General features: G+C 46.9%; 3 protein-coding genes across 3 annotated transcripts; 2 read left to right on the top strand and 1 right to left on the bottom strand.

The window, feature by feature from the left end:
• The first annotated feature begins 6,017 nt into the window (after positions 1-6,017).
• IER3IP1 (immediate early response 3 interacting protein 1) lies at positions 6,018-11,196 on the top strand. Its single transcript, XM_075269233.1, has 3 exons — positions 6,018-6,143; positions 6,657-6,758; positions 10,344-11,196. The coding sequence occupies exons 1-3, from the start codon at positions 6,053-6,055 to the stop codon at positions 10,397-10,399; spliced, it is 249 nt and encodes an 82-aa protein (XP_075125334.1). The 5' UTR covers positions 6,018-6,052; the 3' UTR covers positions 10,400-11,196.
• A 4,058-nt stretch (positions 11,197-15,254) lies between these two features.
• Positions 15,255-30,038, top strand: HDHD2 (haloacid dehalogenase like hydrolase domain containing 2). Its single transcript, XM_075269137.1, has 7 exons — positions 15,255-15,670; positions 20,027-20,128; positions 20,479-20,687; positions 22,064-22,148; positions 27,031-27,247; positions 29,215-29,278; positions 29,707-30,038. Exons 2-7 carry the CDS (start codon positions 20,028-20,030, stop codon positions 29,808-29,810), a joined length of 780 nt encoding a protein of 259 aa, XP_075125238.1. The 5' UTR covers positions 15,255-15,670; position 20,027; the 3' UTR covers positions 29,811-30,038.
• Positions 30,039-31,219: 1,181 nt separating this feature from the next.
• On the bottom strand, positions 31,220-58,057 carry KATNAL2 (katanin catalytic subunit A1 like 2). Its single transcript, XM_075262382.1, has 16 exons — positions 57,979-58,057; positions 48,727-48,797; positions 47,870-48,036; positions 46,019-46,064; positions 44,857-44,980; positions 43,508-43,606; positions 42,740-42,838; positions 42,023-42,100; positions 40,324-40,422; positions 39,979-40,042; positions 37,057-37,175; positions 36,680-36,771; positions 35,767-35,877; positions 32,870-33,032; positions 32,627-32,729; positions 31,220-31,539 (listed from the first exon to the last, which is right to left on the bottom strand). The coding sequence occupies exons 1-16, from the start codon at positions 58,027-58,029 to the stop codon at positions 31,400-31,402; spliced, it is 1,626 nt and encodes a 541-aa protein (XP_075118483.1). The 5' UTR covers positions 58,030-58,057; the 3' UTR covers positions 31,220-31,399.
• Positions 58,058-71,917: the final 13,860 nt, after the last annotated feature.

The following is a 71,917-nucleotide window of genomic DNA, read 5'->3' as shown; positions in this document are numbered from 1 at the left end:
TATAACTCTCCTCGCCCAGTACGTTTTCTAAACCTACATGACATAAGATCCCAGTCATTAAAGGGGCTCTCCACTTTGGACCCAACACTGGGGTATCTGCTGCCGATACCCTCCCATCATTGTAAGAAGCCAGACTACTATGAGTATTATATGGCGCCCATTGCAGTCCGAGGGTAATAGAGGGGAGTCATCATTGAATGGGGAGGTTTGGAAACCTACTAGAAATCCATATAGGTTTCCATAACTCCAATTTAGGACACAGGAATTTAACAGCAACTATCAGGATACTCGTACAAGAGTTCGTCCCCAATAATCTAATAGGGCCAACAATCACCCAATGAACAAGACTTTCCTTGGGTAATGGGCTGATATCAGCAGGACAAATATGATTGTCAAGGGCTCTCCTGCCAAAGGACAATGAAAGTGTTAGTGATGGTTCCACCTGTATGAGCTTTGCATATCTTTAGGTAATGCCACCCAATGGTGTAACGAAAGTCTAGTGGGTTCTGGTACAAACTTTGTCTGGGGCCCCCTACCCCCTCTCTACAGCGTATTGTTGAAAGTGACCGATATGGGTACCATAGCAGTATCTCAGATACATGAAAGGGATATAACTATAGTACCCACAACTACAGTTATCAAGAATACGGTGAGTGAGCAGTATGTACACAATATTGGGAGCTGCATGTTGTGGGAAACAGTTGATCTGCGGGGCCCTAAGAGATCTAAGAGATCAGTGTGGGTCCAACACCCAGGGTCCATGCTTATTAACTGTTTAAAGATACTGTGGTGCTTTATGAGTGCTGTGGCCCCTTTGCCTTTTACATTGCACAGTGTCTGTTTTATAATGACCATGCAATGTAATTACAGCCTGTAATAATAGTGCACGGCTTCTATAAAACTGATGACGTGTGATGTAAATAGTGAAGCTGCCCCACACAGTATAATATGCCCCACAGTGGCCCCCACACAGTATGATATGCTCCACTGTGGCCCCCACAGAGTATAATATGCTCCACTGTGGTCCCCACACAGTATAATAGGCTCTACAGTGGCCCCCACACAGTATATTACGCCCCACTGTGGTCCCCACACAGTATAATAGGCTCTACAGTGCCCCCCCACACACAGTATATTATGCCCCACAGTGGCCCCCCACACAGTATGATATGCTCTGCAATGGCTTCACACAGTATAATATGCTCTATCGTGGCTCCACATAGTATAATATGCCCCACTGTGGCTCCCACAAAGTGTAATATGATCCACAGTGGCCCCCACACAGTATGATATGCTCTGCAATTGCCCCACACAGTATAATAGGCTCTACAGTGGCCCCCACACAGTATATTATGCCCCACAGTGGCCCCCACACAGTATGACATGCTCTGCAATGGCCTCACACAGTATAATATGCTCTACCCTGGCCCCACACAGTATAATATGCTCTACCGTGGCTCCACACAGTATAATATGCCCCACTGTGGCTCCCACAAAGTATAATATGATCCACAGTGGCCCTACACACTATAAAATTCTCTCAAGAGCTCTCCCTTGAGCCGCTTCAGGCAAAACCCACAAAATTCAACAAATATTCATGAGGTTTGGCCCTTCGGTTCGTTTTTGGCGCTATTATACGCTGGGGTATCCGTTCACCGCATAGGATAATAAGTAGAGGCCCAGGGTAGGGGATTAAAAATAACAAACATTTATGCTCACCTGGCCTCAACTCTCACACCAGCCAGCTCTCTCTAGCATCTTCTTCAGTCCTCTTCTGCTTGAGACTGAGCTGACCTCAGGTGCATGACCTCAGTCACAGGCCGGAAGAGTCCAGAAGATGATGGTGGGGTCAGAAACCCAGGAGAGGTGAGTATTTTTTTTTTTTTGTCCATTGATTAGCACTTAGGGGGCGCACTGTCGGCTTTCTAGCAGTGTATTACACCGCATGTACCCGAGGACATGAAAGGTCCTCTTTAAGGAGTTCCAGGCATCTGTTATTGATAACCTATACTTAGGATATGTCATCAGCATCAGAACGGTGGGGGTCTGACACCTGATATCGCTCACCAATCAGCGGATATGGGCCATTAGTGTTCGAACTATACAGTGGGCAGAGCCATAAACCAATAGTTCCATCCATTGCGTAGTGGAGGATGGCAGAGAGTAGTCAGGGTCACTGTGCCTTACAAGGTTTGGTTGCCTTGTATAAAGTTCATTCAGGACCGGTTCATTGTGTAATGTGCTCATATGATTGTGATTCATTGTAACACCTTCCACCTGTGTTATAATAGGGGATCATAATATTATGTGAGGTTGCGGCATCTCACTGTGTTACCATGTGGAAATCAGGAAGCTGAATATCTGCACAAGGATTTATTACAGGTGAAATCTTAGTAAAGTTATAAACTTTGATTTATTTCCCAATATACGCACATAAAAGAAGGCATTGTATTAAAACAGGCAGTGACACCCAGAAGGGCTGTCCCGATCCATTTATTGTACTGTACAAGCATCTCTGTGGCGGTTTCGCCGCGGAGAGCATAAAACGCTCACCGGTGCACACGGCCGGAGACTTTTCAAACCCATTCAAATGAAAGGGCTTGAAACATGCCGACAGGTTTCCGTCTCCTGCCCCTGTTTTGTGCAGGAAATGGAAACCTGCAAAAAAGGAGAACGGGCGCAGATGTGAACGAGCCCTTAGCCAAGGTGTAGAGGAGCTACAAAGAGTCTCCCTGGAGGACCTGCCCTGTCCTGCATTACACAGACATCCCATTAAATATAATGGGCACTGTGTAATTCCTTGTTTGTCCTGTAATAGCGCTGCAGAGAAATCAAACAGTTATTGTTTCCCCACAAATTACAAGTGATCGCTGGAGGTCCCAGAAGGGGACACTTTGTGATCAGCTTATTGTCATGGGACCCTTCTAACAAGTGGGAATAAGTAAAAGAAGGTCCTAGGACTGCAATATTAATGGTCTATCCTTATGTACTGTTCAGTTAAAGCAGCACTGGCTCCAGCTAACGTGTGGAACTGGAATCCAAATTGCCTATATTTTAGATGGCCTAGGGGTCAAAGCTAGGATGAGAACAAGGACCCTTCATCACCTTGAGGACCTAAGGAACTACCACTGACGCTAGGTTCACACTAACGGCCGGAGTTCGTTTTGAGCTTTCCCTCTTCTGCATGCAGAAGACGGAAAGCTGTCAGACCGGCCGTGTGCGTCGGTGAGTGTTTTATGCTCTCCGCCGCGAAACCGTTTTTTTTTTTAAACTGGACACAGAGTACTGCATGTACGGTGCATGTCCGATTTTAAAAAATCGGTTTCGCGGCAGAGAGCATAAAACGCTCACCACCGCTCACAGCCGGACATCTTTCAAACCTATTCAAATGAATGGGTATGAAAGAGTCCTGCAGGTTTCCGTCTCCTGCTCAGTTTTGTGTAAGAAACGGAAACCTGCAGAACGGACTCCTGGGCGCAGATGTGAACGAGCCCTAAGGGCCGTCGTATCCAGTCTACCCTGCTCAGCATTCAGTGCAAGGGACTATTCACATGCAAAGACACATCTCCTACATGTGGCTGCAAAAAGAAGGATTTATTGTACTCTGTAACCATGAAGACGCATCAGTCTGCACAGGTGCTGTAAACACAAAACAATAGGAGATACCATAAGGTATGAGCCCATCACCAGCCGGTATCTGTGAATATACAGAAGTGTGTTGCGTGCAGGGTAATTTCAAGATGGAGGGGTCAGGTTCTGAGGAAAGGATAGCTTAGGATAAGAAATGAAATGAAATGGGGTGAAGGATACTTTCTAGTACAGACTGAAATCACTTCATACAGTATATACATTGTAGGTGTAATATATGCAAGGCCTATCCCTGGGACCCTCAGGGGGTTACTATCCTCATGGCTTGATAGTCTTCAAATTTCCATAGACTTCGGTGCAGAGGACTAGTCACATGCACCGCCACTGGCTGTAATAACATGGGTTTGTTGTAGTCTTTAACCATGACAACACATCAGCCCGCACAGGTGCTGTAAACACAAAACAATAGGAGATTTTGAATAACGCCTCTTTATTTCAGATACGTTGGAGGCAAAAAAAAAAAGCCATTGCAAAATTCCCCATACCCTTTAGGAATAAATACCTGAAGAGTTCGGCGATGACCACAATTGGCGCTGACACGCGAGGTCTTCCCTGACTCCCTGCGGGCAATGAGACTTTTAAGAGACATTGTAACGAAATAAATGTAAAACCGCTCCGAATCAGGAAAACAATCTAAACTGGAAAATGTCATTGTGAGGAGAGGGACGGATTTCCCACGGGAAGGGCTGGGAGGTGAGATGGCGGTGTGCGGGAAATGCTGGGTAATTCATACCGTCCGGTCCGCTGCACACGTTCTACATATGACGGCGTCTCTTATATACAGTTTCCAGGCTTATTATTAGAAAATTGTAAGAAAAATGTGGAAAGATGTCACAAGGCAAAAAAACAGGATGTGATTGTGTCGTCTCCCTGTGGACACGAGGAAATAATGTGCGGCAGCCATTGTGGATGGAATGTAGGAGTCGTGTCTGCGGTATATCATGTTGTGTCTAATGGTGGTATCGTAAGGGGCGATACTTGTTTTATGTGAACGAGGTGAAAAATTTGAAATGTCGCGGATTTATAATATACCATGAGGCAGATTTGTGACTAAAAGGAACACAGCATTGCCCATAGCAGCCAATCACAACCCAGATTTTATATTTCATGTGCGCTCTACGGCTTGGTAGTGTTTGAGTCACAGTGCAAGACCTCGTCCCCCATTCTCATTAAAGGGGCTCTATCATCAAAATTATGCCGTGTGAGCCCCATACGTCATCTTCGGTCCCGCCTTCCTCCCTCCAGAGCGCTATTGTGCACGCTCCGGCGCCATTTTTGTCAATGGAAGTTCGCAACCGTACTGCGCAGTACGCTCACGTAGTTCTAAGGGGAACTGAGCATGCTGAGCATGCTCAGTATGATCAGTTCCCCTTAGAACTACGACAAAATGGCGCCGGAGCGTGCACAGTTGTGCCTTGGAGGGAGCGATATGGCGCACGTGCGTGATTTTGAAGAAACTAAGATGGAGGCGGGGAAGCAAGGCAAAGACACCAGAGGAAGACGGGACCGAAGATGACGTCCACCAGTGCACGGTAAGTATAATTTGCATATATGTTTTTACGGACTTATTTTAAAACGGGGGCTTGGCGCTTTTAAAATACCATTAGCAGTGCCTGAGTAGCCTTTTTAAAGGCTATTCAGGCATATGTGGGGCTCATACGGCATAATTTTGATTGATGATAGAGCCCCTTTAAAATAGGCATAGAGAAAAAAAATTATTTTTGGTAGAAACCCGGAGGATGCCATTATTGTATTCGCTTTTTAAGCGTATAGGGTTTCCGTTTTTTGGAAACGCTAGTGTGAACCTAGCATAAAACTAAAACACAGTGAACGCCATTACAATCCTGAATTCACACCTGCGCCCGGTTTCCATTTGGGGATTCCATCCCCCATTCCACTTGAAGAATGCAGAGGAAATTCCTACAAACAGCAGACCCCATTATACTCCAAGGGGTTTGCCGGTTTCTGAGGGCAACCGCTTTTTAAGCGGATTGGGTTTCCATTTTTCGGGCCCCAAGCGGATCTGAAGAACAGAAACCCGAGTGCCAGTGTGAACCTGCCGTAAGAAAGTCGCACAAATGCAATTTTTCTCCATTTTTTTTCCAGTTTCCCGTACATTGTGTAGAATATTAAACGCTACTATTACCAAGGACAATTTGTCCAGCTAAAATTAAGCCATAGCCCCGAAAAAGTGAAGGCGTTTGGAAGGCGGGGAGTTAAAAACTTAAATTTTTAGGGAATTGTGTTTAGTAGTAGTTAGTAGAAATGGACATTTCCAGACGCCATCTAGTGTTAGAGCGCCTTCGCGTTCTTATCCTGTTTGTCCCACTCTCCGATCCGTCCCAGCTGATGTCTGCGCCTGCCGCTAGTCGCCGCCACGTCACACGGGGAGTCCACCAACAAGATGGCGTTCACTTTGTACTCGCTGCTGCAGGCCGCGCTGCTGTGTGTGAACGCTGTGGCCGTTCTACATGAAGAGCGTTTCCTGAGCAAGAGTGAGAGCCCCGGGGACTGGGAAATGGCGGAGAACCGGCAGGGGGTGCACGGAGGGCGGTCATAGCCCCGGCCACACAGGCAGTGTATGCGGAGTCTCCAACCTGTGGCTACTAAGATGCTGGGGAACTACAACTCCCAGTATCCCCTAGCAGTGCAATGGGTTTACAGCAGTGCTATGAAGCCAGTGCATGCTGGGAGTTGTAGTTTCACTGCACCCTGGGCTGCTACAGGTTGCAAACCAGTGGTCTCCAACCCATGGCTATCCAACTATGGTGACATTACCAGCCTGGGAATGCCAGGGCATGCTGGGAGTTGTAGTTTCATTAAACCCATGGAGGTTCCAATCAGCTTGCAAACTCCAATCGTTCAGATTTTGCAATTGGAAAGTGACCCCTCCTTTATTGTACCTGACGTATAGGGCACCTGTCGTTGTAGTCAGGCCCCACCCACTTTTTTTGGCGTTGCGACTGTATAACGTGATCCTTTTACTGATTCTTGTTTCTGATCCGCAGTCGGCTGGGGGGCTGATCAGGGGATCGGAGGGTTTGGAGAAGAGCCAGGGATCAAGTCACAGATGATGAATCTTGTGCGCTCCGTACGCACAGTGATGAGAGGTAAGTGGCCGCCATCTTATGAAGAAATACCCACGCGGGTATTTTATAGGGCCATGTTCTAAATTGGGTGTCAGACTTGCCCACAAGCGTACCAGAGAGGATCCAGGCCAATAATGATCCAGCCCAAGGAACCTCAGTCTGACACTGTCTAGATCAGGGGTCTCAATCTCGGCAGGGCAAATGGGCCGAACGTAGAAAAAAAATTTGAAATTTAAAGGGGTAGTCCGGGTTTAATTTTTTTTATGGCCTATCCTCAGGATATAAGTATCTGATTGGTAGCCCCCAGACTGATCAGCTTTACAGAGACGCCTCCCGCGTCCGTCATGTATACAGAAGCTCTGGGCGCCTTCACCGCAGCTCAGCTCCTGTTAATTTCAATGTATGTACAACTGATTGGTCTGGGGTCCAGTTGTCGGCCACGTTCCGATCAGATATTTATGACCTATCATGAGAATAGACCATGAAAATTTAAGCCCTGACAACCCCTTTAAAGAAGACCTTTCATGTCCTCGGGCACGTGCGGTTTTATATACTGCTAGAAAGCCGACAGCGCGCTGAATTCCTGTTATGTGCCCCGTGGGAAGAGACATAAGTGCAGCTACCGATAGATCTTCACTGTCAGCAGGGCATTCCTGACTATACTGTGTGTAACGCTATACTGTCAGAGGGGCCGCTCCTTACTGCCCAGCCATAGCGCTAAGATGTAAGGAACGTCCTCCCCTCCTGAGCCGCTCAGCATCTTGGCTAGACTGTCAGGAACCCCCTTTTGAAGAGCGATCTGTAAGTGCACCGATATCTCTTCTCCCAGGGCACATAACGGGAAAGCACACATTCAGCACACTGTTAGCTTTCTAGCGGTATATAAAACCGCATGTGCCAGAGGATGTGACAGGTCTTCTTTAATGTCCAACCTCCCAACCCCAAGAGTAGCCCCACATATTTTAGTGGCCACAGTACCTCACTGCTCTCGGTTGCGAGGTTCTTTTTTCCCAAAAAAGGGGAGAAGGCCACAGACCACAGATTGCAGGCCTGTGTTGGAGACCTCTGGTCTACTGTGCACAGCTATTGGAGCCGCCATGGTGCGACTCCCTATGACCCAGTGGTCACATGACTGCTAGGGGGCCAGGAACTGTAAGGAGGAACTCTGCAGTTGATGTTGTCAGGCAGCACGTCTTCTGCTCTCCGCGGCAAATCCGTTTTTTATTTTTAACCGGACACAAAGTCCTGCATGTCTGACTTTGTGTCCAGTTAAAAAAAAACGGTTTTGCTGCAGAGACCAGAAGACGCTCATGGGCGGACACTTTGCAAACCCATGCAAATGAATGGAACTGACTGCCGGTTTCCGTCTCCTGTCCAGTTTCTCGGGCAGAAGACGGAAACCTGAAAGCGGAGACCGGGGCGCAGGTGGGACCCCGCCCTTACTCACATCTGTTGCTCTTGGAGCGTGCATAGTTCTTCACTGTCCAACTTTTCATTTTCTGGCAGTATTCTGTAATATACTTTAACAAACATTGGCTCCTTTCTGTGAAATCCTGCGTTTTTTTTTTCACTTTCCCTGGCTTCTATATTGAGAGCTGTTCCTACCTGTCACTAAATGTTACTGAGTATGGGTAGTGAAAATGAGGGGGGGGGGGGGGGTCACTTTAAACAGAGGTATCTCGGACATATGCATCCTTAGTGTCACATGACATTAGAGAATCTCCTCTTTCATATGACACAAAAAGCAAGTTTGTACATTTTATAATGTCTGAATTATAATTGTTTGTAGTGCCCCCCCCCCCCCCTCATCTCTACCTATTACACAGCCCCGTGCTCCATACGCAGTAACATTCAGTGAGAGGTGGGAACAGCTCAATACAGAAACAAGGGAAAGAATAAAAAGACAGGATTTCACAGTAAGGAGACAAAATGTGTTAAAGTATATTACAAAATGTATGAATGACTCAAATACTGCCGGACATCACAAGTTGTCACGAATTTTAGTTACGCTCAAACTGCGCATATCTTAATTAATTTTCTGTTAGCAGCAGATGTGCCACAAGACCAAGCATAAGAAAATTTCCAGTCTTAATAAGTTCCCCCGATTAGTTGGCAGGGGAGGAGGAGAGCTGTGACCATCACCTATTGTGCATAGTGGATCCTGCGTTATCTATATATAGGTGATACCGGTCCTTGTAGTCTTGTCTGTGATGAGAAGTGATCTCTACAGAACAGGAAGTGCCCACTCATTGTGAGGCTTAGTGGTCAGTATAAGAGCTGCAAGATTTCAGGACTACTGTTAATACAGTTAAAGGGATCCTATCATTGGATACCTTTTTTTTTTTTACTCCCTAACACGTAGGAATAGCTTTAAAGGGATTCTACCACTAAAACACATTTTTTTCTAGTTAACACGTCGGAATAGCCTTTAGAAAGGCTATTCGTCTCTTACCTTTAGAAGTGCTCTCCGCCGCGCCGTTCGTTCAAAATACCGGTTTGTACCGGTATGCTAATGAGTTCTCTCGCAGCGATGGGGGCGTCCCCATTGCAGCTCGAAAACCGACCACAGCGCCGCCTCTATGGTCTTGCGTATCCTCCCCTTGCTTCTTCAGCGTCCTGTCGCACGCCTGCGCAGTACGCTCTGTTCGGCGAAGATTGCCGAACGTACTGCGCACGCGCGAAATTGCAGTGCCCGCACTATGGCTGGGACCGCAATTTCGCGCATGCGCAGTACGTTCGGCAATCTTCGCCGAACAGAGCGTACTGAAGAAGCAAGGGGAGTATACGCAAGACCATAGAGGCGGCGCTGCGGTCGGTTTTCGAGCTGCAATGGGGACGCCCCCATCGCTGCGAGAGAACTCATTAGCATACCAGTACAAACCGGTATTTTGAACGAACGGCGCGGCGGAGAGCACTTCTAAAAGTAAGAGACGAATAGCCTTTCTAAAGGCTATTCCGACGTGTTAACTAGAAAAAAGTGTTTTAGTGGTAGAATCCCTTTAAGAAAGGCTATTCTTCTCCTACCTTTTAGATGTCTTTTCCACGCCGCCGTGGAACGCCCTCTTCACGCATCTTCTTCCATACTAAGTTTCAATCTTCTAGGCCTCGGGCAGAGCCGACTGCGCATGCCCAGGCCACAAGAAAATGGCCGCTTACAACAGCTTACTGTGGAAACGGCCACAAGAAAATGGCGTAGAAGTGCAAGCGGCAATTTTCTTGTGGCCCGGGCATGCGCAATTAGCTTTGCCCGAGGCCTAGAAGATTGAAACCCAGGAAGGAAGACGACACAGGGAGAGGGCGTTCCAGAAGAAGATGGAGGCGTCACTGGAGAGTTCTGTCGCAGCATTGAGGACGCCCCCAGTGCTGCGAGAGAACTCATTTGCATACCGACGAAAACTGGGATTTCTACCGAATGGCAGCATAGAGAAGACATCTAAAGGTAGGAGAAGAATCGCCTTTCTTAAAGCTACTTCTACATGTTAGGAAGAAAAAAGGGTATCCAATGATATGATCCCTTTAATGACATGGAAAATGAAAAAATACAAAAATTCTTAGAAACATTAAAAATGCTGTGATTTAACTTTTTTTTCTTTAATCTTTTTGCAGTTCCCCTGATAATCGTCAACTCGATAACAATTGTTCTACTTCTCTTATTTGGATAAAGACTCTTTTGTGACCTCTTGGGAAGACTAACTGGACTGCTGACTCCACCACCTCAGGCTGAATGCTCCCCCCTTCCTCAGCCCTCTGTGGGGAAAGATCCCGAAAACGGATGTGATGCATTTTTGTAAATTCTCTCATCAATATCCACCAATCCTGAAGCCCGAGCATTGCTGGGATCTCCGCGTGCTACTATGTCCGGTGCACTCACCTGCCACACACTGGCATAACCACACTCCTATATGTAGGCCCTGATTGGACTTGGGACTGGCGTCCAAACTCCTCCTAATAAATAATGTCTTCTGATGACCTTGTCCAAATCATCCACAAGTCTCTCCATAGCATTCATCATCTGTGGCCGTGGTATGCAACCTGTGGCTCTCCTACTGTGTTTGTAACTCTACCTCTGAGCATGCTGGGAGTAGTAGTTTTATACAGCTGAGGAGCCATAGGTCGCATACCACTAGTCAATGGTTTCTTCGAGTTTACTTGACACCATGGACACATGCAATTGGACTCAAGCCTTCAGATAGTTTGGAGACCCACCAAATGTCTTCTTAGGTTATGAGCGTGCCACTTTAAAGGGATTCTACCATTAAAAACTTTTTTTTTTGTGGATAAGACGTCGGAATAGCCTTTAGAAAGGCTATTCATCTCTTACCTTTAGACGTGGTCTCTGCTGCGCCGTTCCTTAGAAATACCGTTTTTTACCGGTATGCAAATGAGTTCTCTCACAGCAATGGGGGCGAGTTCAGTTAAACAGCGATGAGGGCATCCCCATGGCTGCCAGAGAAGTGTCTCCAAGCCCCGCCGCCTCCTTCGTCAGCAGCGTCATCTTCAATGTCTTCTTCCGGCACAGGCTCGTAACTTCTAGCAGGCGCACAGGCCACGGGAAAATGGCCGCTAACAATACTGTGCAAGCGGCCATTTTCCCGTGGCCTGTATGCCTGCGCAGTCTGCTCTGCTCAAGGCCTGACGCCTAGAAGTTACGAGCCTGTGCCGGATAAGACATTGAAGATGACACTGCGGATGAAGAAGGAGGCGGCGCTGGAGACAATTCTTGGGCAGCAGTGGGGACGCCCCCATCGCTTTTTGAGTGCTGGGGCCCGCCCCCATCGCTGCGAGAGAACTCATTTGCATACTGGTAAAAAACGGTATTTCTAAGGATCGGCGCGGTGGAGACCACGTCTAAAGGTAAGAGACGAATAGCCTTTCTAAAGGTTATTCCGACGTCTTATCCACAAAAAAAAAAAAATGGTTTTAATGGTAGAATCCCTTTAAGAAGGATGGGGTTGGCATTGTCACTGGTTGTTGCAAGTCACTAGCCATCATGTACCATGTGAATCTACCACCGTCATAACGAGGTGTGTGCATTATAAAAGCTAATTGGGCAGAGCTGATAGTTTACAGGATGGTTGCTGTCTTTTCCATATGTAGATAGGTTTGGTCTATTCAAATGAATAGTTGCCATAAAGCAATGTACATTCCAATCTATGGAGGAGAGTGAAAATACCTGAGACCTGAAGGACTTGTCGTCTTCATAACTTCTTCATCTGAACCTTCAGAGAGAACCGAGAGATACCGCTAATTGTAGGTAACTTTTGACATGTCTGTAGGACCCTCTAATCGGGGTCCTAAAAGCCAGAGGGGCCAGTGCCTGGTAAAGATCTTCAGATCTCAGACTGAAAAAGTGATTTTTCCAGGTGTTGCCTATTGATGATCTAACTTTGGAGTAGGTCATCAATATCTGATCAGTGGGGGTCCTATACCCAAGACCCTATAGATCAGCTGCTCCAAGAGCAACATTAACTTCAGGAGGCAGTGACGTAACATTTTGTTCTCACATGGCCTGTGTGCGGACAGTAGGGATGAGCTGCCCTATTAAGCTGCTATACTGTGTGCACGGCTGATCTGTGGGTGTCCTGGGCATCACACCCCAGCATTCAGATATTGATGACTTATTGTAAGGATATGTCATTATTAGCTGACTCTTGGAAATTCAATAAATACCGCCAATGTCCCTCCTTACTTTGGGCCATCTGTGTAACGTCCTTCCACGCAGTTACATGTGCGTTTGAACTCTTACAAAAATACCCCCGATCTAGTAAAAGGCAGACCCCACCTTCAGAGACCACAGTATGAGGCCATGGAATTGGATTTGATGGGTACAGCCCCCTCAGTACAAAGTGTTCCTCTCTCCAAACCGTCTTTTTGTATTTCGACCTGTTTTTATATGTAGACCTTGGGGGAAGATAAATAAAAATGTCTCACAAAAACCTGTCTATGGATTATTATTAAAAGAAATATAATAATAAGCAGCTGAATAATTCATGAACATTAAAGGGGTTTTCTGTGTTAAAAATATTGATTACCTATCCTGAGTCCCAGCACCCCTGCTGATCAGCTGTTCACAGCAGCCAACGGCTTCAGACGTAACACCGGGAACAGCCTGTACTAGAATGGTTAATTCAGTGTAGATTGTAGCTGAGATGCAGTGATGTGGCGATGGTGCGGCCAGTACAGAGAGAACAGAGAGTGCTTTGACTAGCTGATCAGGAAGGTGCTGGACTCCCACAATCTCATATTCATCAACTATCCTAAGGGTATGTCGTCAATATCTTTAACCCTGAAAACCCCTTTAAGACCGGGGCCCCACGGGCTGGAAATGCTGCAATTTGCCCGTTGTGGAAAAAATCGCTCCGTTTTAGGGCTAGTTCACACGGGACAAGAGGGGACGGATTTTGACGCCAAATCCGCCCCCTCACAATAGAGGTCTATGTAGCCCGCTAAAATTCTTTTTTTCTGGAAAAATGTAACAACAATGTAAACAATTCCAGGTTCTTATCAGTTCTCAGGGTCTCAGGTAAGTGATTTCTGTAAGATGACATAAAACCATGTGACAGATTTAGCCCCCTATCCAGTGTTTGAAGCAGGGTCATAAAGTTCTTTCTTTGATTTGAAATTCCCTCTTAAAACCTAAATTTTCATGTGATTGGTGATATTATGATCCTCATTGCAGAAATGTTTTGACACGGGAAGGTCCATTCTACGTTCTCTAATTGTATGGTGTGATGTGACTTCATACACATTCTAAGCTGCTGTCCGGTCTCTCCAACATACAGATTTTCAGTCGGACATTTGGTGCACATTATCAAATACAACATAAAAACCTGGAATGTTTACATTGTTCTTACATTGTTTCTACCAATTACTAACAACCCTCTACCCCCCTTCCTACTAGAATTCTATCCCTATGTGTCCTTTTGTACATAAATCTGCTCCTTCAGAAATGGTTTTAAATTTACTTGAGAAAGGAGCCGAGAGTTCCGAAACGTTGTAATCTGTCATCAGTATTAGTTCATACCTCCCAACCGTCCCGATTTCCGCGGGACATTCACGATTCCGGTGACGTCCCGCAGTCCCGGTTGGAGGGAGGTATGTCCCGATTTCAACTCAGATCTGCGTCTAGAGGACGAGGAGAAGGTAAGTGTAATGTGGAGGTGGAACGTGAAACTGGGGGCAGATGAAGGAGAGGACGGCATGACACTGGGAGCAGAGATGTGGGGACATGAATCTGGGGGCAGAGATGGAGGGACATGAATCTGGTGGCAGAGATGTGGAGACATGACTCTGGGGGCAGAGATGGAGGGGACATGAATCTGGGGGCAGAGATGGGGGACATGAATCTAGAGGCAGAAATGGAGGGATATGAATCGGGACAGAGATGGAGGGGACATGAATCTGGGGGCAGAGATGGAGGGGACATGAATCTGGGGGCAGAGATGGAGGGGACATGAATCTGGGGGCATAGATGGAGGGACATAAAACTGGGGGCAGAGATGGGGGGACATGAATCTGGAGGCAGAGATGGGGGGGACATGAATCTGGAGGCAGAGATGGAGAGGACATGAATCTGGGGGCAGAGATGGGGAGACATGAATCTGGGGGCAGAGATGGAGAGGACATGAATCTGGGGGCAGAGATGGGGGACATGAATCTGGGGGCAGAGATGGAGGGGACATGAATCTGGGGGCAGAGATGGGGGGGACATGAATCTGGGGGCAGAGATGGAGGGGACATGAATCTGGAGGCAGAGATGGAGAGGACATGAATCTGGGGGCAGAGATGGGGAGACATGAATCTGGGGGCAGAGATGGAGAGGATATGAATCTGGGGGCAGAGATGGGGGACATGAATCTGGGGGCAGAGATGGAGGGGACATGAATCTGGGGGCAGAGATGGAGGGGACATGAATCTGGGGGCAGAGATGGGGGACATGAATCTGGGGGCAGAGATGGAGGGGACATGAATCTGGGGGTAGAGATGGAGGGGACATGAATCTGGAGGCAGAGATGGAGGGGACATGAATCTGGAGGCAGAGATGGAAGGGGGACATGAATCTGGGGGCAGAGATGGAGGGGGGACATGAATCTGGGGGCAGAGATGGAGGGGACATGAATCTGGGGGCAGAGATGAAGGGTGTATATGAAACTGGAGGAGAGATAGAGGGGGGACATATAATTACGGGTGACTGTAGGAGGATTATCCTGTCTGCGGGCACATGAAAAATTAATGAGAATGGGCAGAGGCAAAACAAAAGTGGGCGGGGCTAAATTAGTGCGCCGCACATTTTGTCCCTCTTTCGGTTCTTCAAAAGTTGGGAGGTATGTTAATTAGCCATTAAAAAGGTATCAACTACTGAAGACTATCAAGTTTTTTGTTTTTTTATATTTCCTACCCACTGGCTAACACGGTACGAGAACAAACATTTTCCTTAGGACTGCTAAAGTAAGAAAGACGGATCTACCAGCAGACACGCCGCATGCGCTACATACAGCACAATATAGCTAAATAGTCATCATCACATCAGATTAGACCGCAGGGCATTAGGTTTTATTGATCTCCTTCATATAAGTAATATGTTACTATGTTGATGAAATGTCTGTCTTTCCAACACATGTGAAACTACAACACCCAGCATTCCTTGCAGGACATGCTGGTGATTACTATAGTACTACACGTGCAGGATGTCACTATAGGCTACAAGTCTATGCGTTCCACGCTTCACTTCCGCATTTATGAGGTCAGTTATTGCAGCAGCATTGAGGCGTGGAACGCACAAGTAAGTCAGGCCAAGGGCCCTCTTCTAACTTAGGCTGTCCGCAGTGTTGCCTGATTGTTTCAAATAGTGAACTACGGCTACAATAGGACAGGCGTCACTGGTGACACCTATGTACTGTACATGAGAGGACGGCAGTGCTGCAGATTAGGAGGTGAGGCGCTCGGGTTATAGTGTATTAGTCCGTGGATTACTGGTCTGCACTGCGGGTCTGCATTGTGCATTGGTTCTCTTTACATTCGTCCAGTGCATTGGTTGTTTGCATTGAATTAGGAGCCATAATAAGAAGTTCTGAGAAGAAACTGTAGGATGTAGTAATGCTATAATGTGCTGCCATAGCGAGTGTATGGCAGGGATTGTATGATGGAGTCCTGTAACCATCCTCTCTGGGAGCCATTGTGGACCTGACAAACGCCCCTTAACCTGGTCTAGCTCCAACCGCTGTCCAATGTCAGTTGGCTGATAAGAGGGAGCAATAGCCTGCGTGGGATTATTGTGCAGCCAATTTTTGAATGCGATGAGAACAAAACTCGCACAAAAATCATAGATGGAAATCAAGTTTATTAACCAATGGAAGCCTGGATTTGGAGTCACTCCTAAAATTAAAGTGGAAAACACACTACAGGCTGAGCCGACTGTGATGTAATGTCCTTAAAGGGGCTCTATCATTGGGAAAAGTCATTTTTAACTAATCACATCCTTGCATAGGCTTTACAAAGGCTATTCCACACCTACCTGTAGTATGTAAATTGCCTCAGTGGTTTTTGAATAAGTCAGTTTTTATTCATATGCTAATTAGGCTGGTGCACGATGCATCATGCACCTCTGCTATTGTTTCCTATGGGTGTGTACAGCACAGGCTACTGATGATGATGACTCAGCTTCCTGTTTGCACACACACATAGACGTAATAGAAGAGACGAGTGCTGCTGGGAACTTCCTGTGCTGGCTGGAAGCTAATTAGCATATGAATAAAAACAGACTTATTCAAAAGCCACTGAGGCAATTTACATACAAAAGGTAGGTGTGGAATAGCATTTCTAAAGCCTATGCAGGGATGTGATTAGTTAAAGGGATTCTACCATTAAAACCCTTTTTTTTTGTGGATAAGATGTCGGAATAGCCTTTAGAAAGGCTATTCGTCTCTTACCTTTAGATGTCTTCTCCGCTGCGCCGTTCCTTAGAAATACCGGGTTTTACCGGTATGCAAATTAGTTCTATCGCAGCGATGGGGGCGGGCCCCAGCGCTGGAAATGCGATGGGGACGTCCCCACTGCTGCTGGAGAACAGGCTCCAGCGACGCCTCTATCTTCGGCTGGATCCTCCGCTTCTTTCCTCATCTTTCTTTGGTGTCACCTCCGATGCCTGCGCAGTTGGCATTGCCAGTGAGAAACTAGTAGAGCCGACTACACATGCCCGCAGACATAGTTCCGACGCCGCAATTGCGCGCATGCGCAGTCAGCTCTGCTAGTGTCTCACTGGCAGAGCCAACTGCGCAGGCGTCGGAGGTGATGCTGAAGAAAGACAAAGAAGGGGAAGATCCAGCAGAAGATAGAGGCGTTGCTGGAGCCTGTTTTCGAGCAGCAGTGGGGACGCCCACATCGCATTTCCAGCACTGGGGCCCGCCCCCATTGCTGCAAGAGAACTAATTTGCATACCGGTAAAAACCGGTATTTCTAAGGAGATCACATCTAAAGGTAAGAGACGAATAGCCTTTCTAAAGGCTATTCCAACGTCTTATCTGCACAAAAAAAAGGGTTTTAATGGTAGAATCCCTTTAAAAATGACTTTTCCCAATGATAGAGCCCCTTTAAGCATGTTTATTAAATATTGTAATGCTGTATACAACCAGTATACCAGTCTCTATGTTTACAGACACACAAAGCCTATGTACTTTGCTAGTTTTTTTTAATTTTTTTTATTGGTATTTCATAAGCCTGCCATTCCCAAATGTTTTTGAAGTAAATTGCGCTAAATTTATGAAGATAGTCCTAATACATTTGGCGCACCTCTAGGTTGTCCTAAAGACACAAAAAAAGTTTCACCAGTTTCCAGATTAATTGTCAATTTTGGCCATTTTTCGATAAATTGCCCATCCCTATTCCTCTCATCCATAAGATGGACACCTCAGTAGGCTGCAGGTGCGGCGGGCTTATCATTGGCATCGAATGTTCTCAAGGTCAAGAACGCAGCCTTCACCTTGAAGATGTAGTTGATGTCTTAGCAATAAGGCCCAATATAATGTGCACGTCATGACGTCCAATGGCTTAACCCCGTGTGTTCCTAATGAGCCCTATAAACCAACGCCACCTCTCAAGGTCTTCCTGGAATGAAGTCAGATGACACAGACAGATAACGGCGGCTCCGTAATCAGCGGCGATAAGATAATCACAAGGATCTCGCACGGCAAATTACGGCTGAAACGTCTCCTATCTGGACTACAATGCAAGGGATATCATTTACAGCAATGGATAAGGAAACAATGAATATGGCCGCACACCTTAGATACAGTACGCTGGGCCGGGTGTGCGCTCACGCTAGCGTTCAGGCACTCACTCCATCGCAGTCCACGCCAGCGTTCAGACACTGACTCCATCGCAGTCCACGCCAGCGTTCAGGCACTCACTCCATCGCAGTCCACGCCAGCGTTCAGGCACTGACTCCATCGCAGTCCACGCCAGCGTTCAGGCACTCACTCCATCGCAGTCCATGCCAGCGTTCAGGCACTGACTCCATCGCAGTCCACGCCAGCGTTCAGGCACTCACTCCATCGCAGTCCACGCCAGCGTTCAGGCACTCACTCCATCGCAGTCCATGCCAGCGTTCAGACACTGACTCCATCGCAGTCCACGCCAGCGTTCAGGCACTCACTCCATCGCAGTCCACGCCAGCGTTCAGGCACTCACTCCATCGCAGTCCACTCCAGCGTTCAGGCACTGACTCCATCGCAGTCCACGCCAGCGTTCAGGCACTCACTCCATCGCAGTCCACGCCAGCGTTCAGGCACTCACTCCATCGCAGTCCACTCCAGCGTTCAGGCACTCACTCCATCGCAGCCCACGCCAGCGTTCAGGCACTCACTCCATCGCAGTCCACGCCAGCGTTCAGGCTCTCACTCCATCGCAGCCCATGCCAGCGTTCAGGCACTCACTCTATCGCAGCCCATGCCAGCGTTCAGACACTGACTCCATCGCAGTCCATGCCAGCGTTCAGGTACTCACTCCATCGCAGTCCACACCAGCGTTCAGGCACTCACTCCATCGCAGTCCATGCCAGCGTTCAGACACTGACTCCATCGCAGTCCACGCCAGCGTTCAGGCACTCACTCCATCGCAGTCCACTCCAGCGTTCAGGCACTCACTCCATCGCAGCCCACGCCAGCGTTCAGGCACTCACTCCATCGCAGTCCACTCCAGCGTTCAGGCACTCACTCCATCGTAGTCCACGCTAGTGTTCAGACACTCACTCCATCGCAGTCCACGCCAGCGTTCAGGCACTCACTCCATCGCAGTCCACGCCAGCGTTCAGGCACTCACTCTATCGCAGTCCACGCCAGCGTTCAGGCTCTCACTCCATCGCAGCCCACGCCAGCGTTCAGGCACTCACTCTATCGCAGCCCATGCCAGCGTTCAGACACTAACTCCATCGCAGTCCACGCCAGCGTTCAGGCACTCACTCCATCGCAGTCCACGCCAGCGTTCAGGCACTCACTCCATCGCAGCCCACGCCAGCGTTCAGGCTCTCACTCCATCGCAGCCCACGCCAGCGTTCAGGCACTCACTCTATCGCAGTCCATGCCTGCGTTCAGACACTGACTCCATCGCAGTCCACGCCACCGTTCAGGCACTCACTCCATCGCAGTCCACGCCACCGTTCAGGCACTCACTCCATCGCAGCCCACGCCACCGTTCAGGCACTCACTCCATCGCAGCCCACGCCAGCGTTCAGGCACTCACTCCATCGCAGTCCACGCCACCTTTCAGGCACTCACTCCATCGCAGTCCACGCCACCGTTCAGGGACTCACTCCATCGCAGTCCACGCCAGCGTTCAGGCACTCCATCGCAGTCCACGCCAGCGTTCAGGCACTCACTCCATCGCAGTCCACGCCAGCGTTCAGGCACTCCATCGCAGTCCACGCCAGCGTTCAGGCACTCACTCCATCGCAGTCCACGCCAGCGTTCAGGCACTCACTCCATCGCAGTACACGCCAGCGTTCAGGTACTCACTCCATTGCAGTCCACGCCAGCGTTCAGGCACTCAATCCATCGCAGCACACGCCAGCGTTCAGGCACTCACTCCATCGCAGTCCACACCAGCAGAATTTTTCTCTCCACCCATTGCAGTATCAACCTGACGGACCCCATTATAATCTGCGATGGTTATTGCTGTACAAATGCGAATATGCGGCGAATCCTGCGGTGGAGATGTTCTGTCGCATGGGCCCTATAGCAAGCACCAGTTATGATGTCTGTGGGTGATGCCATATACCTGCCCCTTATTCTTTGCAGAATGGCTGCCCGACGTGTCCTTAAGGCTGTGCTGGTGGATCTAAGTGGCACCCTCCATATTGAAGACACTGCTATACCAGGGGCGCAGGAGGCTCTGAAGAGGTAAGGGGGTCATTATACTGTGTAACACTACCTCAAATATTCAATCGCTGCCCTTCACATGATGTTTTCTACTCCAATCACATCTAAAGCAGCCTTCAGAATGGTGCCTGTTATTAGGGAGCAGTGCATTGTGGGAGCTCAGGCAAAGGTTGAATCTGTAGAATGGCGATGAACCGATGGCAGACAGCGGATATTTGAGAGAAACTTTGGATGTGAATGGAGAAGAAATGGCGCAATCGTAGTGAAACAAATTATTATCCTATATAGATTTACACTATGTGAAAGAGGAATCCTAAAAACCGTCTGGTGATCTGTAGATTGAGCCATCTGTCGGTCCCGTTTCTCCCCAGATTGCGCAGTGCTCCGGTTACCGTACGGTTTGTCACCAATACGACTAAAGAGTGTAAGAGGACGCTGCTGGAGAGACTGAGGAGGCTGCAGTTTGATATCAGCGAGGACGAGATCTTCACATCTCTGACGGCAGCAAGGAACCTGCTGGAACAGAAGAAAGTGCGCCCCCTGCTGCTGGTGGACGATAGCGCTCTGCCCGACTTTGAAGGTAATTGAATATTCAGCCAGTCCTATGTGTTTCTGGTACAGCTGGATCACAAAGATGGCTGCCATAATAGGCATCAATCTAGCTTCCTAGTGGAGTGCCTGGTTATGTAGGGATACAAGAGCGGACAAGAAGAACGAGAAGGACGAAACATTCAGGAATCAGGAGAGAGGACGAAAACCTCCGGGCACAGACTGGGCCAAATCTCTCAGCCTGGTGCTTGGCACTTGGTTTCTGGATCTGAATGCAAAATGAACTGACTATAGCATAATGGGTCTATCATCTATCTATCTATCTATCTATCTATCTATCTATCTATCAATCTATCTCCTATCTATCTATCTATCTTCTATCTATCTATCTATCTATCTATCTATCTATCTCCTATCTATCTATCTATCTATCTATCTATCTATCTATCTATCTATCTATCTATCAATCTATCTCCTATCTATCTATCTATCTATCTATCTATCTTCTATCTATCTATCTATCTATCTATCTATCTATCTATCTATCTATCTATCAATCTATCTATCTCCTATCTATCTATCTATCTATCTATCTATCTATCAATCTATCTATCTCCTATCTATCTATCTATCTTCTATCTATCTATCAATCTATCTATCTATCTATCTATCTATCTATCTATCTATCAATCTATCTATCTCCTATCTATCTATCTATCTTCTATCTATCTGTCTGTCTGTCTATCTATCTATCTCCTATCTATCTATTATCTATCTATCTATCTATCTATCTCCTATCTATCTATCTATCTATCTATCTATCTATCTATCTATCTATCTATCTATCTGTCTGTCTATCTCAGTCCTTGCTTTCCAGCCCTTCTCTTTCTCTTTGTCTGTTTATCTATTTCCAACTACCTTATGGAAATCGCTGTCACTATTGTTTGCCGTCTACTAATACAATCATGTTTTTGACCGCCATAGCTAACATCGCCCTTAATCCACGTTCAGACATTGCGTGATATTCACATATTTTCCAGAATACTGTATACTCTAGTTATTTGTTGCAGACATTTCTACAACTGGAAATTTCCTCCGTACATCTAAATGGGGTTGGACGTTGGAGATCCCCTTTAGAAATAAATATGGTGGGGGAATCAAATAGATCTGAGAACCGGAGAGGGAAGGGTTACAGAAAGTTTGCGTCCTGTAATGTGCCGGGCGCCATATAGATATAATGGAACAGGGGATAGGTATTTTAATACCGGAGCGAGAATGGAAGGTTTTGCATTGATGAGAATTTTCTCCTTGGGCTTTGTATTGAAGCATGACTAAATTATAGACGCCACGTACAATTCAATTATGGCGGAGTCTTCTGGCTGTGACCTCTCTCTTCTCCGCTCGCAGGAATCGCCAGTGACAGTCCCAACGCGGTGCTGATAGGATTAGCTCCAGAACACTTCAACTACCAAAGCATGAATCAGGCCTTCAGGTGAGTCCTGGCCTGATTGCGTTTTATGGCTCGTGTAATTGGCTGGTTACTTCTTAACAGACGGATTAATCCTCCCCGCTCCGGAGGGACTCGCTAACGTGCGCAAAGCGGCGCCATCCGCACCGCCACTTTAATAAGGAACACACATTAAGATGTGCACGGCCATGCCCCAATTATCTGTCAGCTCTGCAGACATTTTACTTCAGTTTTTTCGACTTAAAGGGGACAGATGTAGAGCCGGGGTTGCGCGTCCTGGAATAACCGGGCCGCTAAAGAGGAATCGTCGCCTTTCCTGACATGTCATGATATTTTTTGCGTCGTTCCTCTGTTATTCCTCCTGGAAATTTAAGGATAAATAGAGAACTGGGTAGAGGGGCGTCCCTACACTCTCTGACACTGTCCAATCGGGACTGAAGGTGCAAAACTCTTAACCCTATTGTCAATTTATTCATATGTTTTTAGGAGGAGTAACAGAGGGACGGCACAATGCAGAGGTATAAGGAAAGATGGTCCAGAGTTGTCATATTATAGAGAATAGACAAGTGCCCTTTAAGACTTTCACAATTGCAATACGTTGCCAGTTGTGCAGATGCCTTTGTGACGCCATGTAGTACCAGCCTGGAGAGAATGCCATATGGTTACCAGCAGCCCAGAGATAAGATAACATGGCATGTCGTGCGCTAAGGTCTTATACGTATATATATATATATATATATATATATATATATATATATATAGTAGGGTGCTCAGGAATATTGCTAGGCTTTCATTCCTCTTTGACGTGCGTGCAACCAATGTTTTTAGGGCGGAGAAATTAACTGAAATCGACCGTCAACCTGTTATTTTGGTTAGTGTTACTCACCTCTCCTGGGCTCCGCTGTGACTCCCTGTCCTCTTTTTCTACCTTAGTGACATCAGGGACCAGCGAGGCCTGTTACTGGGCCTCAGCGGTCATGTGGCATTGTGATGCCTAGACACAATCGGCCCAATCATAAGCCTTACTGGTTCATGACATCATCTAAGAGGCCTGGAGAGGAGAGAGAGTCATGTCGGAGCCCAGGAGAGGTGAGTAATGCTGTTTTTTAGGTTTGATCGCCTCCTCTGGGCCTCCGCTCATTACATTCTGGGATCTAAAGAGACTTCAGAGTAAAATAGCAGCAGTTCCATTTCGGACATGCTCGATCTGAACGAAACCGCTGGATGGTTGTCCCAATACATACTCACCTCCTGTAGTCTCCTGCACTTCACAACAATATCAGGGGGTTAAATGGGGGCAAATGGTCAGTTACTTGACTTTGGACCCCCGAGCTATAACCTATTTTGCCCTTATTATCATCTGCCCCTGGGGGCGTGGCATTTTAAAAAAACAAGGCGTGGCCTACATATTCATTCATTAATCGTAATCATGGTAAAATACCCAATTAATGGCAGTTTATAATTGGGTGATAATTGCCCCGCCCTCGTCTATACACACTGCGGCAGTGGTATACCACCAACAGGCGCCACTATATAACCATATACTGTGCGGTATAGTTTTATGCGGGAGGCTTCTGTATGGAATAGTGTCGCAGACTATACCGACCCGTGCAGCAGATAAGGAGGTATACCAACCCAGTGCATGCCAAGAGGACACTAGTTTGGCTACCTGTTTGCCAGATTGGGAGGAGCTTTTCCCGCCACATATGGCAGAACATACACAGCAAACTCAATGGGGCAGATTTATATGCAAAACTATTTGTTACCCATACCAACCAATCACAGCACAGCTTTCATTTGTCAAGGGCAGACTATGAAATGAAAGCTGCTCTGTGATTGGTTGCCATGGGCATCTAAGACAGCTTTCCTTTTAGACAGTACCGTAAACCTGTCCCAGTGTGAACGTAGCCTAAGCGATGCCGCCTCATCCGCTCTGGTTAAAGTATTGCAGGGGTCAGAATATGGAACGGCTCGCACAGTGTGAATGGGGCCTAAGGCAATGATAACGTGCAAGAACGTCACTGCGTAAATGTAGAACATTAACCCCTTATTATCGTAGCTATTTTGGGCCTCGGTGACCCCGACTCTTCACCTGTTTTACATAGGGATTGCGGCATTGTTATTTTTAGGCTATGAAAGGGATTTTTGTGTCATTGGTAGACTTGGGTACACGTTCGGTGAACTGAAGGTGCGACGATTGTTAGCGGGAGATTTATCACGAAAAAATTGTGCCTTGTTCTTCCCGTTTCAGCACTGTCTCAATAGGTGGGCGGGGTTGGCTGGTGAGGGGCGGAGTCTTCACAGCTCAACACTTTTAAGATGGAAAATTCCTAAAAATCGACTTCAGCTTCTGGTATACGCTCCTTCAAAGATGCGGCAGAATTATTAAGAATTTTTACCAGGTTTAGATACTTGGAAATTGCTTTTATTTCTTAGAGTTTTTTTGTTGTTTTGGGGTTTTTTAGAAAATTTTGCAATTGAATCTTTTGATTATTATTATTATTATTATTATTTTTATATATTAATCCATTTTATACTACAACTACTTTTGAACTTTTTAATTTTATTTTTCTATTGTATGATATCACATATTTGTTGTATAAGCTAGGACTATATGGCGACCAATGTAAGTGAATGGACCCCAAAAAGATTTGATTTTTTTTCTGCGACTACAATCCGCAGCCTTAGCACCCTTGTGGTTGCAATGTGACTTACATCAGTGAAGGGCGACTTGGTAATCTTTGGTCTAGCCTAAAATATTTGCAAAAGTGAAAATGTTCCTGTTATCCCTGCTGATACATTCTTGTATACTGCATAGAACGAGGGAGGTCATCAGGGTGCAGGGCAGGATTATCAGGTCTGATCTAATCTCACTGCCTCTTATCTTATCACCCTGGTATCTGCAGGTGATATAAACCATGTTCTCGCTCTGCTCTCTATAACTTATATGCTGCATTTTCATGTCTTCTCATTTCTAGGTAAATGCACGTACGCAGAGGGAACCCCGGCCTTGCCCAGGTCATTGGTTTTCCGGCCACTTACCCATACAAAAACCTGTGCCCTTCCTGCCCCACCTGTGTACCTTACGTATCCACCCTATTCGTACAAAACTGGTACCATTCCACCAGGACAATGCTACTGGGGACCTCCATTCTCGTGATCGATGGATAAATGTTAAATGACCCCCCACTTGATACAATATGGGGCTCTAGGTTAATAACCATTAGCTATCAACCATTAGGAACATTACATTAACCACTGCCCTAGTCCACCACATATTTTAGTTATTTATCTTTAAAGAGGACATTTCAACACCCCAAGCAATCCCAGTTGTATCCTTCACTGATTCCAGCGCAGTTGGAATTTTTTCTGTAGCCCCCACCATTCCTGAACAATCACTTCTGTTGGTTGCAGAACTATTCTGCAATCTCTTGCCAGGTGGGTGGTCCCTGTCTGACTGCTCCATTCCAGGACCGCCCACCTGACACTAATGAGCATAATTAGCATATTGGTTGCTGAAACTAACAGCACTGATTGCTTGGGAATGTTGGGGGCTAGAGAAAAACTCTCCACGGGAATCAGTGGAGCGGTGGCATTGGCTTAACTAGGAATGGCGGAGTCCTGTGGCGAACTTTTGACATGGCCCCCCTTCCCCCGAAGACCACAACCAACCCCCCCCCCCCCCCCCTGCATTCCTGCACACAGTATTATGCCTCATAGTGGCCCCTGCGCACAGTATTATGTCCCATAGTGGCCCCTGCACACAGTATTATGCCCCATAGTGGTCCCTGCACACAGTATTATGCCCCGTAGTGGCCCCTGCACACAGTATTATGCCCCGTAGTGGCCCCTGCACACAGTATTGTGCCCCATAGTGGCCCTGCACACAGTATTGTGCCCCATAGTGGCCCCTGCACACATTATTATGCCCCATAGTGGCCCTGCACACAGTATTGCGCCCCATAGTGGCCCCTGCACACAGTATTATGTCCCATAGTGGCCTCTGCACACAGTATTATCCCCCATAGTGGCTCCTGCACACAGTATTATCCCCATAGTGGCCCCTGCACACAGTATTATCCCCCATAGTGGCCCCTGCACACAGTATTATGCCCCATAGTGGACCCTGCACATAGTATTATGCCCCATAGTGGCCCTGCACACAGTATTATCCCCCATAGTGGCCCCTACACACAGTATTATCCCCCATAGTGCCTCCTGCACACAGTATTATGCCCCATAGTGGCCCCTGCACACAGTATTATGCCCCATAGTGGCCCCTGCACACAGTATTATCCCCCATAGTGGCTCTGCACACAGTATTATCCCCCATAGTGGCCCCTACACACAGTATTATCCCCCATAGTGCCTCCTGCACACAGTATTATGCCCCATAATGGCCCCTGCACATACTATTATCCCCCATAGTGGCCCCTGCACACAGTATTATCCCCCATAGTGGCCCCTGCACACAGTATTCTTCTCCATAGACACATAATTTGTATATGTTTGGATACAAACATAAAAAACACTTACTTGCCCCTCCCTGGCTCAGGCACGGTGATGTTGGCCATCTTCAATGATGGACCAGACGCACAAGGACACAGGCGCTGTCCATGTGATGTCACCAACTAGGCCCAAAGCCTGCTGGAGAGTAGGAGAGGTAAGTGTTTTTTTATGTTCCCTCACCTCTCCTAGCCGTCTGATCATTATACTCGGGTGTAGGGGGGTCCGAAAAGACCTCCCCGAGTATAATGATAGTGATTGTGGGGTTTGCGGGCCTGCGGCTTCAGTTACCGATATTGGCTCCTTATCTCAGCCAGTATCAGTAAGTAAATAGGCCCATTACCTGCTGGACTAATGGACTATTTAAAAAAAAAAAAGAAAAATAATTTTTTTTTTCCAGACTGGCACTGGACGGCGCCCCCATCATAGCCATACACAAGGCCAGGTATTACAAAAAGAAAGATGGCTTAGCACTGGGTCCTGGCCCATTTGTAACCACTTTGGAGTATGCAACAGACACAAAAGCCACCGTGGTGGGGAAACCTGAGAAGACTTTCTTCCTTGAAGCCCTACGAAGCACCAGCTGCTGCCCGGAAGAAGCTGTCATGATAGGGGATGTAAGTGAGATGATTAACACCTTCAGGGCTAGCTAATTTACTTCTTTCCTTCCAAAAGCCATGTGTTAGCCATATGAAGACTTGTTATTTTGTGGGACAAGTTGCATTATGTAATGGCATTTAATTTTCCATCCTATCCTACTAATATTATAATGTGTGTTTGGATGTTTGTTCCTCAATCACGCCTAAATAGCCGAGCGGATTGGTCTGAAATTGCACATATACATACCTTGGCTCCCGGATTGAAACATAGGCTACTTACCATCCCTGTTGACCACCGGACTTCCCGCCGCTAACGCCGATGTTCACTTCGGGATACACTCAAGGACTTGAGATGACATTATCCCAGGCCCTTGAGCTGCTCTCCAGTTGGCTGGGGTGACTGTGTGGGCGGAGCTATCGCCCGGCCTGCAGCCCGAAAAAGATGGCGTCTCTGAGACCTCTGGAGCGTCCTGATGAAGTGGCCGTGCTGTGGGGCCACGAGTAGTTGATTGCCTGTGTCGGCAGTGTGCGCACGCCAGGGGACTGAACTGTGCCACGTCCGGAAGTTTGGAAAGTACGCCAGCTGCTTCAGCATCTGAGATATAGCAGAGCTCTGTCATTTCTGCTACATCTGAGATCGGACCACAATGGAGACTGCTGTGGACTGATCTTAGACTCCGCCTCCTCCGGCAGAATCAACGTTGATTGGCCGAATGCTGTATACTGTACGGCATTCGGCCAATCAACGCTGGCCAATGCTTTTCTATGGGGAAAAGTCAGCTCCCGCATATCACAAGCTGACAGGGATCCCGACCAGATAGAGCCCCAAAGAGCTGTGTGAGTAACATCCCCCCCTAAATAAAGGTAATCCCTAGCTATCCCTGCCTGTACAGCTATCCCTGTCTCACAGTCACATAGTTCACAGTCTCATATGACCCGGATCTGAAATCCACCATTCGTATAAATTGGAGGTCACCTGATTTCGGCAGCCAATTACTTTTTCCGATGCTTCCGTTGTTTTAGTTCCTGTCCCACCTCCCCTGCGCAGTTATTGGTTCAAAAAAGTGCCAGGGAAGGTGGGAGGGGATACGAATTTTTAGTGAGTTTGCCACGTGGTGTTAGACTAGAATCGAACATCTCAAACGGCCTGATATCCGATCGAACATGTACTTGGTCGAACGCTGTTCGCTCATCTCTACGTTTCTTTACTTCAGTATGGTAACTTACTGGGTGAAGATGTGCAGTACAGTCCTATGTAATCCCACCGGAGACACGTTATAATGTCGTGGGTCATCTAACTACTACATTGGTGTATATATTATGTATTCTATATCACAGTATATAAAGCTTATTACTGCCCTCTAGTGGACTTATCTAGTAATAACTTATCCAACGCTGTACCATAGGCCTGTTCTTTCTACATTACGGGTGGACCGATGTTCCAGTATACAAGCTGGTTTGGCTGCAAAGGCTAATTTCTAGTTTGGCAGAGTTAGGCCCCGTTCACATGGGGAGCGGAAGGGCGGATTTTGGCTCCCCGCATCACTGTTGGGCCAAAATCTGCCTGCCACAGCTTTTCCCTCCGGAGTAGGCTCAAATGAATGGGCCAACTCTGGACGTTGCTGCCGCGAGGCGGACACCACGGCTCGTTGAATCCGCCTGAAGAAAGGGCAGCTCGCGAGCGGTCTCCATAGACCACCATTGTGAGGGCGCAGTTTATGACATGGATTCCGCACCATAATCCGCCCCCTCTGTGCCCGTGTGAACGGGCCCTTAAAGGTGCAGGGTTATGGTGGAGACATGTCTATGGTCTGTATAAGAACTATCCGGCCGCAACCATTGAAGTCTGATCTTGACTCCTTATTCAGGATTGGGCCCACATCCAGCCCTATGATTTTGCAGCTTGACCTCTAATGGATGAGGTATATATTACACCCACGCACATATATGTGTATATAAATTATATTTTTGCTCTTTCTATACAGGATTGCAGGGATGATATTGGGGGCGCACAGAACACCGGCATGCTGGGAATTCTAGTAAAGACTGGTACGTATCTATAGGACGCTTTCTAGTCCTACTATATCTATCGGAAGCCTGAAAATCCAAGTCTTCTATGAAAGGCTACATTTGATCTTCTACCTTTGCTCCTCCATGCTTTATACTGCAGGTCTGCTTAATTTTCCCTGTCAGTATGTCTTTTTGTAGTACGGGGAGAACATACAATCTCCTTACAGATGGTGTCCTTGGCAGGATTTGAACCCAGGACTCCAGCGTTGCAAGGCTGCAGTGCTAACCACGGAGCCATTGTATTGCCCCCAGTAGATTTTTGTATGCTTGTGCTACTGCATGTGACATAGACAGAGTGACCCGACCTGACTGAGCCAGTAGTCGTAGTCTGGCGTGAACTGGTATAGCACATGTGAGACAATGGATGAAGGGCAGCTTTAACATTATTTATCTGGTCTCCTACACAGGGAAGTACAGGGAAGGCGACGAGGCCAAAATCCAGCCGGCTCCACATCTGACCTGTGACAGTTTTCCTGAGGCTGTGGATTATATCCTGAAGAATCTGCTGTGAGAACGTAAGGAGAATCCCTTTCCATAGTCACGACTCCTACAGTAGCGGACGCTTCCTTTTCAGAACTATGGGACTAATGCTATACCCTGTGCAGACTGCCTGTGTGAATTGGTGCCGATGCTGCTGTGATCACAGGACCTCATTAGCTAACAACATCACATCGGTCTTTGCAAGGTGGAAATAATGAAGGACTCTTACGGCCATGTACTGAAATAAATGGAAAACGTAGCCTAGAATGTTTTTTATATTCTTGATCTGACACACTGGTTTGCCTGTCCTAAGAGGAAGTAGAGTTCTGAAAGGCAATGTGTCACCAAAAAAATTTCCTATTTTTTTAAGCCAAGTTTTTACGCTGGACATATTGGGAGAAATTTACCAATCTATGGCTAGCTTCACGTCTGAGTGTCCGTAATTGGCAGGGAGAAAAGTCCTTGTTTCCGTATAAAAATGGTGGAAACCGGATGGTGGTAAGCCTTGTTTTAGTGGACGGGCTCTCCATTGTTCAGTGTTCCCGAATGATGGAGAGCCCAGTGCAAGTGTGAACCTAGCCTATGCCAATTTGGTGGAGTAGATGGGTGTAAATGTAGCACATATTTGACACACACCCTCTTTTTTGCACCATATTAGAGATGAGCGAACACTGTTCGGATCAGCCGATCCGAACAGCACGCACCCATAGAAATGAATGGAAGCACCTGTGACACCGGCCGGCCGCCGGCAAAGTCAGCGTCACACGTGCTTTCATTCATTTCTATGGGTGCGTGCTGTTCGGATCGGCTGATCCGAACAGTGTTCGCTCATCTCTACACCATATCATTCCTTCTGCGCAGGCGGGCGAAGACGAGTGGAGCCCAAGACGCGGCCTGACAAATTTACTATAAGTCATGTAAGTTGTCCCTGAAATCTACTCCAGTTCCTGACTGACATTTCAATTCAGCTTCATGGGATTGTACTTTAATTATTGACTAAAGTCCTGCCTCTTCATAATTCAGGGGCATCTTGCGCCAGTTGTGGACTTAAAGGGGTTTTCCAGCCCCAAATGTATTTTTCATACTGATGATCTATTCACAGGATAGGTCCTCAGTATGTGCTCTAAAGAGGACTGACACCCAGAACAGGGTGCTGGAAGCTGCAAATGATGGGGAGTGAATGCAGCACAAGTAATAGGAACCACGCTGCAATTCCTGGAACCACCACTATACAGAGGATGGGGCTGCTGTGCCACCCCTAATTCCTATCCAAGTACTGTCTTTTGTTTTGGTATAGACAAACTCCAATACCAGTTGCCCCATTAACATAATTTCACATTGTAAATCTGTGACCCTACGTGTATGGCGTACATCCTGGCATGGTGGGATCCGGGGGCCAGCTTATTACCCCCTTGTAAATCCAGCCCTGAGGCCTCGGCAAAATAATATTTTATTTATCTGTTGTCTTGAAAAAGTTCATACAGTGCAAAATGTGCCATAATAACCAGAGTAAGAAGCCTCGGGCCTTGTGTCCCTGTCACGCAGCCAGCAGGGCTCTAGGGGTGAGGGCAGTCTGTTCCCCGTACAGCAGTAATGTCCGCCGGCGTATCCCTCCCTCTCTCACACGGACTCAAACTCTTTCTGCCAGGCGCTATATTTTTCGGCCAGACTTTTGGCTGACGGCTTTGTGTGCGCTAAAACTTCCAGGAAATCCGATGTCGTTACCGTGTCCAGATGGATGACGGGCAAGTCCTGGCTCCCTGAAACAATAGTCAGGCTTAGACTTTTTGGACTCACTGAGCAGCAAATATGTCGCTAGGGGGGAGGGGGTGGAGATGCGGAGGTCACATCCTCCACATAAGGAGGCAGCGCTTGGATCCAGGGCCCGGAGCCTGCATGTTACAGATAGTGACAGCGGCCTAGTATACTGTCCCGCCGCCATTTTTTTTTTTTGCTTTTTCAGTTTGGACAGGTCAGGCTCTTAAAGGGGCAGTGCTTAGTCAAGTAGCCACGGCTTAAATGGCCGCTAACTTTTCAACAAACTTTGCACAAATGAATAATACAGGGAATTCCAAGCTTTTTAATAGAGTCCTATCTGAGGAAAATGCCTTTCTGTTATGAGGCAGTTCCCTCTGATAAACGGACAACCATTACTATTAGAGATGAGCGAGTACTGTTCGGATCAGCCGATCCGAACAGCACGCTCGCATAGAAATGAATGGATGTAGCCGGCACGCGGTTGGTTAAGCGGCCGGCCGCCGTCAAAGCGGAAGTACCAGGTGCATCCATTCAATTCTATGGAGCGTGCTGTTTGGATCGGCTGATCCGAACAGTACTCGCTCATCTCTAATTACTATGTCCATTTCGAGACGGACTGCAGGTCACGTGACTCGTATTACTCAGGTCTATGGAAATCGGAGGGCAGAGAGCAAGAAACACAGACTGATGCTGGAGCTAAACAGGTGCTTTATATCACAACCAAAGTACTCTAGTCACATGGCAGTACAGTCAGGACTTCTCTACTTTGGTTCTATATGGTCCAGGGTCTTTGCTCTATATTACTGATTTGTGTCAAGTTTGTTCACTTTCCTACTACTGCAGACAGAATGGGGGGGGGGGGAGGCTCCTGCTGCAGACAGATACAGAATACTAAGGAGGAGGAGGAAGGAGACTCAAAATTACAGCTAGAAAAATATAAAAATAAATTTAATAGGAGACAGAATAGAATGGAAGAAAAGGAGAAATGTAGGAGTGAAGAGCTGGGACTTTTTTTTTTTTTTTAATTATTATTACATTTTCAATGTTTTTTAGTTTTTACAAAGCCCACCCCACCCCCCATTCCCTTACCTTGTTGGTGATTTTCTAGTGCGTGAAATATTTTCCTCACCGGCCTCATGGCGGCCTCTTTACATACCAGCTTGATATCAGATCCTGAGTAACCTTCCGTCTCCTACACACAGGGCAGAACAGGCAGTATGAATTATGGCCAATGCCAGAAACATTTTTGATTCATTTCATGATTCAAGAATGTTTCAAAGCAGGGGCTGAAAATCCACCTTGATAACGTCCAAAAAAATGGCGTGTATTTACCTCTCCCAGCAGGCTGTACTCCAGCTCGGTTCTCAGTTCCACCCCTCCACTATTGCTCACTGGTGGCAGCCAGTGCTGGATCATGGACTCTCGAGCTTCTTTGCTGGGTAAATCCACCAAAATCCTCTTCTCCAGACGCCTTAACATGGCATAATCCAGCTCCCTGCCACAAAGAGGTTGTCATTATAGATGCGCCTTTAAGTGACTATCATATCATGCAGCCCAGTCAATATAGGAAGTCTGTTGAGCGCTCATTGAGGGTTGGTACACACCGAGCTGAGAGGCTGCGGATTTTTTTGGCCAAGGCTGAGGCCGCACGTTGCGAAAATGCAGCTTTTTATGTTGCTGATTTTGTTGTGGTTTTTTTGAGCCAAATCCAGGAGTGAATCAAGCAGAAGGTAGAGGTATAAGTACTTTATATACAGTCCTATGAAAAAGTTTGGGCACCCCTATTAATCTTAATCATTTTTAGTTCTAAATATTTTGGTGTTTGCAGCAGCCATTTCAGTTTGATATATCTAATAACTGATGGACACAGTAATATTTCAGGATTGAAATGAGGTTTATTGTACTAACAGAAAATGTGCAATATGCATTAAACCAAAATTTGACCGGTGCAAAAGTATGGGCACCTCAACAGAAAAGTGACATTAATATTTAGTACATCCTCCTTTTGCAAAGATAACAGCCTCTAGTCGCTTCCTGTAGCTTTTAATCAGTTCCTGGATAAAGGTATTTTGGACAAACAATTCAAGTTCAGTTAAGTTAGATGGTCGCCGAGCATGGACAGCCCGCTTCAAATCATCCCACAGATGTTCAATGATATTCAGGTCTGGGGACTGGGATGGCCATTCCAGAACATTGTAATTGTTCCTCTGCATGAATGCCTGAGGATTTGGAGCGGTGTTTTGGATCATTGTCTTGCTGAAATATCCATCCCCGGCGTAACTTCAACTTCGTCACTGATTCTTGAACATTATTCTCAAGAATCTGCTGATACTGAGTGGAATCCATGCGACCCTCAACTTTAACAAGATTCCCGATGCCGGCATTGGCCACACAGCCCCAAAGCATGATGGAACCTCCACCAAATTTTACAGTGGGTAGCATGTGTTTTTCTTGGAATGCTGTTTCTTTTTGGACGCCATGCATAACGCCTTTTTTTATAACCAAACAACTCAATTTTTGTTTCCAAAATGAAGCTGCCTTGTCCAAATGTGCTTTTTCATACCTCAGGCAACTCTATTTGTGGCGTACGTGCAGAAACGGCTTCTTTCTCATCACTCTCCCATACAGCTTCTATTTGTGCAAAGTGCACTGTATAGTTGACCGATGCACAGTGACACCATCTGCAGCAAGATGATGCTGCAGCTCTTTGGAGGTGGTCTGTGGATTGTCCTTGACTGTTCTCACCATTCTTCTTCTCTGCCTTTCTGATATTTTTCTTGGCCTGCCACTTCTGGGCTTAACAAGAACTGTCCCTGTGGTCTTCCATTTCCTTACTATGTTCCTCACAGTGGAAACTGACAGGTTAAATCTCTGAGACAACTTTTTGTATCCTTCCCCTGAACAACTATGTTGAACAATCTTTGTTTTCAGATAATTTGAGAGTTGTTTTGAGTAGCCCATGATGCCACTCTTCAGAGGAGATTCAAATAGGAGATCAACTTGCAATTGGCCACCTTAAATACCTTTTCTTATGATTGGATACATCTGGCTATGAAGTTCAAAGCTCACTGAGGTTACAAAACCAATTTTGTGCTTCAGTAAGTCAGTAAAAAGTAGTTAGGGGAATTCAAATCAATAAAATGATAAGGGTGCCCATACTTTTGCACCGGTCAAATTTTGGTTTAATGCTGAAATATTACTGTGTCCATCAGTTATTAGATATATCAAACTGAAATGGCTGTTGCAAACACCAAAATATTTAGAACAAAAAATGATTAAGATTAATAGGGGTTCCCAAACTTTTTCATAGGACTGTATATCTCAATGGGGATCTGACCACTGGGTCCCTCGGCAGTCAAGAGAACGGGGGGTTAAAAGACCCCCTGCATCCTCCCTGTTAATGGCTTGCACAACCCATGGCTCCATTCACTGCTGACTGCAAACTCCAGTGAATAGAGCGCCGTTCATGCACGGACATAGGGGCTTCATTCAAGGCAGGATTTAGGGGGACTTTTAGTCTCCCATTCCCCTGATCGATGGCAGATCAGATAGATGTAACACAAACCCCCCTATCCCGTGTTTACAGCACATTTTCATTATTAAAAGGGATATGTTCTTCAAAAAACAGCACCCCATATGTCCACAGGCTGTGTGTGGTATTGCAGCTTGGCTAAGGGGGAGGTTACAACCCCTTTTAATCCATGCACCCTATTGCAAAAATAACGTTCTAACCATAAGGTAACCATATAAGTAAGCAAACGATATTCTGCATTTAGAAACAGCATGGCCCTGATCCTTATAGGAAGTATATTCACCACTTAAGATTACGAGAGATGATCAGGGTTGTAGGGCGGCTGAGATCCCCTCCCCCTCTGGTAGCAGAAGATCAGATCTCACATATGTACATGGCTATAAATCAGATTATATTGCCCGCCGCCCCCTCCACATTTAGCCTGGACTTCTGCAGCTTTAAGTACTTTACACTTGGAAGTTAAAACCCTTCTCAGCTAAACCGTAGTAAATAACTTGGGTATAAAGTTAGAGGAGGCTCGGTAAATACTGGCATATGGCCGCCGCGGCCAGGTTATTAAAGATTATATTCTATTCTGAGGAATAAACATGATGGGAAGAGATCACAATTAATCTTTCAATGTTTTAAGCAAAACTAAGGCCCTTTCTGCTGATCTGCGGATCTCCGCTCGCACCGCTCCACCGCCATAAGCTCTTACCAAGGGAGATTGGAGGCGGCGAGAACAAAAACCAGGTCGTCTGATCGGGACAAGCCGTCCATCTGAACCAGCAGTTCTGTTTTCATCCTGCGACTTCCCTCGTGCTCGCCTCTGCCGGGAAGAAGTGCGACGCCATAAGAAACGGAGGACGTAGACTGTATTGTACACGCGCTACCAAAATGGCATGAGTGTGTTATTAGAAATGTGAGCTGACTGATACATAGGAAGAATATACAAATCTGTCTTCCATGATGTAAATAGGAAAACAGTGCCTTAATCATGCAGTCCACTAGGGGGCGCTCCCTTTAACATCAGATTTGTATATTCTTCCCATGATCCCTCAGTGGAGCGTGTATGGCTTAATAAGACTCCACACACCTACATGGTGGTCTCTCCCTAAGGAGTGACGATATCCCCTTAACCCAGACTGATACATACAAAGTGTCAGAGAGATATGTGCTGATCAGAGATGAGTGAGTACTGTTCGGATCAGCCGATCCGAACAGCACGCTCCATAGAAATGAATGGATGCACCTGGTACTTCCACTTTGACGGTGGACGGCCGCTTAACCCCCCGCGTGCCGGCTACGTCCATTCATTTCTATGCGAGCGTGCTGTTCGGATCGGCTATGTACTAGCTATGTACTAAATGCAACCAGTCACTGACAGCAAACAGAGATCTGGAAAATAGATTAGAAAAATGGTCAATATTTTGTTAAAAGGGTTATACCACAAATGGCACTTCCCATCAACGGTATATCACTGGGGGTCTGATCGTTGTGACCGCCAGTGGACAGGAACCCTAAAGTTCCCTTGAATGCTCCATGTGGGTGCACATGTGGCCAGCGCTCCATTTATATCTAGGAGGTAGCCGTCCTGCCCTGTGTGTATATGTACGTAGACTACTACTGACCCTGGTCCTGCTCCTCGCTGGCTCATCACCGATTCAAGTTCATCAAGGAAAATGGTAGACGGAGCGTGGTATCGGGCAAGCTCAAATAAAACCTGGAAAAAACACCACAGATAACTATATATATATATATATATATATATATATATATATATATATATATATATATATATATATATATGTATATGTATACAGTTCAGGCCAGTAGATTATATATATATATATATATATATATATATATATATATATATATATATATATATATATATATATATATATACACACACACACACACTGTTCAGGCCAGTAAATCCAGACAACACACAGGTCGAGTTTATACAGCAATGCTGTAACAATACCGGGGTCAGCAATGTTCCTACCCGCACAAGTTTCTCCGAATCCCCTCTCCATTTGCTGACGATTGTAGAGGCAGAGATGTTGAAAAACGTGGTGTTACATTCTGTGGCCACGGCTTTAGCCAGCAGGGTCTTTCCTGTGCCTAAAACACAATACATAAAATATGCATTGGCAAGCGGTGTGCAGTGAATGCACACAGACCCCATAGTCTATAATGGGGTCCATGTGCTTTCTGAATGGTCTTTCCACATGGAACATGCGGAAAGGAAAGTAGTTCACGATCTTGGCCTTGTGAGATTTCCTAAAAGACCAAGTATTTTTACAGGGTCTTTGCTCCTAAGGGTGCATTCACACTGAGTAAACGCTAGCTTATTCTGAACGTAAAACACGTTCAGAATAAGCGGCGTCTAAAGCAGCTCCATTCATTTCTATGGGAGCGGGGATACGAGCGCTCCCCATAGAAATGAATGGGCTGCTTCTTTCACTCCGTGCAGTCCCATTGAAGTGAATGGGGAGTGCCGGCGTGTACGCTCCGGCATGAGCAGAGCTTGCCGTATACGCCGGCACTCCCCATTCACTTCAATGGGACTGCACGGAGTGAAAGAAGCAGCCCATTCATTTCTATGGGGAGCGCTCGTATCCCCGCTCCCATAGAAATGAATGGAGCTGCTTTAGACGCCGCTTATTCTGAACGTGTTTTACGTTCAGAATAAGCTAGCGTTTACTCAGTGTGAATGCACCCTAAATGTGAAAATTTGTTGACAGACTCGGCCAATATCAATGGGATCTGCAAACCCTTTAGCGTTTATGACGGTCCATAAACCTTAAATTGGTCGATTTCCGTCAAAGTTGGCTAGATTTGCCAGGAAATGTTGTGTGGACAGACGCTTAGGTGTCGTTTGCTGCCAACGTTGATCCATATTTTACATTTCCTATACTTTACTAATGTCTCTGAAAAACAGACAGCAATTTGTGATTTTCACACTTTATGGGAACTCTGTGGTCAGGTTAAACGGACCAAAAGTAGAGTAAGTCTCCAGTGGTCCATGGGATACAAATGGAGGTCTGCATGCACCCATAAATGGGTTCACATAGAGTTTGTGATTTTCACAGACGTCACACAAAATGTGGGCATGTGAATAAGGCCTAAAGCAGGTCATATACACGGGCTATTTTTCTGCAGATCATTGGCAGATCCAGCTTATTTTAGTAGTGAAGATCACAATATAAATAGGGAAAGGAGGAAGGGGAGAGGGAAGGACATACAGCCCACTGTCAGATTAGACAAAATAAAGTTCATATATTCATGATAATGGACCAGAAGTCACTCACATTCCTTTGGGATCGGCAGTGGTGCACGGATATAGTGTCAAGTCTCAGGTCATGAATCAATATTTTTATACTTTATATTGTGTATGTTGTGTGTTGCAAATACTAATTTTTCCTTGCTACTAAGTGCCTATAGTATTGAACAAAGGAGACTGGAATCTAAGATGGAGCTTATGTCCTGTCTTTCATGCCTCGTGGCAGAAGTCTTCAGGTTACAGCAAGGAGGTGCCCGGGTGGACAAAGGAAGGCTGGACATCAAAAGCCTGAAACCAACAGAATCTGGACAACTCAGGATTTTGGACAAAGCTTTGTTGTACTATGTATTGACCCCTCCTTTCCTTTGTTATATAAGTGTGTGAACTTTGAATAAACACCAGCAGTGCAGACTTGACCTGGGTGAAGGAGCATCTAGCTGGTTTGAAACTGAACTTGGTGTCTGTCTCATTTTAGCAATTGTGCACAAATATGCTCATTAATTTGGACTGACTGATTGATCCAAGATATAGTCGATTACGACCCCGACAATAGCCCCTCGGTCTGGGGCGCTCCTAGGCATACAATGTTTCAAAGTGAAATCCAGCAACCAGCGGCTTCTTAAAAATCCATTATTTATTGAAAAACCAGATTAAAAATACACAGCAGAATCTCTCAGGCGATACTCCTTTGGTACAGAGGAAGAAAGGCACCTGACACGTTTCGGAAAGGAAAGGAACACTTTCCGAAACGTGTCAGGTGCCTTTCTTCCTCTGTACCAAAGGAGTGTCGCCTGAGAGATTCTGCTGTGTATTTTTAATCTGGTTTTTCAATAAATAATGGATTTTTAAGAAGTTGCTGGATTTCACTTTGAAACATTATTTTAGTAGTATCTGCTGTTAATGTTTTGTGTATGCCCACCACAGACCTCACATTATATGCAGCTCCCACCAAATTTCGCTGGTTCTGCTAAAGGTCTGTAGTTGAATATATTCTGTATATGACCAGCTTAAAGAGGACCTCTCATGGGTTTGGGCACAGGCAGTTCTATATACTGCTGGAAAGCCAACAGTCCCCTGAATTCAGCGCACTGTCGGCTTTCCCGTCTGTGACCCAGGTAAAGAGCTATTGGTCCCAGTACCGTAGCGCTTTACAGTCAGAAGGGCGTTCCTGACAGTCAGTCAGGAACGTCCTTCTCCACAGTAGCGCCTATCGCGCTGTACAGTGTGAGCGGGGAGGAACGCCTCCCCCCCTCCTGATAATACACGTCTATGGACGAGCACTGTGAGCAGAAGGAGGGGGCGTTCCTTCCCCTCACACTGTACAGCGCGATAGGCGCTGCTGTGAAGAAGGACGTACCTGACTGACTGTCAGGAATGCCCTTCTGACGGTGAAGAGCTACGGTACCGGGATCGATAGCTCTTTACCCGGGGCACAGATCGGGAAAGCCGACAGTGCGCTGAATTCAGGGGACTGTTGGCTTTCCAGCGGTATATAGAACTGCCTGTGCCCAAATCGGTGAAAGGTACTCTTTAAGGTTGACTCCATGCCTTTATCTATAGACAGACTCCTATCTTCCGTGTTCCCTGTAGAGGGTGCACGATGTTTGATGATATTGTGGCAATGAACATCTTATACATTACCCGGTGGGCCGTACAGCAGGAGCCCCTTCCAAGGAGAGAGAATTCCTGTAAAGAGTTGTGGGTACTACAGACAAGAACAGAAACAAAATGATGACAAGGTCATAGTAATGGCAAATACACGTTATTATATAGCACCAACCTATGCCGCCACACTTTACAAATCGTAGGGATAAAGTACAGACAAAATGAGACATTACACAGTAAGAAATCAATTTGCACAATGGGATTGAGGGCCCTGGTCGCAAGAGCTTACAATCAATGAGGGAGAGGGTGACTCAAGAGGTGGCAGGGGCGGCATATTAGGTGGTAGCTGGAATTTGGAAGTAAATAAGGACAATGTCTCACCCTAATAGGGTACACCACTGCCTCCTTCACTAGTCGCTTTGCTGCATCCAGTCCAATGATGTCATCCCACCTTACATTGGGGTTCTGAAGATAAATGTCCTAAAAGTAAAAAAAAAAAAAATCTTATTTTCCATAAAAAACAAACCATTTTTTTTTATAGAATTTAGTGCTGTCTATGGAGGCTGCATGATGAAATGAGTTCTTAAAGGAAAACTCCAGATAGGGAAATATTACAATGTGTAAAGTCTAATGCGGGGCCCGAGGGATGTCACTAGGCGTTCTATATATCCATGGGTCATGGGCCCAGAAAACGTATCAATGGGTGTTATAGAGTATACAGAGATAATACAGAGCTACAGGTTGTGAAATAACAAGGTCATGCGAGCAACGGTATCCACAAAATATCCCCTCTCCAGGAAGAGTAACAAAGATGGGCTCCAATGCACAATCTAGAAGGCTGGGGCTACACAGAGATTCTGGCCGAGACTCCCGAAACAAAAACTGGGTCATCCTGCAACTCAATAATGTTAGTGAATGGAGTATCATTGCCACCCCTGGGCAGCCACTCTATTCACTAACATTAGGAAAGAAGTTGCAGGGTGACCCGAAGAGCTTTGGTCATGTGACAGGAGACCCATACTCCCTGTATCTAGTGATCTGTGATGTTAGGAGTCCAGGAAAGCTGTGAAAAATGGAGATTTTCAAGGCCATTTTACAGCCAAGAGGCATCTATTTCATCCGATGTCTAGTTCCTGCCTCACCCCAGCTCTACTGTCCACTATTGTATATAGCAGGGGAACTCAAACTTTTGAAACAGGGGGCCAGTTTACTGACCCTCAAACCACTGGAAGGCTGAAATATAGTTTTAAAAAAAATTCAGATTATATGCTCCACAGTAGCGCCTCCCCACTGTATTATACACTCTACAGCAGGCCCTCCCCACAGTATTATATGCTCCACAGTACGGCCCCCCCCAAACAGTATTATCTGTGCCTCAGTACCCTCGCCCCACAGTATTATATGCTCCTCAGTACCCCCCCACACTGTATTATATGCTCATCAGTACACCCCCTCCCACAGTAATATATGTCCCTCAGTACCCCCATCCCACTGTATTATATGCTCCTCAGTACAACACTCACACAATCATACACACACGCTATTATACTTACCCATGAAGAGCCGCTGCGTGTCCTCCTCCTTCAGACTGCAGGCGTGATGGCGTCATTGTGCCTATATCGGGGTAGAGGTCACTCTAGGCAGTCAGTGTGGGCCACATCTGTGTGGCCTACACTAATAGCTTTCGATTGTATGTGCATTTGCACATGCAGCGATCTGCTCACTATCAGGGAATCAGATTCCCGTTAGTGAGCGATCCAGGCGTTGGCCCACGGGTCGGATAAATGTCCTCAGTGGGCCGCATGTTGCCCGCGGGCCGTAGTTTGATGACCCCTGGTATATAGTATGAGATAGAAGAGCAGCGAGGAGGCAAGGACACTTGGCATCATAAATCTCTAGATGCAGGGAGTCCGGGTAACCTGACAGAGTTTGTTCCAGGAAATCTGGCAGACGTATGAACTGGATTTTTCGGTCTGAAATTCTCCATGCGCCCAGGACCTAATAAGGTCTTCCCCTAATGGTACAAATCCCTATAAACTCTAGTCTCTAATACTATAACAGGAAGAAAAATTAAACTCACCCGACTTATCACGGCAGCCAGTTCCCTCATCTCGCTGTTGGTACCAAGAAAAGCGCTGACCGGCTTGAGTAATCTTTCCTAGAAAGTAAAGAGTTAATATCTATAATTTAATGGAATTATTACAAAATACATAGATGGGTTTTACAGTTTCTAGCAAATAAAAGTTATTCTTTGTGTAATGAAAAGTTAGAAGATTTTTCGATATACTTTCTGTACCAATTCCTCGTGGTTTTCTAGATCTCTGTTCTGATGAAGATGGAGGCGTTGCTGGAAAGTTCTCTCGCAGCATTGGGCCCGCCCCCAGTGCTGTGAGAGAACTCATTTGCATACCGAAGAAAAAACACGGATTTCTACCGAACGGCGGCGCGGAGAAGACATCTAAAGGTAGGAGAAGAATAGCCTATCTTAAGGCTATTCCTACGTGTTAGGGAGAAAGAAAAGGGATCCAATGATAGGATCCCTTTAAATGGTAATTTATAGATGGCCAGCTGCATGTTTTACTGTAGTCTGCTGATGGAAGCCTGGCCATACCAGATATTTGAGACTAGCAGTCGGCTAAAGATTCCAGTGTTTGGCCAACTTGTACAGACTGACGGTGTTAAGATTGTGGTTGTTTGTATGAATGATCGGACGGCCATAGCTCAGTCATCCAAAATCTAATGTGTATAGCTGGCCTAATATCATCTTTAAACTCAGGAGTATCTTCCACCAACTTACTGAAGGGTCAGGATTGTAGTTCAGGGTGTTCATAGCGATTTCATTGGAAGCCCCCTTTATGGCGTCCTGGATCAATCCACGAAAGTCAATTATCTGACCCTGTACGATGAAACAAAATGTAATGAATCCGTTTTCATCCTCATTTCCATGAGATCGCTAAAAACATAGCACCCAGTGAATGGGAGCGCCAATCGTCACCAGTTCTGCCAACATTCATCCTGGATGCGGTCAAGTTGAATGTGGAGCGCGGACAGGCCCTTTCCACTTTACTTCGTGGAAAAACCCCTTTAGCTTGGCGGGGGCTTTGGTCTCAAACTGGAGATTCCCAGACTAAGTCGTTTTGCTGATTTGGATGTAATTAAAATGATACAGTGGAGTGCAATCCATTATGCATTTACCTCTATGGGCGCTTTGGTTCCCCCTCGGATGTGGGTGTGAGCACCACTTTAAAATTAAGTGCAGTCAAGGTTTAACAGTGAACCCCAACACTGCACCTCATTACTTTTCCGGATTAGTCGAGGCCCAGAGGTTGATCCCCTACTTATCCTAGCAATATGTCATCACTTTACAAGCTGGGATTACTATAACAGGCCGGCCATGACACCTTATTCTAGTGCCCGGCGGGTCCGGTAGAGGTCACAGAATTTGGAGCGGCACCGCTCAGACACTGATGTCACCTATAGCTCTGCAATTCAGAATATCAGATGATTTTCTATATGTGTATATTGGTTTGTGTGGCTATGTATTGCGTCTATGATTGTTACCGACCCGTTTTTGCGAAACGCCTTCTCCTCCGCCATTTTTATTCATAGAGGAAACATTCAATCCAAATTCTGAGACCTCCGTAGGACTGTTATTACCATTCTCCTGCAAAACAAGGCAAAAATTAAATGTAAAAACACCAAAAATACCAGAAAGTCCTTGTACCCGATCAGATCCCACCCACTTGTCTAATGCAGTGTCCAGAGTTTTCACTTTCTCCAGGCAGTTTTGAGCATCAGAACAGACCTCACCAATAAACACTGTAAACACAACAGACGTAAAGGGAACATGTCAGGTCGATTTGGGACATAAAACCCACAGGTCTTTATAGACTGCAGGTTTAGGAGAGAAGAGTCTCATTGGATTCACCTCTGGTGCTCCCGATGCTTGCGCAGTTCTTCACTGAAGACAAGGACGTGCCGGAGGTCTGGAACGTGCGCACTGAAGCTGAGGACGTGTCGGAGGTAAGGGACATGCACACTGAAGCCAGGGACGTGCCGGAGGTGCGGGACATGCGCACTGAAGCCAAGGACGTGCCGGAGATACAGGACATGCGCACTGAAGCCGAGGACATGTTGGAGGTAGGGGACATGCGCACTGAAGCTGAGGACGTGCCGGAGGTAGGGGACGTGCGCACCGAAGCCAAGGACGTGCCGGAAGTGCGGGACATGTGCACTGAAGCCAAGGACGTGCCGGAGGTACGGGACATGCGCACTGAAGCCAAGGACGTGTTGGAGGTACGGGACATGCGCACTGAAGCCAAGGACGTTCCGGAGGTACGGGACATGCGCACTGAAGCCAAGGACGTGCCGGAGGTACGGGACATGCGCACTGAAGCCAAGGACGTGCCGAAGGTAAGGGACATGCGCACTGAAGCCAAGGACATGCCAGAGATACAGAACATGCGCACTGAAGCTGAGGATGTGCCGGAGTTACGGGACATGCGCACTGAAGGTGAGGACGTGCCGAAAGTAAGGGACATGCGCACTGAAGCCAAGGACGTGCTGGAGATACAGGACATGCGCACTGAAGCCAAGAACGTGCCTGAAGTGCGGGACATGCACACTGAAGCAAAGGACGTGCGGGATGTGTGCACTGAAGCCAAGGCCGTGCCGGAGTTGCGGGACATGTGCACTGAAGCCAAGGTGTAGTTCTCTCACTTCATTGATGAACTGTGCTGCTACAAGGAGCACAGCAGTAGGGGAGTATAAAGGTTTATTTATTTTTATTGTGGGCATGGATGACTTTATTACAGGGCCCATCCATAAGGGCCTGTGAGTGGTTTAGTGTCCCAAATACTCAGATTCCCTTTATTGTGATCCAAACATGCCTGCAGCGCCCCCTCATGACTTTACCTGTCTGGAGTTTTCTCTGTTTGACGCTCTTTCTGCCATCCTTGGGTATGTTCTGGACACCGGGCGTTGGATGATATTATGGTTGGTGATTCTCGGAAGACCCTGGGAAGAATTACTGGGTGTTCTGAGGATAGGAAGGAGATGAATGCATCAGGTCTGTGCACATTGTAGTCTATACGTAACTATTTAGCTTCGATATTTTCTATCCATAAGACTGCATGGTGCAAGGCTGAGCTAACACATCACACCAAAGTATAGTAAATGTGGTCTTGTTTTATAAATGTCATCTGTACTTAAAAATCTTGCAATTCCAACTCTTGCCACTAAGCCTAAAATTGTTTGTGATGTCCTGTCCAATGGAGACAAACCATGGGCCATACACACAATGTCCTGGAGCAGACTCTTGACTTCTTTGGGAGAGCTTTATAGGAATACTCTGTGACCTGAGGCCAAAATAAGCCGTGAAATCCTCTATTGTGACTGGTGAATTCTGTCTCTTATCTGCATATATTCGTGATAGCTGTGATCATCCGTGTGGTGTAAGAGAGGTGGTTGCTGAAAAGGAATCTCCTTCAAAAAACAGGAAGTACCAGCATATTATTTGGCTTAGTGGCCAGAGTCAGAATTGCAGTGTTTTTAGGAATGAAGATTAAACTATAGAAAATAACATGGAAAATGTTTAAAAACCTCTTCTGGTGACAATTTCCTATTATTATTACACAGACACATGTCGCCATGTAGCCCTAGCCTTAGAGAAACACAGTTTGACATTAGGCTTGCGGTGATGGGAAGCCACAAGCCAGGACATTTTCCTGAAATACTCTGCACTGCACTGAGGACCCTGCCCTCGTCATAGGCCTGCACACTGCAAGCGAGAGATAGAATATAGCCTATGAACATAAAAGGGTGAAAAGAGATAACGGAACGTCATACGACTGATTTGGGCTAGGTTCACATTTGCGTACGATTTCCAATAAGGGTGCTGTCGTCGACAAAGGGAGAATAAAAAATGGCAGCAACGTGTGACTTGTCACATGACGGACACCGAAAGTGGTCGACACCTCCCACTGACTATGAGATCCATCATTTTACTAGACCGAATCTAGATGAGGCTCCGAACTAAACCTTGATGTAAAACTAAGAACTAAGACATAAGATTTACCTTCTTAGTCTTCCTCCACTTCGAGGCTTTGCATAAACTTTAGCATCTGCAAAAAAAATAAAATAAAATAAATAATAATAAAAATTCTATCAATAAATAACAGTATACGTGCCAAATATTTTAGGTGTCACAGTGCTCAAGTAACACTACACTGCATAGCTATTATATGGGCACTATGACTCCTAAAGTACGGCACCTACACCCTCTTCTTGCTTCAGAATTCACTTAGGGGGCATTCACATGGAGTATTTTGGCGTGGATTCTGACGCGAAATCTGTGTCAGAATCCATGCGTGAAAAAAAAAAGCCTCCCATTGACTTCAATGGGTTCCGTTTTCCGCGCGGAACCCACTGAAATCAATGGGAGGCGCTTTTTTTCCCCATTGATTTCAATGGGTTCCGTGCAGAAAATGGAACCCATGAAACTCAATGGGAGGCGTTATTTCCGCACGAATGCTGACGCGAATTCGGCGTCAGAATCAGTGCACGGAAACTCTGTGCGAATGCCCCTTTACTTAAAGGGATCCTATCATTCGCACGCAATTTTTTTCTAGGTACCATGTAGGAGTAGCCTTAGGAAAGGCTATTCTTCTCTTACCTTTTGTTGTCTTCTCAGCGCCGCCGTTCGCCTGCAATCCTGGTTTTTCTCAGTATGCAAATTATCTCTCTCGCAGCACTGGGGGCGGGCCTCAGCGCTCAAACAGCACTGAGGGCGTCCCCAATGCTGGGAGAGAACTCTCTCCATTCGCCGCCTCCATCTTCTTCAATAACGTCGTCTTCACTGTCTTCTTCCGGCTGGGTCAAAATTAAACACATGCGCAAGTAGTACTGCGCATGCTCAAGTAAGCAGACGGCCACCAAAAAAATGGCCGCCCGCATATAAAGTCAACTCTGCCTGAGCCCCGCTGGCAGAGCCGACTTGTGCATGCGTTTAATTTTGACCCAGCCGGAAGAAGATGGTGAAGAAGATGGAGGCGGCGCTGGAGAGAGTTCTCTTGCAGCACTAGGGCCGCCTCCAGTGCTGTTTGAGCGCTGGGGCCCGCCCCCAGTGCTGCGAAAGAGCCAATTTGCATACCGAGAAAAAACGGGATTGCAGGCGAACAGCGGCGCGGAGAAGACCACGAAAGTTAGGAGAAGAATAGCCTTTCTTACAGCTACTCCGACGTTGTACTTAGAAAAAATTGCGTGTAAATGATAGGATCCCTTTAAGTAGTATGTGACTCCCTCACTTGAATGGGAGGCAGTAATGGATGTTTCATTTTTGTTTAATAGTGTCCTGCATGATATTACCCATGGAGGAGGCTAAACGGTGAGCAAACAGCAAATCCGCAAAAGAAAGCCAAAGTTCTTCTACAGGTCCCATTGGGCCATAATTTGGAGAGGAATCTGAGACGAAGACTGCCACAAATTCCTCTCCGAATTCTTATCCTATAGTAAGCCCATAGCATAGACCTTGGGTATGTTCACACATGGCAAATATATGTTCATTCATCTGGACCTGAATCAGCTGATCTGTGCGAGGGCCCCACCAATCAAACACTGTTGCCCTATACTATAGCTCCGTCATCAATATGAAAAACACAGGGAAGTCCGGAAAACATCTTAAGATATTGATGGCGGAACCTAAGGACGGGTCATCAGACTTAAGAACCCCCCCTCCCCCATGATCACCACAACTACATAGTGTAAGCAAAAGCAGATGGCGCCATACATCGCATAGTGGCCATGTTGTGCTACTGCAGCTGAGACAGGTCATCAGCGTCCAGGTTTGCTACGTCCTGGACAACATCTTTAAACCAATCTGTTGACCTCAATATCTTGATCCAGAAACCCCCTCTTCCCTAGCACTTACCATTATCACCAACTTTCTTGGTGATTTTAGGATATTTCTGGAACTTAATATAATAGTAGCTTTCATATTCCATGAGAATGGTCTCCAGGTCGATGTTATCACAGACTTCCAGTCTTCTCAGGTTTAGTTTGGTTTCCTGTTCTAGGGCGTTTGCCGAATCCACATACCTGGAGGAGAGGAAATCAGACAATGGAGATTTGTAGGGTGTAGGACGTGGACCGAATACATGTAGATAGGTTACTACTGAGTTCTGCCATTGTATAAGAGGACATGAAATGTACTGCCCCAGATGTGAGGAGACAATGGTGAACAGTCTTGTCATGGCGGCCATATTGGTTGTCAGGAACAGCTACAGATAGGCACAAAACACTCACTTTGCAAACCCATTCAAGTGATTGAATTGACCGCCGGGTTTCCGTCCTCTATCCAGTTTCTCAGGGCAGAAGACGAAAACCGAATGGATTGCCTAAAGCGGGCACGGGCGCAGGTGTGAACCCGCTCTAAGACTCCTCACGGAATCGCTGCAAAAGTATCTAATCCAGCAGCAATTTTATCTGCCCTGACACACTGTAACAGACGACTAAGGAAATCACGGTGAAAAAAGACCACCCTATCACTACTGAGAACGCATGTCGCCACTCCATTCCCATTAGATTCACAGGGGCACTTGGGGACCCCCATTTCGGTGATCAGTGGAGGGGTCTGAGCAGACAGACCACCAGCAACCATCATTTATGCCCCATCCTGTGGACAGAGAAGAAATCTCTCTAGTGGGAAGAACCTAGAGATGTCAATTGATGGTGCAGATTTATTTTACAGCAGATTTCCGCCATCTGGGTGTAACCCTAAATACTTACCCCTCCTGCAGCAGGTAATGCATGATGAGTATGAGCAGGTTCTTCCTCCGAGCCTCCGTCCGCTGTTCATCCTATAGAAAAACAAGATCATTCAGATAAAATAGATCAACCAACTTATCTAGACTCCTGCATGTTAAAGGGTTGTCCACTTTACATTAACTTTAGACTGATGTGTGTATATAAATAGCTGTCACTATGTGGGGGTTCTGACCCCTCGGCGCCGTTTTCTTTTGCTCCCTGTTGTGGGGATGGTGCTCCTACCCATAACCTGGCGCTGGCTGGTGGACCATATGTTGCACTCCTTCTAGAAGGAGTGAAGGAGCCCAAGAGATGAGGTCATAAGATGCTCCAGCCACCATGTTATGAATGGGAGCGCCATCCATATAACAAGGGCTGGCGTTCCCCCCGCGCCCCTTTTACAGTGATGGGTGAACGTCACAAGACTTGTCTGCGAGGTTCACCCAGTAGTTTCGTTCGAACCAATCACAGTTGAAACGAAAATGCTATTATACTCGGAGTCTCTTCAAACCCCAGAGAATAAGGTTCAATTGAAAAAAAACTGTGTTACTCACCTCTCCTGGGCTCCGGCGTGACTCCCTGCTGAAGCCTGTGATTGGGTCTCAGCGTCACATGGCGTTCTGAGGCAAAGACACAAGGGCAGGCCTCAGCACTCCTTGACATGAGCCAGCGGGAAGTCACGCCGGAGCCCGGGAGAGGTGAGTAATACTTTTTTTTTATATTTGCTCACCCCTTTGGGGCTACCTACTCATTATTTCCTAGGGTCAAAAGAGACCCCAGTGTATAATAGCAGTTTTTGTTCAGATAGACAAAATCGCGTCAGTTTTGGTTATTTCTTAATTAATCGCCCCAATCCTATACAACCCAGGCAGCCAGCAGAATGGAAGTGGGCGACTTCACCTTTAAGGACACATAGTAATGGAAGCTCTTATTCATATACAGGCATCAGTCTAAAGTGGACAATCCCTTTAAGTATATACCAACTTGACAGCAGCAGAAACTTCAAGGGGTTGTACACAGAGCTGCACTATAAGGATCTCATCCGGGCTACTGTATAATCAGAGTTAAATGAGCCTGAAAAGAGCGGCCATTATTACCCAGCAAATAGACGGTAATACGCCTGAGCGTTAACTAAGATAATACGTATAAAAACTAATGGCGGAGAATGAGGCCATTAAGGAAACTGCTACAAATAATTAGTGCGAGGGAAAAATAGGCAGAAAAGGCCAAGAAATCTAAAAAAAAAAAAAGTAATTAAAGTGTTAAGTGCGGCAGTCATTGAGCGCTGCTTATTAACTGGAGACGTGAGAGGAGGCCGGAGAGGCGCAGCCGAAATAAGAGCAAAGAAACATTGAAAAGCCTCTTGAATAGAAATCACTTACCATGTAGTCAGTTAATATGTGTAGTAAATAAGAAGTATGTGAACCCCTGACATCACAACTATATGGGCTGGATGCGTATTCCGTTGCAGGCCCTTCCGTTAAAGGGATTCTATCATTAAAACCGCATTTTTTCTCGATAGCCTTAAAGGGATTCTACCATTAAAACTTTTTATTATTTGTGGATAAGACGTCGGAATAGTCTTTAGAAAGGTTATTCGTCTCTTACTTTTAGACGTGGTCTCCGCAGCGTAGTTCCTCAGAAATACCGTTTTTTACCGGTATGTAAATGAGTTTTCTCGCAGCGATGGGGGCGGGCCCCAGCGTTCAAACAGCGATGAGGGCATCCCCACCGCTGCCAGAGAAGTGTCTCCAAGCACCGCCTCCTTATGTTCAAAGTCTTCTTCCGGCACAGGCTCATAACCAAGCAGAGCAGAGCATACTGCGCAGGCGCACATGCCATGGGAAAATGGTTGCTAACAATACTGTGCAAGCGGCCGTTTTCCCATGACCTGTGCGCCTGCGCAGTCTGCTCTGCTCGAAGTTACCAGCCTGCACTGGAAGAAGGCATTGAAGATGACGTGGCAGATGAAGAAGGAGGTGGTGCTTGGAGACTTCTCTGGCAGCGGTGGGGATGTCTTCATTGCTGTTTGAGCGCTGGGGCCCACCTCCATCGCTGCGAGAGAACTCATTTGCATACCGGTAAAAAACGGTATTTCTAAGGAACGGCGCGGCGGAGACGACGTCTAAAGGTGAGAGATGAATAGCCTTTCTAAAGGCTATTCCGACGTCTTATCCACGAAAAAAAAATGTTTTAATGGTAGAATCCCTTTAAGAAAGGCTATTCTTCTCCTACCTTTCGTTGTCGTCTCCGCGCCGCTGTTCGCCTAAAATCCCGTTTTTGTCAATATGTAAATGAGTTCTCTTGCAGCACTGGGGGCGGGCCTCAGCGCTCAAATACCACTGGGGGCGTCTCCAATGCAGCGAGAGAACTCTCCAGCGACGGCCTCTTCTTCTTCTGGAACGCCCTCTCCGCGACGTGTTCTTCAGACGGCTTCTTCTGGCTTTAAATGGGAGGCATGCGCAGTCGGCTCTGCCATGCCTGCAGCCATTTTCTTGTGGCCGCTGACACGAGCGTACTGTGTAAGCAGCCACAAGAAAATGACCGCAGACATGGCAGACAGTCAGGAACGTCCTTTCTCACAGTAGCATCTATTGCGCAGTACTGTGAGAGGGGTCACTGCTTATCGCCCAGCCATGACGTTGACATGACGGTACAGCGCTATGGACGAAGGGCGTTCCCGACTGATTATCAGAAACGCCCTTCTGTTTTGGGATTTGAATGTGAATTTTTGTTCATTTTTGTTCCCCTGAAAATAAGGCCTAGAGCGTCTTTAGCAGCAAAAATTTATATAAGACACTGTCTTATTTTCGGAGAAACAAGGTAGAAGTCTCATAATGACAATTTTCGGAACCTTCAATAGGATCACTGCTTCCGAATTTCGTTCTGAAGGGGAAGCAATCCGCACCAAAATGGTGATTAAAACAGCCTTGACCGAGGCATCATCATATTGCCCGAAATTAGTTTGGGCACTGATCATGGACATTATCACCGGGTCTCTGTGGTGCCCATTTACAAAGAGATCCAAGGTGCCTTGGCATACAGGGTTGCACTCAGATAAAGGCATCACGTCCAGTGGGATAGTGAGGGGTGCATGAACAAAGGAAAGTAACTGAAGTGTAAGATTAGGAATTATAATAGACCTGTTTGTAAAGGTGTGCCTTTAGGATGCGCTCAGATCAGTAGAAGTTAGAATTAATCTGATTGTCTGGGGTAGAGCATTCCAGAGAAGTGGTGCAGCTCGGGAGAAGTCCTGTATACGAGCGTGGGAGGTTCTGATAATAGAGGATGTAAGTGTTAGGTCATGGAGTGAGCGGAGAACACGGGTTGGGCGGTAGACAGAGATGAGGGAGGAAATGTAGGGAGGTGTGGCATTATGGAGAGCCTTGTGGATGAGTGTGATATATACACTATGTGATCAAAAGTATCCGGACACCTGGCTGAAAATTACTTACAAGTTGGTGGCGCCCTCCATTGGTAATGCTGGATACAATATGGTGTTGGCCCACCCTTAGCCTTGATGGCGGCTTCCACTCTCACAGGCATACGTTCAGTCAGGTGCTGGAAGGTGTCTTGGGGAATGGCAGCCCATTCTTCATGGAGTGCTGCACTGAGGAGAGGTATCGGTGTAGGTCGGTGAGGCCTGGCACCAAGTCGGCGTTCCAAAACATCCCAAAGGTGTTCTATAGGATTCAGGTCAGGACTGTGTGCAGGCCAGTCCATTACAGAGATGTTATTGTGGTGTAACCACTCCGCCACAGGCTGTGCAGTATGAACAGGTGCTCCATCGTGTTGTAAGATACAATCGCCATCCCCGAATTGCTCTTCAACAGTGGGAAGCAAGAAGGTGTTTAATACATCAATGTAGGCCTGTGCTGTGATCGTACCACGCAAAACAACAAGGGGTGCAAGCCCCCTCCATGGAAAACACCACCACACCATAACACCACCGCCTCCGAATTTTACTGTTAGCACTACACACGCTGGCAGATGACCTTCACCGGGCATTCGCCATACCCACACCCTGCCATCGGATCGCCACATTGTGTACCGTGATTCGTCACTCCACACAACGTTTTTCCACTGTTCAATTGTCCAACGTTTACGCTCCTTACACCAAGCAAGGCGTCGTTTGGCATTGACCTGCGTGATGTGTGGCACCCAATCACCTGACCACGTTCGAAGTCCGTGAGTTCCGCAGCGCCCCATTCTGCTCTCTCACGATGTCTAATGTCTACTGAGGTCGCTGATATGGAGGACCTGGCAGTAGGGGGCAGCACAATGCACCTAATAGGAAAAACGTCTGTTTTGGGGTGTCTGGATACTTTTGATCACATAGTGTATATAATGTATTCTATAGTGACTAGGCATCCAATGCAGTGACGGACACATACCGGAGGTATCGCTGGAGCCATCTAAATGAATGGGACTGTGTTGCGTCACCACACACAACCTTTTAGCGTTCTAGTCGCCTTTGTCTCTTGTCATAGAATCAATAAAAAACAACACTTGCAAATGTTAAGGATTAGCAGAGGCTCAAGGTGACGGTCAGGGGACAATAGCGGCCGTGGTCATGTAGCCAGGCTACGCTCTAACAGGAGCACAAAGAACCCGGCCCCACGTGAAGAGGCAACAAAACCTGAGAAAAAGATCCCATGAGGGGAGGGGGAGCCCCCTGTGGTCACTCTCTGTATTGCATCCTTGGACATATTTTACAGCGGGACAAAAATTATGAGAATCAGGTTCCAAAGAACTGTGTGAGGGACTAGATCCCTGGAAGTTACGGAAGACTGGCATCAATATTTTTTTGCTGCCACATCTCAGGAGGTCCCATGAGCCAAATCTGGAATCTATTCATTCAGATGGCAGGTATAACTTACACCGGCCCCCACACCACCTGACAGTACTCCATGCGCCCCTGACCCAAAGGGGTTTTACAGGACCAAAATCTTGAGCATGGTGGCTCAGTGGTTAGCACTGCAGCCTCACACCACTGGGGTCCTGGGTATGAATCCCGCCAAGAACAACATCTGCAAGGAGTTTGTATGTTCTCCCCATGTTTGTGTGCCAAAGACATAATGATAGGGAATTTAGATTGTGAACTCTAGATGGTGAAATAGTTGATAATATCTGTAAAGCGCTGCAGAACGTGATGGCGATATAGAAGTAAAATAATGACGTAAGTTTACACAGCCAACACCCCACCTATCAGATGTGACCACAATGTTCAGACAATCACTTCGGCCTCTACTGACATTGGAGAATAATTGTGCTTGGTATTGCCATTCAGCCCTATTCACTTGAATGGGGCTGAGCTACATACTGGGGTAGCAGCTGTCACAGGGCCCAGGATATTAAGGGGCCTGGCAGGACCCTGATTTTTTTTAAATAGGCTGTTACCTGCTGGGGTATCCCCATCAGGTAATGGGCCTGATTTACTTACCGATCCCCACTCTTGCTCATGGCCTTCTGCGGAGGCGGCTGTGATCGGGAGCCAGGATCGGTAAGTGAGGCCCCTCTAATGCCTAAGGAAACAAAGTAGCATAGAACAGTTGCCAGCGTCCCAATGGTTAGATGCCCGCTGCTGACACAGTTACACTAGGTCCAGTCTTAAAGGGGTATTCCCATGACGCTTGTTTACTAACCTGCAGGCTGTTGTACTTTCTTCACTTCCTGCTTTTCTCTGCACATTGGTGGGCGGGGTTTCACTTGCACGGGATTGGTTGTAAATGAATTACCACAGTGTGAAGCTGATGTAGCAGAGCTGGATTTGAGTCAGTTTGCATTACATACAGAGGTAACGGACTCCCTCTCAGCCTTTATCATTCAAATTCAATTAAACCGACTGATAAGAGCTCAGAAATCCCGGAGCTCTCACCTCCCCTATCTGAGAAGCTCCGCTACTTATCAGACACAAACAGCTCAGAGCTCCCCCCCCCCCCTGAGAGCAGGCAGCTACATCACTTGGGAAATGAGCAGATAATCCCAAGCGCCATAGAAACGGAGTGTAAACAATGAAGTGAATAAATTAGGATAGCGGCGAAACAAAGCAGTTTTGATAAAGCAATGCATTTAGGAAAAGTCTTAAATCCACATAAACTAGCAGTATAGATAGGATCCTTAATACTACTAGGCCATGTAAGGACCTGTAGCACAATAAACCTATGGTGTGAATATCGCCGTATACTTGCTACAACACAAAACGAAGAGAACAATGGCAGAGAAACAGCAGCGCAGAGATGGCGCCAGGCGCTGTACACCAACCCAAATGTAAGTTTGTAAAGATCTGTGTGCGACCAATACAGACCATAAGGACACTCTTTTACCCTCCAATAAGCTCAGTGGGGACTATGGATAAGGTTGTTGTCAAATTTTCACCAAGAAGCGCAGTGCAAATACCGCCTTGAAGGATAGTCTAACCTGATAAAGTGATGACACATCCATAGGGCATACTATACGATATGATGGGCGACAATCCAACCTCTGGAGCCCCCACCGATCCTGCAAACGAAAGGGACGCAGCACAGGGGAATACAACAAGTCCTCACTCGTTTCAATGGGGCCGCGCTATACCCTAAATGGAAGTGGCGCCACTCCAAGGGAAAAATATTGAAGAGACCCCAACACTGCTGCCCCCTATACTCTCTGAAGGGTTGGTGTCCTTTTAACATACCTCCCAACCGTCCCGATTTCCACGGGACATTCACGATTTCGGTGACGTGTCCAGCGGGCCCGGATGGAGGGAGGTATGGAGGACGCAGATCTGAGTTGAACACATACGCGACTAAAGCAAGGAGCTGACACAGCGGCGCTCCTTGCTTTGCCACTGCACACCGGCTAGTGGCTGTGGAGACGCGATGTGATGACATCGCACCTACAACTGTGTGCGAGAGAGAGAGGCGCGGAGAGAGCGGCGGGGGAGCGAGGAGAAGGTGAGTTTAAGTGGTTTTTATGTGTAGACATTGAGGTGGAACATGAAACTGGGGGCAGATGAAGGAGAGGACAGCATGACACTGGGGGCAGAGATGGAGGGGACATGAATCTGGGGGCAGAGATGGAGGGGACATGAATCTGGGGGCAGAGATGGAGGGGACATGAATCTGGGGGCAGAGATGGAGGGGACATGAATCTGGGGGCAGAGATGGAGAGGACATGAATCTGGGGGAAGAGATGGGGGACATGAAACTGGGGGCAGATGAAGGAGAGGACAGCATGACACTGGGGGCAGAGATGGGGGGACATGAATCTGGGGGCAGATATGGAGGGGACATGAATCTGGGGGCAGAGATGGAGGGACATGAATCTGGGGGCAGAGATGGAGGGGACATGAATCTGGGGGCAGAGATGGAGGGGACATGAATCTGGGGGCAGAGATGGAGGGGACATGAATCTGGGGGCAGAGATGGAGGGGACATGAATCTGGGGGCAGAGATGGAGGGGACATGAATCTGGGGGCAGAGATGGAGAGGACATGAATCTGGGGGCAGAGATGGGGGGACATGAATCTGGGGGCAGAGATGGAGGGGACATGAATCTGGGGCAGAGATGGAGGGACATGAATCTGGGGGCAGAGATGGAGGGGACATGAATCTGGGGGCAGAGATGGAGGGGACATGAATCTGGGGGCAGAGATGGAGGGGACATGAATCTGGGGGCAGAGATGGAGGGGACATGAATCTGGGGGCAGAGATGGAGGGGACATGAATCTGGGGGCAGAGATGGAGGGGACATGAATCTGGGGGCAGAGATGGAGGGGACATGAATCTGGAGGCAGAGATGGAGAGGACATGAATCTGGGGGCAGAGATGGAGGGACATGAATCTGGGGGCAGAGATGGAGGGGACATGAATCTGGGGGCAGAGATGGAGGGACATGAATCTGGGGGCAGAGATGGAGAGGACATGAATCTGGGGCAGAGATGGAGAGGACATGAATCTGGGGGCAGAGATGGAGGGGACATGAATCTGGGGGCAGAGATGGAGGGGACATGAATCTGGGGGCAGAGATGGAGGGGACATGAATCTGGGGGCAGAGATGGAGGGGACATGAATCTGGGGGCAGAGATGGAGGGGACATGAATCTGGGGGCAGAGATGGAGGGACATGAATCTGGGGGCAGAGATGGAGGGGACATGAATCTGGGGGCAGAGATGGAGGGGACATGAATCTGGGGGCAGAGATGGAGAGGACATGAATCTGGGGGCAGAGATGGAGGGACATGAATCTGGGGGCAGAGATGGAGGGGACATGAATCTGGGGGCAGAGATGGAGGGGACATGAATCTGGGGGCAGAGATGGAGAGGACATGAATCTGGGGGCAGAGATGTGGGACATGAATCTGGGGGCAGAGATGGAGGGGACATGAATCTGGGGGCAGAGATGGAGGGGACATGAATCTGGAGGCAGAGATGGAGAGGACATGAATCTGGGGGCAGAGATGGAGGGGACATGAATCTGGGGGCAGAGATGGGGGACATGAATCTGGGGGCAGAGATGGAGAGGACATGAATCTGGGGCAGAGATGGGGGGACATGAATCTGGGGGCAGAGATGGAGGGGGGACAAATAATTTACGGATGACTGTAGGAGGATTATACTGTCTGGGGGCACATGAAAAATGAATGAGAATGGGCAGAGTCAACATAAAAGTGGGTGGAGCTAAATTTGCCACAGCGCATTACGCGCGCCGCACATTTTGTCCCTCTTTCAGTTCTTCAAAAGTAGGGAGGTATGTTTTAATGAAATACCACCACTTTATAAGGTAGGAATAAACCCTTTAACTATAAGCGACAACCCTTCAAGGGATTGTCCATACTAGAGCAAACAATAGTCATAATGAGCATTAGTCAGGCCCTTGTTATCTGTCACAACAGCAAAATGATCTGCACGTTTATTAAAACGAGTCTATGTTATATAATGTCTAATCCTATTTATGGGTAAAAGCCAGAGAAAAGCGAGCTATCAACTCGGTGACAACTCCTGGAGCGTCACGTGGACGCGCATGCGTACGCCTGCGACCGGAAGTGCCGGCAACGTTACCATGGCGACCAAATGAAACTTTATACGGGGAAAACAAGAAACTAAATAGGAGTAACATGAGAGTCCTAGGAGACCTATAGCACGGCGGTATCTGTGGGACTACAAGCCCCAGCCCGCCCTGACAGCCCCCGGGTGTAGAGCTCAGTAGCGCCCCCGCTGACCATGAGGGCTCGTCATACAACAATATGGCGCCTTACCGCCTCTCGGGTCTGGGCCGCCGTCTTGATGGCCTGGTAGGAGAGCTCCATGTTGTGTCCGATGTCGGGTCCCTATATAGATAGATAGACTCATTCATAAGGCGTCCAGAGAAGGAGGAGCAAACCGGAGAGCGACAGCTCAGGAGACCAATAGGAACGCAGCATGCGAGACACTGGAGCGACCAAGCAGCCAATCAGAGAGCGGATACTAGAGCTGTCCCTCACGGAGGGCGATTTAACCTTTTCATTGCTGCCACAAGTGACAATAAGCGTCTAGTCTACATATAGATTACATTGCTTCATTATAATTCATGTAATAAATGGAAAACTGCCCTCATCCTGCACAGAGCAACGTGTACGAGACATTATCTGCAACCCAACCTAGTTATAGGCACATTTATTTACAACAGATTTTTCACGTATTATAAGTTCTTGTGACGGCGACTCTTAGGCCATATTCACACAACTATGGCGTTTTTGACGTCAGGTTTTTTTTGACAGCCATTAACCCTTTCCCGCCACAGGCATACTTCGATTTTCGTTTTTGACTCTCCACCTTCCAAATCCCATAATGTTTTTGGTTTTTTTTTGGTTTTTTTGTTTTTATCTGTTCACGGAGCCATAGGAGGGCCTAATATTTGTGGGACAACTTTTGAAGAACCGAAAGAGGGACAAAGTGTGCGGCACGCACAGTGCGCCGCGGCAAATTTAGCCCCACCCACTTTCGTGTTCACTCCGCCCATTCTCATTCATTTTTCATGTGCCCCCATACAGTATAATCCTCCTAAAGTCACCTGTAAATGTAATATGTCTCCCCTCCATCTCTGCCCCCAGTTTCATGTCCCCCTCCATCTCTGCCCCCAGATTCATGTCCCCATCTCTGCCCCCAGATTCATGTCCCCTCCACCTCTGTCCCCAGTTTCATGTCCTCTCCATCTCTGCCCCCAGATTCATGTCCCCCCTCCATCTCTGCCCCCAGATTCATGTCCCTCCATCTCTGCCCCCAGATTCATGTCCCCTCCATCTCTGCCCCCAGATTCATGTCTCCCCCCCATCTCTGTCCCCAGATTCATGTCCTCCCTCCATCTCTGTCCCCAGATTCATGTCCCTCCATCTCTGCCCCCAGATTCATGTCCCCTCCATCTCTGCCCCCAGATTCATGTCCCCTCCATCTCTGCCCCCAGATTCATGTCCCTCCATCTCTGCCCCCAGTTTCATGTCCCCCCATCTCTGCCCAGTTTCATGCCATTCCCCACCTCTTCATCTGCCCCCAGTTTCATGGGCCCCCTTCATTATGTTCCACCTCAATGTTTAACACAAAAAACCTCCTCCACAGTTTCACTAAACAGAGTTGTAGACGCAATGTGACGTCATCACATCGCGCCTACACATCCACTAGCCGGGGCGCATCGGCTAGTGGATGTATTCAACCCACAGATTTATTCTTATTCTTATTATTATTATTATTTATATAGCATCATTAATCCCATGGTGCTGTACATTATTATATTAATTCCATGGTGCTGTACATTATTATATAATTCCATGGTGCTTTACATTATTATATTAATTCCATGGTGCTTTACATTTGGGGGTTACATACAGTACCCAGAATATACATGTAGATATAATACTAACAGTGATCGGCTGGCACAGTGGGGTAGAGGGCCCTGCCCGCGAGGGCTTACAATCTATGGGGGAAGGGGGTAGAGACAGAAGGAGAGGGGGAGACTGTACAGATGGCAGTGCGGTGATAGTGTTATTGGAGGTTGTAGGCCTTCCTGAATAGGTGAGTCTTCAGGGCCTTCTTGAAGCCTGTGATTGTGGGGGTCAGTCTTATGTGTCGTGGTAAGGAGTTCCAGAGTATGGGGGATGAGCGAGAGAAATCTTGGAGACGGTTGTGTGAGGAGCGGATGAGAGCAGAGCGGAGTAGGAGGTCATTGGAGGATCTGAGGTTACGTGTGGGCAGGTAGCGGGAGAGTAGGTCAGAGATATATGGAGGGGACAGGGTGTGGATGGCTTTGTATGTCAGCGTTAGTAGCTTGAACTCAATTCGCTGGGCTATAGGTAGCCAATGGAGGGACTGGCAGAGGGGAGCAGCTGATGAAGATCGGGGCGTGAAGTGGATTAAGCGAGCAGCGCAGTTTAAGGTGGACTGGAGGGGGGCGAGGGTGTTAGCCGGGAGTCCATGCAGAAGGGTGTTGCAGTAGTCTAAGTGGGAGATTATGAGGGCCTGGATGAGCATCTTAGTAGTTTCCGGGGTGAGGAAGGAGCGGATTCGGTGGATGTTGAGGGTGTGAGGTGTTTGAGGGTTTGAACGTGTGACTTGAAGGATAGGTCCGAGTCCAGGGTTACCCCAAGGCAGGGGAAAGTGGGGTTCCACTAACTATGATAGATGGTCAGGGGGAGGGGCCATACGGGGTGGGGTGAAGATGATAAACTCTGTTTTCTCCATGTTGAGTTTGAGAAAGCGGGAGGAGAGGAAGGAGGCTACGGCCGCTAAGCAATCTGGAATTCCGGACAGCAGGGAGGTAATGTCTGGTCCAGAGATGTAGATTTGGGTGTCGTCGGCATAGCAATGGTACTGGACACCATGAGATTCTATGAGTTGGCCCAGGCCAAAGGTGTAGATGGAGAACAGGAGGGGTCCTAGGACGGAGCCTTGGGGGACACCTACAGAGAGGGCGAGGTGAGGAGGTGGTGTGCGAGTGGGAGACGCTGAATGTGCGGTCAGTGAGGTATGAGGAGATCCAGGAATGGGCCAGGTCTGAGATACCAAGGGATGAGAGAATTTCTAACAGGAGGGAGTGGTCAACTGTGTCAAAGGCAGAGGAGAGGTCGAGGAGGAGGAGGACAGAGTAATGGCGCTTGGCTTTGGCGGTTAGCAGGTCATTGGTGACTTTTGTTAGGGCAGTTTCAGTGGAGTGCCGGGGTCTGAAGCCTGACTGAAGTCTGTCAAAGAGCAGGTTGGACGAGAGATAGGAGGAGAGTTCTGAGTGGACGTGTTGCTCAAGCAGTTTTGAGGCGTACGGGAGCAGTGAGATGGGACGATAGTTGGCAGGAGAGGACGGGTCGAGGGACGGTTTCTTAAGTATAGATAAGATAATCCTTTAATAGTCCCACATTGGGGAAATTTCAGCATGTTACAGCAGCATAGTAATACAGATACAGGATAATACAGAGTAATATATTACAGATGTAGACACACATATGCTGAGAATAGAAGATATACTAGGAGTCCATAGCAGCTAAGGAAAAAAAAACGGAAGAGAAAGAAGGAAGACTTCATGGTCATCGTCATAATCATTAGTTCTCTGTGCGGAGTGTCTTCGCTTGGTTTGATGTAGATTATACAGCCTGGTCGCGGTTGGAATATAGGTGTGACTGTTTGAAGGCTGAGGGGAAGGATCCATTGGCTAGGGATAGGTTGAAGAGATGAGTTAGGGCCGGAGTAATGACTTAAGTGAGTTTGGGGATGAGATGTGACTGGATCGGGTCAAGCGCGCAGGAGGTGAGGTGGGATTTGGAGATTAGGGAGGAGAGTTTTTCATCAGTGATAGTGGGGAAACAGGTCAGGGATGGGGAGCAGCGAGTAGTTGGGTGGATGGATTGTCGGGGGTGTAGGGTGAGACTGTCTCTGATGGTGTCGATTTTAGTTTTGACGTAGGAGGCAAAGTTGGCAGCTGAGATTAGTGATGTCGGAGGGGGAGCGGGAGGAGGGAGTTGAAGGTGGAGAATAGCTGTTTGGGGTTGCAAGAGAGTGAAGATATGAGTGTGGTGAAGTAGACCTGCTTTGCAGAGGTGAGTGCGTTCTTAAATGAGAGCACTGCCTCTTTGTAACTGAGGAAGTCCTCCTTGGAGTGGCTTTTCTTCCAGAGGCGTTCTGCAACCCGCGAGTCACGTCTCAGTTTTTTAGTCTGGTCGGTGTGCCAGGGTTGTCTATTGATCGGTCGGGCTCTGGTGTTTGTGTAGGGGGCCACAGAGTCCAGGGCTGAGGTAATGGTGGTATTATAGAAGGCAGCAGCGGCATCTGTGTCCTGGAATGAGGATATGTCAGCGAGTGGTAGGAGAGAGTCTGAGAGGGTGCAGGTGTCAAGGCGGTTGAGGTTCCTGCGGGGGCGTGTTGGTTTAGAGCAGGGGTCTCAAACTCGCGGCCCCCCGAACAATTTTGTGCGGCCCGCACAAGCCTAGGGACGCCGGATCCGAGTTGAATACATTGCGAGATGATTATATCCACTAGCCACTACGTTCCGGCTAGTGGACATATAGGCGCGATGTGATAACGTCACATCATCACATTGCGCCTACAGGTCTATTAGTGAAACTGCAGAGCGCGGCGGGGGAGCGTTGGATGGTGAGTATAAGTGTTTTTTTGTGTGTTAAAGAGGACCTTTCACCATTTTGCCCACAGGCAGTTCTATATACTGCCGGAAAGCTGACAGTGTGCTGAGTTCAGCGCACTGTCGCCTTTCCCGATGTGGGCCCGGTGTGAAGAGCTTACGGTCCGGTACCGTAGCTCTTCTATGGTCAGAAGGGCGTTTCTGACACTTGCGCTGTACTGTGGAGCGGGGAGGAACTCCCCCCTCCCTCCCTGATAATACTCGCCTATGGACGAGTACTGCGAGCAGATGACAGAGCGTTCCTCCCAGCTCTCACAGTACAGCGCGATTGGCTGTGCTGTGAAGGACGTCTCTGACTGAGTGTCAGAAACGCCCTTCTGACCATAGAAGAGCTACGGTACCGGACCGTAAGCTCTTCACACCGGGCACAGATCGGGAAAGCCGACAGTGCGCTGAACTCAGCGCACTGTCAGCTTTCCGGCAGTATATAGAACTGCCTGTGTAAAAAATGGTGAAAGGTCCTCTTTAAACATTGAGGTGGAATGAAGGGGCTCATGACACTGGAGGCAGACGAAGGGAGGGGGGGAGAACGGCATGACACTGGGGCAGAAATGGAGGGACATGAATCTGGGGGCAGAGATGGAGGGACATGAGTCTGGGGGCAGATGAAGGGTGTACAGTCCTATGAAAAAGTTTGGGCACCCCTATTAATCTTAATCATTTTTAGTTCTAAATATTTTGGTGTTTGCAGCAGCCATTTCAGTTTGATATATCTAATAACTGATGGACACAGTAATATTTCAGGATTGAAATGAGGTTTATTGTACTAACAGAAAATGTGCAATATGCATTAAACCAAAATTTGACCGATGCAAAAGTATGGGCACCCTTATCATTTTATTGATTTGAATACTCCTAACTACTTTTTACTGACTTACTGAAGCACAAAATTGTTTTTGTAACCTCACTGAGCTTTGAACTTCATAGCCAGATCTATACAATCATGAGAAAAGGTATTTAAGGTGGCCAATTGCAAGTTGTTCTCCTATTTGAATCTCCTCTGAAGAGTGGCATCATGGGCTACTCAAAACAACTCTCAAATGATCTGAAAACAAAGATTGTTCAACATAGTTGTTCAGGGGAAGGATACAAAAAGTTGTCTCAGAGATTGAACCTGTCAGTTTCCACTGTGAGGAACATACCGTATTTTTCGGACTATAAGACGCACTTTTTTTCCTCCCAATATGGGAGGAAAATGTGTGTGCGTCTTATAGTCTGAATGCAGCGTGTGCAGCGTCTGTGTCCTGTCTATGAGGAGCAGCACGGAGAGCAGCACGGTGCCTGCCTGCTCTGCCTCTCCTTCCCTGTCTGTGTCGCATGTTTGCAGGAGCGAGATATGAGAGGCAGGGAAGTAGGGGCGGGCCAGACAAGTGAAGGAAGCGTGGTTTCAAGCTTGCCGAGAAAACCACGCCTCCTTCTCCCGTCTGGCCCGCCCCTCCTTCACTGCCTCTCAGATCTGGCTCTTGCAATGAAGCCACACAGACAGGGAAGGAGGGGCGGGCCAAACGGGAGGAGGAGGCGTGGTTTTCTCGGCAAGCTCGAAACCACGCCTCCTTCACCCGTCTGGCCCGCCCCTACTTCCCTGCCTGTGTGGCTTCATTGCAAGAGCCAGATCTGAGAGGCAGTGAAGGAGGGACGAGCCAGATGGGTGAAAGAGGCGTGTTTTCAAGTTTGCTTAGAAAACCACACCTCCTTCACCCATCTGGCCCGCCCCTTTTTCTCTTCTTGCATAGCTTCACTGCAGGGTGTCTCTTTCCATCCATGGATGAGAATAGATAGATAGATTAGATAGATAGATAGATAGATAGATAGATAGATAGATAGATTAGAAAGATATGTTCAAATCACCCCCATATCCCTAGAATACATATAAAACAAAAACATTACTGTGAAACACATACACATTTGGTATCCCTGTGTCCGAAGGCCCCCGGTTCTATTTATATTGCTGAAATATTATATTATTAGGTTATTAAATATTTCACCAATTTTTTTTCCTTAAAATTTTTTTTTTCCCTATTTTCCTCCTCTAAAACCTTAGTGCGTCTTATGGTCCGGTGCGTAGTAAGGAAATGGAAGACCACAGGGACAGTTCTTGTTAAGCCAAGAAGTGGCAGGCCAAGAAAAATATCAGAAAAGCAGAGAAGAAGAATGGAGAGAACAGTCAAGGACAATCCACAGACCACCTCCAAAGAGCTGCAGCATCATCTTGCTGCAGATGGTGTCACTGTGCATCGGTCAACAATACCGCGCACTTTGCACAAGGATAAGCTGTATGGGAGAGTGATGAGAAAGAAGCCGTTTCTGCACGTACGCCACAAATAGAGTTGCCTGAGGTATGCAAAAGCACATTTGGACAAGGCAGCTTCATTTTGGAAACAAAGATTGAGTTGTTTGGTTATAAAAAAAGGCGTTATGCATGGCGTCCAAAAAGAAACAGCATTCCAAGAAAAACACATGCTACCCACTGTAAAATTTGGTGGAGGTTCCATCATGCTTTGGGGCTGTGTGGCCAATGCCGGCATCGGGAATCTTGTTAAAGTTGAGGGTCGCATGGATTCCACTCAGTACCAGCAGATTCTTGAGAATAATGTTCAAGAATCAGTGACGAAGTTGAAGTTACGCCGGGGATGGATATTTCAGCAAGACAATAATCCAAAACAACGCTCCAAATCGACTCAGGCATTCATGCAGAGGAACAAGTACAATGTTCTGGAATGGCCATCCCAGTCCCCAGACCTGAATATCATTGAACATCTGTCGGATGATTTGAAGCGGGCTGTCCATGCTCGGCCACCATCAAACTTAACTGAACTTGAATTGTTTTGTAAAGAAGAATGGTCCAAAATACCTTCATCCAGGATCCAGGAACTGATTAAAAGCTACAGGAAGTGACTAGAGGCTGTTATCTTTGCAAAAGGAGGATGTACTAAATATTAATGTCACTTTTCTGTTGAGGTGCCCATACTTTTGCACCGGTCAAATTTTGGTTTATAGCATAGTGCACATTTTCTGTTAGTACAATAAACCTCATTTCAATCCTGAAATATTACTGTGTCCATCAGTTATTAGATATATCAAACTGAAATGGCTGCTGCAAACACCAAAATATTTAGAACTAAAAATGATTAAGATTAATAGGGGTGCCCAAACTTTTTCATAGGACTGTATATGTAACTGGGGGAAAGATGGAGGGGGGACATATAGTTTACGGCTGACTGTAGGAGGATTATACAGTTTGGGGGCACATGAAAAATGAATGGGCGGAGTCAACATAAAAGTGGGTGGAGCTAAATTTGCCACGGTGCGGCCCGCCGACTGGCTGGGATCTTGCTCTGCGGCCCACATGCTGAGTTGAGTTTGAGACCCCTGGTTTAGAGGTTGGGGTGTCTATTGGAGAGGAGAGGGCAGAGAATGTCAGCAGGTTGTGGTCCAAGAGCGTGGATGGAGAGTTAGAGAGGTTGCATATGGAGCAGAGGTGGGTGAATATGAGGTCTAGTGTGCCCCCTTTATGTGGGTGGCAGAGGAGGACCATTGGGAGAGACCAAAGGACAGGAGGCTGGAAGCAGGGGGGTGGTCTGTGTTAATGGGGATGTTGAAATCACCCATGATGATGGTGGGGGTGTCGGTGGATAGGAAGTGTGTGAGCCAGGTGGTGAAGTGGTCAATGAAGGCAGCGGTAGGTCCCGGCAGTCGGTATATGATGGAATTGCACTGACCCATAGAATACAGGTGTCATGTCATTTTGGTTGCCTTCATTGACCACTTCACCACCTGGCTCACACACTTCCTATCCACCGACACCCCCACCATCATCATGGGTGATTTCAACATCTCCATTAACACAGACCACCCCCCTGCTTCCAGCCTCCTGTCCCTCACCGCCTCCTTTGCAGTTGGAGGGTGAGTAGATACGAACAGAGTGCACTTCAAAGGAGGGGGGGGGGGGGTGAGGGCAGGTAACGCTTGGATAGGGGCGTATGAGGAGGACGCAGATCGGAGTTGAAACCGGGACATACCTCCCGCTGACCGGGACTGCGGGACAGGACACCGAATCCGTGAATGTCCCATGGAATCCGGGATGGTTGAGAGGTATGTGGCACCATTTATTATTCTGTACTGGGAAGCTGGAAAAAAAAATTCAGAATGGGGTGGAAATGGAGAAAAACTGCATTTATGTGACTTTCTTTCTCTTTCTCTCTGCAACCAAAATGACATGACACCTGTATTCTATGGGTCAGTGCAATTTCCAGGATACCAAATTTTTAGAGTTTTTTTTTTTTTACGTTTTAACCCCCTTATTAAAAAAAATGAAAAACATATTCTGCCACCTATAAGTTTTTTTTATATTTCTGTGTATGGGGATGCATAGGGCGTCTTTTTTCGCAGGACCAGACGCAGATGGGTTGACACCGGGACATACCTCCTGCTGACCGGGATTACAGGATAGGACTACGAATTCGGGAATGTCCCGCCAAATCCGAGACAGTTGTGAGGTGTGATTTTCCCACAGGTAGAAATCAAAATTTGTTTATAAAGACACAAATACTGGCAAAAAAATCTAAAGTTGTCCCAAAGTATAGTCAACCCCTCTTATTCGTATCCCTAAAGCCGTGTATATACATAACCAACCCCATCCGCTCTGGCCATGCTTCAGTTGTCACCACCAGCTGTTGTGTATTGCAGAGAAGGGGCTGCAGCCCCCACCCCCTCACTACCAATACTTATAGGAAGTATATTCACCACTTAAGATTACGAGAGATGATCAGGGTTGTAGGGCGGCTGAGATCCCCTCCCCCTCTGGTAGCAGAAGATCAGATCTCACATATGTACATAGCTATAAATCAGATTATATTGCCCGCCGCCCCCTCCACATTTAGCCTGGACTTCTGCAGCTTTAAGTACTTTACACTTGGAAGTTAAAACCCTTCTCAGCTAAACCGTAGTAAATAACTTGGGTATAAAGTTAGAGGAGGCTCGGTAAATACTGGCATATGGCCGCCGCGGCCAGGTTATTAAAGATTATATTCTATTCTGAGGAATAAACATGATGGGAAGAGATCACAATTAATCTTTCAATGTTTTAAGCAAAACTAAGGCCCTTTCTGCTGATCTGCGGATCTCCGCTCGCACCGCTCCACCGCCATAAGCTCTTACCAAGGGAGATTGGAGGCGAGCAAACTAAAAACAGGTTTGGGGGTATTACCGTATATTTAGTTTACAAACTGCTAAAAAAGGGAACAATGTGCTCCAATGAATGAGGCTATATTGAAAAGAAAAGAAAAAGGATCTTAATTCTTATAGATGACGGTTTGTTACATTGTATCCAGGTAGGATAGTATTAGAGTTACTAGTCTGGACTCCAGACTGATACATTGTACCGGCACTCATACACTATATGTAAGACAGGAGGGAGATTCGCACTATTATGATCTAATGACTGGATAGACAACCGGAATTGTCTGTGTCCTTAAAGGGGATGTCCAGTGAAGAAAAAATATATTTCAAACAGATCAGATTGGTGTAAAAGGATGGAAAAGTCATACACATTATACTGTGTGTGGGACACTTCAGGGGGAATTATATTGTGTGTGGGACACTTCAGGGGGCACTATATTGTGTGTGGGACACTTTTGGGGGCGTTACATTGTGTGTGGGACACTTTTGGGGGCATTACATTGTGTGTGGGACACTTTAGGGGGCATTATATTGTGTGTGGGACACTTTTGGGGGCATTACATTGTGTGTGGGACACTTTAGGGGGCATTATATTGTGTGTGGGGCATTTTAGGGGGCATTATATTGTGTAGGGGACACTTTAGGGGGCATTATATTGTGTGTGGGACACTTTAGGGGGCATTATATTGTGTGTGGGACACTTTTGGGGGCGTTACATTGTGTGTGGGACACTTTAGGGGGCATTATATTGTGTGTGGGACACTTTTGGGGGCATTACATTGTGTGTGGGACACTTTAGGGGGCATTATATTGTGTGTGGGGCATTTTAGGGGGCATTATATTGTGTAGGGGACACTTTAGGGGGCATTATATTGTGTGTGGGACACTTTACGGGGCATTATATTGTGTGTGGGACACTTTAGGGGGCATTATATTGTGTGCGGGACACTTTAGGGGGCATTATATTATGTGCGGGACACTTCAGGGGGCATTATATTGTGTGTGGGACACTTCAGGGGGAATTATATTGTGTGTGGGACACTTTACGGGGCATTATATTGTGTGTGGGATACTTTACGGGGCATTATATTGTGTGTGGGACACTTTAGGGGGGCATTATATCGTGTGTGGTTGTGCTTGGTGGTCTGCACTGTTGTCCTGGTTCCCGCTTCAAATCATATCAAGGGCAGCACCCGCCTGTTTGTATATCAGAGGGCATTACAAATGTCTGTGATATGTTGTATAATAAATGTGATCACAGGAAATAGACTGGGCTATAGCGCCATCTAGAGGTGGTTGTTGGTGTTACTTAGTATAAAAGTAATATGGCATAAAGAAACCCACACGAACAGCTAAGACCATATAAGGGCTAGTTCACACGTGAACTGCCCGCGTGGGTTTTGACACAGAGAGAGACGCGGCGAACCGCGTCTCTCTCTTGTCAAAACCCGCCCGCCGCGACCATCGCTGTCGCGGCTTACCCCTCTGCTGTCGGCTCAAATGAATGAGCCGACATAGGAGGGAGCTGCGGGGGGCGGAAGCCGCGCGACTGAGACAGCGCGGCTTCCGCCTGAAGAAAGGACATGTCCTTTCTTTTCTCCGCTAGCAGCAGCTCGCCGCTAGCGGAGAACAGAAGCCCGGCGGTCTCCATAGACCACCATTATAAGGGGAGGTTTTGGACGCGAAATCCGCTGTCAAAAACCTCCCCTTATACTCACGTGTGAACTAGCCCTAAGATATGCCATAAATAGCTGATGGATCTGATCCTCCAATGGACTAGAATGACGGAAAGGCAATGCTAGTGTGAACCTCGTGTGACTTGCACAAAAATGTAAAAAACAAAAAAAACTTTGCAAGTCTTCAGTAGGTGATACCTTTTTTAATGGCTAACTCATAATGATGACAGAATATGACGTTTCGAAGCTTTCCTCTGAGCTTCTTCTTCAGATATAACTAAAAAACACTTTCTGGAGGCTGCATATTTATGTACAACAGGACACATAGGGATAGGATTACAGGAGGGAAGGGGGGAAGAGGCTTATTACTATATACTTATAACAACAAACAATCAATTGCCAGATCCCCCAGTTCTTATCTTAATGGCTGTCTTAATGATGTGTATAAAAAGACATAAACCCACGTGAGATGTTCATCCCATTGTCCAACGTCTGGAATAGGGTCATGGCCTTGTACTCATAAATCAGTCGCTGTTTCCTTGATTTAAAGTTCCCCTTTAAGATCAAGATTTTCATGTCATTGATGATGTTGTGGTCTTCCTGGCAAAAATGATTTGGCACGGGAAGATCAGTTCTCTGTTGTTTGATTGTATGGCGATGTGAATTAATTCTCATTCGGAGTTTCTGACCAGTCTCTCCAACATACAGATTTTCAGTGGAACATTTGGTGCAAATGATCAAATACACCACATTAGGTGTGTTACAGGTGAACGTACCTGGGATTTTATATTCCCTGTTAGAGTTTGATATCTCTATCTTGTCAGTGGTCAGTATGTGGGGGCAGGTTTTGCACCTCTTCTGTCCACATGGGAATGTTCCTTTGTTAGTTGGAGGTGACAGAGAGCTGCTAATAATCATATTCCTGAGGTTTGGTGGCTGTCTGTAGCACAGCAGAGGGGGGTCAGAAAATATGGATTTTAGACGGTTGTCTTTTTGCAGTAGTGGATGTAATTTGCGTGTGATTCCTCTCAGCGTCTCCAGGTGGGGGTTGTATGTGACAACCAGGGGCACCCGAGTGTTCTCCTGTTTGGTATTGTATTTTAATAACTCCGATCTTGGTATCCTGGTGGCTCTGGTGATTTGGTTATCAACTGTTCTTGGATGGTAACTCTGCCTCAAGAATGTGTTTTTGAGGCCCCCAAGGTGTTCGTCCCTATCTGCAGGGTTTGAACATATGCGATGGTATCTGATGGCCTGGCTGTATACAACGTTGGACAATGAGATGAACATCTCACGTGGGTTTATGTCTTTTTATACACATCATTAAGACAGCCATTAAGATAAGAACTGGGGGATCTGGCAATTGATTGTTTGTTGTTATAAGTATATAGTAATAAGCCTCTTCCCCCCTTCCCTCCTGTAATCCTATCCCTATGTGTCCTGTTGTACATAAATATGCAGCCTCCAGAAAGTGTTTTTTAGTTATATCTGAAGAAGAAGCTCAGAGGAAAGCTTCGAAACGTCATATTCTGTCATCATTATGAGTTAGCCATTAAAAAAGGTATCACCTACTGAAGACTTGCAAAGTTTTTTTTGTTTTTTATATTTTATAACCACTGGCTAACACGGTACCAAAACAAACATTTTCCTTTTACCAAATGGAGGATACCAGAATCTACCGGAAATTTAAGGACCTGAAAACACTTCTGAAGAAACGGGCACAGCTGGACAGCGACATCTTTTTCCTATCTAATTGCAGAAAAGAGAAATTAATTCCTAAAGGACTCAGGCTCACAAACCCCATCGCATCTACCTACAATACTCACTATGCACAAAACTTGTGTTATAGAACTTCAGAGAGACTGCGGAATCACCTCATACATCACTTCTACAGCATCAAGAGTAAAATCCAAATGGAGATTAAAACAAAATGGAACAATATCGAGGAGAGCTCCAGGATAACATTACTACAATACTATGATAAACTGCAGAAATCTCTGATCCTCAATAAGCGAAAGAAACTCCACAGACTGAGACTTGCTGCAGGATTCTACAAGAACACGCACAAAGCAAAATATATATCTAACAACAACCGGGACCACTCACACGTGGATTTGGAAACACAGAACTGTGTTATCAATCTCTCCACCTATGAACCCACCAAAGCAGAATTTGGGGTACTCTCCAGGGGACTCTCATTTTGTCCTTCTAAAACCATGGATAAAATTGAACTGTGCAGCGACATGGAGGATTTTTTCAGGAGACTGCGCCTGAGAGAATATTTTCATGACACAGATGACACAGAGGAGACTCAACCTACCCCTTCAGAGATTCCAATCTTAGCAAAAAAGGAGACATCTGATTGGACACCTCCAACTGGACGAAATTTTGATTTGGATAATTACATAGACTGTTTCAGACACATGGTCAAATCCACTATACTGGATACAAATAAAGCACTGCCATCTAACATCACTGCCCAGGAAAGAAGGGCCATAAAATCTCTGAGAAATAATAACGACATCATCATTAAACCAGCGGACAAGGGTGGTGCTATAGTCATGATGAACACATCAGACTACATACAGGAGGCACACAGACAGCTCAATGACACACACTACTACTCCAAGTTGGATTCAGACCCCACAGTGGAGTACTCCAAAAAACTAAAAAAGGTTATCTCCG

The sequence above is a fragment of the Leptodactylus fuscus genome, chromosome 1 (genome assembly GCF_031893055.1).
Source record: "Leptodactylus fuscus isolate aLepFus1 chromosome 1, aLepFus1.hap2, whole genome shotgun sequence".
Taxonomy (NCBI): domain Eukaryota; kingdom Metazoa; phylum Chordata; class Amphibia; order Anura; family Leptodactylidae; genus Leptodactylus; species Leptodactylus fuscus.
The sequence above is the reverse complement of the archived record's forward strand: the minus strand, read 5'-3'. Positions and strand labels throughout refer to the sequence as shown.

Excerpts from the sequence above, each read along its gene's own strand:
- IER3IP1 (XM_075269233.1), top strand. The coding sequence starts at position 6,053 with ATGGCGTTCACTTTGTACTCGCTGCTGCAGGCCGCGCTGCTGTGTGTG. Across the intron at positions 6,144-6,656 it reads AGAGCGTTTCCTGAGCAAGA|TCGGCTGGGGGGCTGATCAG; the intron begins GTGAGAGCCCCG and ends TCTGATCCGCAG. Across the intron at positions 6,759-10,343 it reads CGTACGCACAGTGATGAGAG|TTCCCCTGATAATCGTCAAC; the intron begins GTAAGTGGCCGC and ends ATCTTTTTGCAG.
- HDHD2 (XM_075269137.1), top strand. The coding sequence starts at position 20,028 with ATGGCTGCCCGACGTGTCCTTAAGGCTGTGCTGGTGGATCTAAGTGGC. Across the intron at positions 22,149-27,030 it reads AGCATGAATCAGGCCTTCAG|ACTGGCACTGGACGGCGCCC; the intron begins GTGAGTCCTGGC and ends TTTTTTTTCCAG. Across the intron at positions 27,248-29,214 it reads AAGCTGTCATGATAGGGGAT|GATTGCAGGGATGATATTGG; the intron begins GTAAGTGAGATG and ends CTTTCTATACAG.
- KATNAL2 (XM_075262382.1), bottom strand. The coding sequence starts at position 58,029 with ATGGAGCTCTCCTACCAGGCCATCAAGACGGCGGCCCAGACCCGAGAG. Across the intron at positions 48,037-48,726 it reads CATTACCTGCTGCAGGAGGG|GTATGTGGATTCGGCAAACG; the intron begins GTAAGTATTTAG and ends CCTCTCCTCCAG. Across the intron at positions 43,607-44,856 it reads ACAGAGAAAACTCCAGACAG|GAGAATGGTAATAACAGTCC; the intron begins GTAAAGTCATGA and ends CTTGTTTTGCAG.